The following is a 72,089-nucleotide window of genomic DNA, read 5'->3' as shown; positions in this document are numbered from 1 at the left end:
TGCCACAGTGTCTTGAATTAGAGTTGCTAAGCAATGGGTTTCTTGCTGTCCTGTATTGTGTTGCACTCCATCATAAAACATCTAAAATCTGCTAATTAGCTGCTGTTCAGGCAGAACAATTGTGGAGTTTCACAAGCCCACAGGGCTCGTATTATGAGGTACACCTGCCTGTAGGAGAAACAGATTTGAACAGCATATTGCTAAACTTTGGAACTGTATAGAGAAGATTTCACTTCATATACATTGTTGACAGTCAAAAGTTTTTACAAGTTTCAAGTTCAAATAATGATTTTGCTGTTGAGCAGAGTGGATATATCCTACTTTATATTGTATGTTCAATGGAATATTATTGCAGTATTGCATATTGTATTGCATATTATTAACCCTTAAATGCATAACTCGGGTCTTTAGTGATTAGTCATTCACTACCCTCCTCCTCGTTCATTTTTTAAAGTTAGACATCAACCTTCTTGGTATTCCTCAATCAATTCATTATAAAGAATATAACAAGAAAAAAAACATCATAAAATTATAAAAGAATGCCTATTTTTGTATTCATTTTTTGTAAAAATTGTATAGGGTCGCAAACGACCCGAGGTGTGCATGAGTGTACGTATATTTTTTCTGCAATACAATAATTGAATCTTAGATGACGGAAGTGCAATTCACCTTTATTCCACAAGGTGGCAATGTCTGATACACAATGCTGAAGTGACGACTCATTCAGACAGAAAACGAAATAATAAGAAAAACATGAAATGGCTCAGCGATTTACTGCAGAGCAAGTACTGAACGCAATCAAATATGACTGTAACTGTTACAGGATGAATCTGGTGAAGCTATTAGCGATCGAAATATTGATTTTGAAGATGTTGAAAATTATATAGTTTTGAGAATACGTTTGAGATCGCGAATGGGCTCATATTCGTGACCTCAAACATAAAACTAGCCCATTATTTGCTGAATTTACTGGCAAATGAGCTCTGACGAGGACAGTGGTGATGGCATAAAACATCTGCTCAAACTGAGCCCTTTCAAGCTCCAAAAGGTAACAAAATACGATTTATTTTATTCTTCTGTAATTGTTACTCTAATATCAGAGGAGTTTTATATTATCGCGACAGGTAGAGATCCTTCCGTTTTAGATATAGATCCGGGTAGATAAAGACCCGAATATGTAAGAATGATTGGCGAAACAGTCATGCTTTTAAGGGTTAAAGCAAAAATTACAAAATGCATACATAGTTTAAGCCATAGTTGTATAAGTCGCTTAGGGTATGTTTACACAACAACAATGTAGCCTACTAAAAACAGAAAAGTTTTTTCCATGTTTTTAGCGTACAGGTGACAACATTATCAAAATGATCCCCATTCAACCAGAACCACAAAAACAACTAAAAATGCTGTATTATGCATACTAGGCCAGTAGTTGGCGATATCACTTGGCGATAAAACTACACACCAACAAATATACATGCGCATGACATTACTGTTTTCACAAATTCGCATTTTTGTAGTTTACATGGAGATGATAACGATATTGTTTTCAAAACTTTCATTTTGAAACCCATTTTCAAAGTTTATGTTTTCAGGCCCCCAGAATGCCATTAGGGCTTTTCACACTTGAAATAGTTAACCCTGGGTCATTCTAAACCCCAGGTAAACGGAATACTGGGTTATCTTGCTTTACATTTCACACCGCTCATAATTTACCTGGGGTTAACAATTAATCCTGGGTATTCATAAACTGACGTTTCACATTGTACATTCCTAAACCCTGGGTTAACGTACTTATTTGCATATTTGAGGCGTCAGTGTCATTGATTGGATAAATTAAGCATGCAACCTGCTTACATAGCTCTAGCATTGTGCGTCCTTGTATTGCCGACTGTACTATCGAGTTTATACTGAATGGACATTTCAGACTATAAAGGTAAGAATGAAACAGTTTCTTCTTCACTCAAATTGTCATTTTTTTTTGTCAGTATTTGACATTTTTCCTCAGAAACGCTGAATTTAATGTTTATATACAATGCACAGTGTTTCCGTGACTGTCCAAAGCAGACAATTATGAGGCACGTGATTGGTTGTCTGTTGCTAAGCGTCTAACTTAACATTCTAATACCGTATCATTTCACACTGTACAAGTTTGGCACTACATGCGGGGTTAGAACAACGATAAACCGGGGTTAAGCTCAGTGTGAAAAGCCCTAATGTAAATAAACGGCCAAAATTGTATGAGTTTTATAGTAATTGCTTAGAAAAGCAGCACTAAGAATTCCAATGTACGTTGCTGCATATAGCAAATAAAATTTTATATTTTATCTAATTTATTAAATTTTGAATTCACAATATTTTTTTACTCTTATATTATTACTTTTAATTCAAATTTTAATAAATAACTAAAAAATTACTAAAAATTAAATTAATTAAATTAAATTGAAAAAAGCATTGCAACCCCTCAGTGAGCAAACAAAATGCAACTATGGCAAGGGGAAAAAATCCATATTAAAGTAGATGAGGCAGAAACCTTAGGAAGGACTAAGATAATAGCAAGTGTGTCTGCAGAGCAAGGTTGTTAACACATTAATTGTTCACAGAATCGTCAGTAGGACAAAACTGATGCTTTGACCACACACACAGCAGTGTTGTGTTGACAATGATACATGATGACCTTATAATAGTCTGTCCTTGCAGCATTTGAAAAAGGTTAGAAACTGTTTTGTCAGCAAAGAAATCCAACTTGTTTTGTCTGTGCTCAAATTAAACCACCTGCTCTGTGCTTAAAAACACAAATAAAAATCAAACATAATTACATTCACACCCATTCATCAATATCTCCATTATGAAGCTGTCAAAAAGGACAAGTGCTGAAGTTTGAATTTTTCATAAAAATCTATAGTTTTATTTTTACAGGCAAACGCTGTTCAAGAACAAGTACATACGCTAATGCCAATGCCAGTGGAAAGCACAACAATACCTCTCTGTCAGAGTGAACAACACTGTGGTAAGTGATGGCCGAACTACTTTTAAATTGCAAATGGCTCTTGCAAGTTGGACTGAGATTTATTCATTCATGACTGACATTTTAATATGTTGCACTAGGCCACGAAATAGAATTAATTTTACTCCTACTAATTTATTATACAGCAACTACTATGAGAGCACAAAGAGTGACCAAAGATAAAGAGATAGGAACTCCCATTCATTAGCACAAACACATTACTGTGCTTGTATTCAATGGCTGAGAGAAGACAGGTTCAATGACAGCTCCCATGTTCTGTGACTTCAACCAGCGAATCTGCATTATTCGGTGTTAAGAGCCTGTTGGAAATAAATAGGCCAAATTTGCAAGTGTAAGTTATTAGTTTAACGCACTGTTCCCCCCACCTAACTTATCGGCCAGACTGTGAATAACAATTTCACTAGTTCATTCCAATGATTATATAAAACTCTGTGCCTTTCTTGCAGTATTATTTGCGTAGTTAATGTTCAGTATGTTATAGAGACCACTACAGTGACACTAAACTGTCTCAGATAACATGGCTGTACAATATAGACTGTTTACTTATATTTTGTAAAGAGTGCAAATCAGCTGCTATAAAAAGCTTTACCAGACTAGTGATTCACTCGCATTCATTTACACATGAAGGGAGAGAAAAAAGATGAGCACACTTATAGGAAAAGAAGAAGAGGATTAAAAAAGAAAGAGGAAGAATCAGAGTTTGCATGTGCACAGATATGAGTACAGTATAATGCAAATGTCTTTGAGGAAAGGCGCTGTAGCTCCTTGAAGAGGGTTGTCACCGTAATGCCTTGGATGTTCCTGGAGCTCTGTGGATGATTAGTATCTTATCCTTCCCATCATCCTCCGAGAAGGACATCCCTAAAAGCTTCCATTCTTCTGGGAAGACTTACCACTGGATGTTGCGGGGAAAAAATATATATGATTCTTTGTCTGAACTTAATTCAATTGTGGTTCAATGGTAAATGTAATTTTCTTCTGACAAGAAAAGAAATAAAGACAGCATTTGTAGGTTATGGTGTTGGCAGGAAGTGCAAGGAAGACAAGACTGATTGCTGTTTTGGCAATTTATTGCTCTTTGAGTAAACCTTTCAGCCCTATAAGCACAAGATCCACAATGGTAACTCCAACATGACAGAACTAAATTTGCCCCTATTTGATTGTGAGCAAAATCATGCCGTTTTTGTGTGTACCTTTAAATGCAAATGAGCTGCTGCTTCCTGCCCACTTTCTAAAAGAGGGCGAAGCATTAAAGGTGCCCTCGAATGAAAAATTGAATTTATCTTGCCATAGTTAAATAACAAGAGTTCAGTACATGGAAATGACATACAGTGAGTCTCAAACTCCATTGTTTCCTCCTTCTTATATAAATCTCATTTGTTTAAAAGACCTCCGAAGACCAGGCGAATCTCAACATAACACCGACTGTTACGTAACAGTCAGGGTGTACACCCCCAATATTTGCATATGCCAGCCCACGGTCCCAACATTATCATTATGAAAGGCATTAGACAAGGGCAAAACGTCTGGATCAACGTCTGAATCAACAGACTAAGTAAGCAAGCAAGAACAACAGAGAAAATTGGCAGATGGAGCAATAATAACTGACATGATCCATGATATCATGATATTTTTAGTGATATTTGTAAATTGTCTTTCTAAATGTTTCGTTAGCATGTTGCTAATGTACTGTTAAATGTGGTTAAAGTTACCATCGTTTCTTACTGTATTCACGGAGACAAGAGTCGTCGCTATTTTCATTTTTAAACACTTGCAGTCTGTATAATGCATAAACACAACTTCATTCTTTATAAATCTCTCCAACAGTGTGTAATGTTTGCTTTAGCCACGCAGCACAACCTCAAATTCATTCAGAATCAATGTAAACAATATAACAGTATACAACAGTCACATAATCCGACGCATGCATGCCGCATGCATGACGAACACTTTGTAAAGATCCATTTTGAGGGTTATATTAGCTGTGTAAACTTTGTTACGGCACTGTTTAAGGCAAGCGCGAGCTCTGTGGGCGGAGAGCACGGGGTTTAAAGGGGCCACAGCATAAATCGGCGCGTTTATAATGATGCCCCAAAATAGGCAGTTAAAAAAATTAATAAAAAAAAATCTATGGGGTATTTTGAGCTGAAACTTCACAGACACATTCAGGGGACACCTTAGACTTATATTACATCTTTTAAAAACATAATCTAGGGCACCTTTAACAGCTTGTGCTTTGGTTGCTCAACAACAACAAAACTGGATAATCTCACGCAGCCAAAATGATGATTGTCAGTAATGGTGTTCAGCCTTACATTGTTCAAACCGGAGTCGGACACTGATCGAGAGACTCATGAAGTTACAACTTTTAGAATGCAACTGGATGTTTCTGAATGGTTAGTGGATACATTTATGTGGTTGCTGTGGAGTTGATTGAACTCATCGACTAGCATGTGCCTTCATGTTAATCTTTTGTGCAAAGCCCCTATGGACGCCCACTATACATAGTATACCTGTTTGCCAAACAGAGCCATATAAACCAGGCTAACGTTTATGATTGCTATCAAATGCTGTGAATGGTCTAATATTTTTTTCAAAATATCGCTCGGACAGAAAGGCTCCTTTTTTAGCAATCGAGCTTGCCAGAGTCAACTTGCAGGCTATCCAAGCTAACGAGACTCTAATTGCTGCTCTGTGCTCGTCTGTGCAGCCAACGACAGAACAGTTAGCATGCTTTGCTCGAACTTTTGCCATGCATGGCCTTAGAACTGGTACACCGTTTTTGCTTGCAAAACAAAATGACGGGATGGAAACGTGCAGATTAAGGGGCGGTAATATTATAATAAGATCCCCTTCCTACATCACAAGGGAAGCGAAATCTAAGCGGCTTGTTTTTTCATATGCTTGCAGAGAAAGGTTTGCCAAAACAAAGTTACTGGGTTGTCCTTTTTCAAATTTTCTGGGATGGTAGATGCACCGGGCACCCGATTATAACACTTAAACATGGAAAAAGTCAGATTTTCATGATATGTCCCCTTTAAGAAAAGCAGAGTGTGAAGAAAAATACATTCCTAAAGGCAGGAAAAAAGTGCCTGCGAATTTAATTGAGAGAGTTTTGATACCAAGCGTGGAGATATTTCTTTAACTCCCTCGCATTTTTGCAATTTATAGTATTATATAGATATAACAAGGGCATGTCGGCGCACTAACACTACAGTATGTATACTCCACTGAAAATTACAAACTACTTTCCACTGTTGCTCACAGAGTTTTTGTTTTGTGTGATTTTTTTTTTTTTTTTTTTCTCACTTAACCAGCAAGCTGTGTCTCAGGGGATGTTAGACTGTCTTTGCAAAAGATTTAAGAAATAGACCCATTTGTAAAGGGGGTTGGTGAGCAAAACGGGTACATGAGTGTTTGGTGGCTAAATGAAGGGAACGCTTTCAAAATGTAGCTGGATATGGAAAGTGAGACTTTACTGGCAGAGAGGAGAATGCAAAAGAAAGCAGAGAAGAAAGATAAGTGATAATGACCTGTGTTAATGTGTAGATGCAGGTGTGAAGAGGAGTGTGAGAAAGAGAGCTTTTTTTAGACTTTCTGTAAATATGCAGTGGAGACAGCAGAACATTATGCAATAGACCAGATTTTGCAAAGGCTTTTGCATATATTACTGCTTTATGCTCTTGAAATTTCAGAAAGCAAAGAATCCTGTATGTCAACCAGCATTCAGTCACAAGCACTTTGGCTGTTTTTTTTATCAAAACAAAGACTATATTGATGCATTAAATTTTGTGCTAAACTGCAACCAGTATTGCAAATTATCTCTAAATTCTGTTGATCTGCCTGGAGGAAATAAAGCAAGTATGACAGAGAGGAATGTGGAGTGAAAAGAAAAGGTAAGAAAGAAATAAATGGGTAAAATCATAGGCAGAGAGAGAGAGAGAGAGAGAGAAAATGAAGGAAGGCAGTATGTGAGTGAAAAACTGAAAAGGGATCAAGGCCTTGAGAAAAGATGAGAGAGAATGAGCTTTGATTTTACGCTCGCATGCATGTGCTGTCTTTGGAGATAGAGACAAGCAGAGTACAGTGCCAGGAGAGATAGGTGACTTTCTCTGAATACTACCTCCCTACTTCTCTATCTGAATTGCTTTTTTTTTTTCTTTTTTTTTTTTTTTCTTTTTTTTGCTGCATTAAAAGATGTGAAATTTCTTTGATTAAAGTTGAAGATAGAATGTTTGGTGTTTATAAGCTAATTGAGGACTTGACTGGGTTAAGCTCAGGGAGGTCTACAACACCTGAAGAGATGTACCCATTTGCATTGCCTTCATCTCAATGGCAGTTGCTCCACTGTTTCATGACCGCCTAAAGAAAAAACAACTGTAAATGATACATGGCAAATGTGAATGTCCGTCAATGGAGAAAAAATCTTAGGCATCTACTATCAGGGTCTAACTGGACTATGATAAACTCCCTTGTTCACTCATGAAACAGATGTAGACTTAGAAAGTTTCTCACACAAAGTATCACAAAAACAAGATGAGGAAGATGAGGAAGTCATAAAAACACTGAGAAACTCTCCTTTAAGATAACCAAAAACCAAAGAACCACCATTTAAGAAAGCCTTTTTCCACCACAGAATATAAAAGGGACATGGTGGGATAAAGTTTAAGATAAAAATAAAGTCACATTGATATAAAGCCAAAATTATGAGAAATAAAGTGACAGTTGGGAGATATAATAAAGTCACAAAACAAGAAACAGTCGCAGTTGTGATACAATTACGAGAAATATAGTTGTATTTTTTGAGCAATACTCACATTGCGATATATGAAGTCATGTTGTGAGGTATATGTAGTCACAAAATGAGAAACAAGACCAGAAATAAACTCACAATTGGGAGATATAAAGTCAAAAAACAAGAATAAGTTGCAATTATGATGCATAAATCGCAATTACGAGAAATAAATTTGTATTTGTGAGCAATACTCATATTGCGAAGTCACATTGTGAGGTTTACAGTTGCAAAATATAGTCAAATTGCAAAATATAACGTTTCAATTATGCAGTGGGTACGGAAAGTATTCAGACCCCCTTAAATTTTCACTCTTTGTTATATTGCAGCCATTTGCTAAAATCATTTAAGTTCATTTTTTTCCTCATTAATGTACACACAGCACCCCATATTGACAGAAAAACACAGAATTGTTGACATTTTTGCAGATTTATTAAAAAAGAGAAACTGAAATATCACATGGTCCTAAGTATTCAGACCCTTTGCTCAGTATTTAGTAGAAGTTTTTCACACCTGGATTTGGGGATCCTCTGCCATTCCTCCTTGCAGGTCCTCTCCAGTTCTGTCAGGTTGGATGATAAACGTTGGTGGACAGCCATTTTTAGGTCTCTCCAGAGGTGCTCAATTGGGTTTAAGTCAGGGCTCTGGCTGGGCCATTCAAGAACAGTCACGGAGTTGTTGTGAAGCCACTCCTTCGTTATTTTAGCTGTGTGCTAAGGGTCATTGTCTTGTTGGAAGGTAAACCTTCGGCCCAGTCTGAGGTCCTGAGCACTCTGGAGAAGGTTTTCGTCCAGGATATCCCTGTACTTGGCCGCATTCATCTTTCCCTCGATTGCAACCAGTCGTCCTGTCCCTGCAGCTGAAAAACACCCCCACAGCATGATGCTGCCACCACCATGCTTCACTGTTGGGACTGTATTGGACAGGTGATGAGCAGTGCCTGGTTTTCTCCACATATAACGCTTAGAATTAAGGCCAAAAAGTTCGATCTTGGTCTCATCAGACCAGAGAATCTTATTTCTCACCATCTTGGAGTCCTTCAGGTGTTTTTTAGCAAACTCCATGCGGGCTTTCATGTGTCTTGCACTGAGGAGAGGCTTCCGTCGGGCCACTCTGCCATAAAGCCCCGACTAGTGGAGGGCTGCAGTGATGGTTGACTTTCTACAACTTTTTCCCATCTCCCGACTGCATCTCTGGAGCTCAGCCACAGTGATCTTTGGGTTCTTCTTTACCTCTCTCACCAAGGCTCTTCTCCCCCGATAGCTCAGTTTGGCCAGATGGCCAGCTCTAGGAAGGGTTGTGGTCATCCCAAACGTCTTCCATTTAAGGATTATGGAGGCCACTGTGCTCTTAGGAACCTTAAGTGCAGCAGAAATTTTTTTTGTAACCTTGGCCAGATCTGTGCCTTGCCACAGTTCTGTCTCTGAGCTCTTCAGGCAGTTCCTTTGACCTCATGATTCTCATTTGCTCTGACATGCACTGTGAGCTGCAAGGTCTTATATAGACAGGTGTGTGGCTTTCCTAATCAAGTCCAATCATATAATCAAACACAGCTGGACTCAAATGAAGGTGTAGAACCATCTCAAGGATGATCAGAAGAAATGGACAGCACCTGAGTTAAATATATGAGTGTCACAGCAAAGGGTCTGAATACTTAGGACCATGTGATATTTCAGTTTTTCTTTTTTAATAAATCTGCAAAAATGTCAACAATTCTGTGTTTTTCTGTCAATATGGGTGCATGCTGCATGTACATTAATGAGGAAAAAAATGAACTTAAATGATTTTAGCAAATGGCTGCAATATAACAAAGAGTGAAAAATTTAAGGGGGTCTGAATACTTTCCGTACCCACTATATATATATATATATATATATATATATATATTATATATTTTATTTTTTTTATTTATTTTTTTTATTTATTTTTTTTTTACTCTTGAGTCTTCTATAAACATTCAACTGGTTTATGTAAACACGCCCAATCAAACTACAGTGAAGCAGAAGTTCCAGTGAAAAATCACACCCAGACCTCAGTTGAGAAGGAAACACAAAATCAAGGTCTGGGTCTAACGGCCATCATAGCACTTTGTCAAGAAAGGCAAACACTCTAATCTGCTCATAAGCTCATAATATATGGTGAAGTGGAGGCATCATGTTCCCCACAAGAAAAGCAAGAAGACAGCCCCAGAGGACAGTGTGACTGATTTGTGACTAAGGCTCTGTTGCAGTGTGAGTAAAGGATGAGAAATCCTGCTATGATGGGCACTGGTTTGGGTGGTTTCCGGAGAGGGTTTTTTTTTTTTTTTTGGGTGTTTTTTCTAACTCAGCCCATGAAAACGGATGGAGTGAGAGGAAGTCTGAAAGAGAAAAAATATTTTGCATTCATGGACTGGTTAAAAAATAGAAAAACATTCAAATGGATGGTTGAAGTTTACTTACATTTCCATTCACAACAATTACCAAACCAAGCCATTGTTAGTCTGTTTCCCATTATTGATGAAAATCAGGGACACAGATAAATTCTCTAAAGATTCTCTAAATTGCTAGCTCCATGGGAGGCAAAGCTCTTACACTGAAGGATTAATCTCTGCTCTTTCCAGAAATGCACTTATGTATTCTAAGTGGAGAAGGTGGAATCTATCCACATCCTGAAATTGACACACACCTCCTCTTGCTTCAAGGCAACATGTTTTTGCTGTCATAAAGCTTTATTCAAGCTTATAACCCTATGGTGAGATGATTTCAGCCCTGTTCACAAGGTTCCATTAGCTCAATACAGCTCATTACACTTTCTGGTGGTTTAAAAGACCGCATACTGGAGATGATATTAGAATGATAAATCCTAATTGGAAATAAGATGGGTTGACAGTGGCAGCTCATCAGGGGAGGCAAGTGAGGCACAGCCTACCCAGAATGTTGAGGTGAAAATAAGAGAAGGTAGATTTAATGTTAATAAAATTCCCATTAATTAATTTCATTTCACGTCTCAGAATGTGTATTTCTTGATTGTGATTGAGATACCGTTTCTCTGTGTCATTATCGTTATAGCTGTGGTGTGAACGGGTCTTTATAATATGACAAGGAAAATAATATTTCACTCTAACAAGTTGTTGGTGGGTTTTGAGCTTGATTATACTCTAGCATAAAAAACTTTGGGAAGCTACGCCCTGTCTGCTACCCATCATGGACCACATCCCTACCTCCAGTGTAACGACATGCCCTAAAGTAACGGCTCCCATGAACTGGCCTTATACAATATGGTCTAATGCACAGAAGCCCTAACCTAATGCTCTTTATAATAGCACAGAGTCCTTCCTCTTGAATCTTATGGCTCTGTTTTCCCCTCCGATCTCCACAGGCAATCTCTACAGCCTTTAACCTCACAAATTATTCACAAGCATGCACTCTTCCATTCAAAGGCCTTAAAAAGACAGACATAGAGTTTACATTAGTCCACCACTTAGAGACTCTGTGAAGAAGCTATTATTAATTCCAGAGTGCTGACCCCTTGAAAATGACAGTAGAGAACAAAAATAGTCATTATTCCTCATAATGGATCTTGCAACCTCAACATGACATTGCCATATTTTACAATTCAAGTATTTTCAGAAGCAACAGTATGCCATTGTGTGACGCACTGAATGACGTATCATGAAATCAGAGACACTTCCCTTGACAAAATCTGATTGTCACAGAAGACCACTCAAAACAGAATGAAAAAGAAAAAATGTGACACCGTTTAATTGCTGCAGACATTTAGGATCAAACAAGAAGTCAAAACTTCTGTGAAAAACTTGTGTTATTAATCCATAGCTTATTTTCAGGGAGAGGATGTGAGCATTTAACCAGAGATGTCTTTGATATGGTGTGGTTAAGGTACATCTGACAGTTAGAACTAACTGCAACTATGAAAGACAAGCAAACTAACACTGACAGGCAATCCCACATGCCATAAAGTTATAATACTTTCTTTATCGAAACAATACTTTTTTAAAGCAAGTGCTTTTTAAATCATATTTTTTTTAGGTTATTCATCATGACAAAACACAGGGCCCAGTTATTGAGGTTCACCCCTTAGAACATTCTCATTCAGTCTCACTGCTTTATTTGTTGGTAGTTGTGCCTCGTCCTCACCTTCTCTGGCCTTTAATATCTCTGGCCATAATAGTGTGTGACTGGAAGGTTAGGGAGTCTGAAGTTAATTCTGGATTCTCTTTGATGATGAAGTGGTGATTCTTTGTTCTCTCAGAGCATAGTGAATATCTGATGCAAAATCTGGGGTAAAATGAATAGCCGCTTTAATACAGCAGTAAATAACCGTAAAATGACTAGAATGACTTTTCCGGTAAAACAAACAAACAAACAAACAAACAAAAAACGTTCACACAAGCAGAGACTTTTTTTTTTTTTTTTTTTTGACAAACGGTATCAAAAGGTCAGATGATCGTCTAGCGCATTTACATAGAAAAAAAAAAAAGTTCCGTGCGCGGAACTTACCATAAACAGCTCCTCCAAAAGTGCTTTTTTATGATTGGCCCAAAACAAATGTCTTATGTCAGCGCTTTCAGATTTCATACAGCCTTATACCAGTAGCCTAAGGCTGCGTTCCCCTCCAAATTTTTATGCCCTTCACTTGCTAACTTTACTCCGTCTCGTGGACTCGGATGAGCGTCAATGTGTGTGTGTGTGTGTGTGTGTGTGTGTGTGTAAGAGAGAGAGAGAGTCTGGTGGTCACTCATCCAATACTACAATGAAATATATAATTTAATGAATAATGCCTATTTTACTACTCTTAAACCAATAAAAATGTTTAAGGTACAGTAGGCCCAAATTTAGGTAGAATCAGTCCCCTTAAACTACTTTAATACTTTTATATAAATAATATATATAAATAATATAGTATAAATAATATATATTCCATTTACCAAACAAATACCTTTATCTTTTTCTCTCTTTTTTTCTTTTCTTTTCTTTTTTTTTTTTTTTACTTTAATGCTTTTTTCCTCTCTGCCATTGGTCAAACAGACAGGGACTTCCACCTTGCCTCAATCTAACACCATGTAATCAGTGTTGTTGTGCTGAGGTGGTCTCAGAATGCTCAAACTAACAAAACTATGTTTTGGCAGTGGCACAGAAGGGAATCAAACTGAATTACTTGAACTTGTCTCTGAATTAATTAAGTTTAGATAGGAAAAGTATTTAAAGGTGCCCAAGAATGCTTTTTCACAAGATGTAATATAAGTCTAAGGTGTCTCCTGAATGTGTCTGTGAAGTTTCAGCTCAAAATACCCCATAGATTTTTAATAAATTTTTTTAACTGCCTATTTTGGGGCATCATTAACTATACACTAATTTTGGCAGCGCGCCGCCCCTTTAATTCGCCTGCTCCCTGCCACACGAGCTATCGACTATATTACAGTGCATTTACAAAGTTCACACAGCTAATATAACCCTCAAATGGATCTTTACAAGATGTTCGTCATGCATGCTGTATGCATGCTTCGAATTATGTGAGTAAAGTATTTATTATGATGTTTACGTTTGATTCTGTATGAGTTTGTGGCTGTGCTCCGTGGCTAACGGCTAATGCTACACTGTTGGAGAGATTTATAAAGAATGAAGTTGTGTTTATGAATTATACAGACTGCACATGTTTAAAAATGAAAATAACAACGGCTCTTGTCTCCGTGAATACAGTAAGAAACGATGGTAACTTTAACCACATTTAACAGTACATTAGCAACATGCTAATGAAACATTTAGAAAGACAATTTACAAATATCACTAAAAATATCATGCTATCATGGATCATGTCAGTTATTATTGCTCCATCTGCCATTTTTCGCTGTTGTTCTTGCTGGCTTACCTTGTCTGTGCACAGATCCAGACGTTAATACTGCCTTTCCTTGTCTAATGCCTTGAACATGGGCTGGCATATATGCAAATATTGGGGTCATACATATTAATGATCCCGACTGTTACGTAACAGTCGGTGTTATGTTGAGATCCGCGTGTTTTCCGGAACAAATGAGATTTACATAAGAAGGAGGAAGCAATGGGGTTTGAAACTCAATGTATGTCTTTTCCATGTACTGAACTCTTGTTATTTAACTATGCCGAGGTAAATTCAAATTTTGATTCTAGGGCACCTTTAAACATCAACAAAATTACACACTTGCCCTTTAAATTTTTAAATAAACATAATTCAGTTTTCAAAGGTCCTGCATTGCGAATTCAAATAATATCTAGGTCTGTTTGATGATATGCATTTGTTAATATGATCTCAATGTTCATAGCCTCCACTGACAGACAGGCTGATTATTATGATCGTAGGAACAGCAAACAGAATCAGGTCTTTTTCCTCTCAGCCTGTGTTGAACCCAGACCCAGATGAGCTTTCATTTATTTATGCCAGAGTCAGTTTCAATTTTATTCATCTCAATCCCCTCTGTCTTCAACAAAGGTGGATTAAAAGAGAAGTGGTTCCCTATGGTAAATGACAGACACAAAAGAAAAACAACATTTCCCTGGGCATACACATTTAATTCCCTCTTAAACTTGCCAAGAAAATAATGGATATTTCACAAGAACAAAGAAAATCATTAAACCAAGCATCTCACTTAAATGGCACACAAAGGCAGTGTTTTCATTCATTGTACAAACACAAACATTGTGATATTTTTACTCGCACACTAGCTAATTTGCTTGCGCTACATGTACAGTGATGTGTGTAAACAGCTGTGCAGGCCATTAGGCCATCCTCTTAGTAAAGGTGATGCTAATGAGGCTCACAGAGAGGATGCATTTAACGTGAGGTGCTGAGGGGTCACCTGGCACTTCACCAGCACTACATCAAGATCTTCAATAATCAAACACACAGAATAACATGTTCCTAAACTTTGCACTGCTCACCCACATGAAACTGTGTGGAATCCTGTATAGTGAAAAAACCTTGAAGGTTAGAGGTTGGTTCAACACAGACAACACAGCTTTTGAACCACATGTTGTGTATTGATCTGTGTTCTACTGAATTCACACTTCACATATGTATGAATTGTTCTTTCTACAGCACACTGAAGGCATTTGAGGAGCATCATAGCTTGCTTTGGACTTCATTGTGCATTTTTTATATACTTGCAATAAAATCATCTTGTTTTTTTTTTATGCACCTGTTTTTGTTGCCCCATTGAATCTGCAAGTTGCTTTGATAAGAGCTTTTTTGCAATATACATTTAAAGAGGACCTATATGCTTTTTTTACATGTTCAGTCTTATATAGTGTGTAATGTTGTTGTTTGAGCATAAAAAGGTCTGCAAATATGCAAAGCACAGATTCCACTCCAAAGGGAGTGATTCTCTATATCAATAAGCACTGTTTCTGAACTCTCTGAAACGCCTCAATAATAGTCTTAAGTTGTCACAATAGTCCTTATTTAAATAATTCCTGCTCATGGCATACGCAAAAAAGGGGCAAGACCTGGTTGAGTTGCAATAGTAGAGTGTTGAAACTCACGGTTATGGTAAGGGCCGTGAAATTTCCGAAACACGATGGAAGCGGTTGACCAATCACAACACACTGGTCCACCAGACCAATCAGAGAACATTACGCTTTTCAGAAGGAGGGGCTTTATAGAGACAGAAACTAAACAGAGCGTTACTGACAGACTGGGAAAAAGGTGCTGCAATAATGTAAAATATGTGAAAAATATTTCCAAGCATGAACACCTAATTTAGTAGACCCTAAAAAAATCAATACTTTGTATGAGTGATGAGTGTGAAACACTGCTTCATGAAGCTTTGAAACCTTTTCGAATATATTGTTTTGAATTTGTGGTCCGAAGCGTATATCAATCTTGCTACTTTACGTGATTTTGGCAAACAAGTCTTTGTTATGTCATTGTTTATCTTTGTTTCTAAAGTTTTATAAAAAAAAAAAACGTATGAGTACAGTCTTCATCTCAAGTGAGTGTACACCATTCAGATGACAAAACATAATTTATGTCTTATTGTGTGAAATGTTTTAAATTAGCACTAAATTATTGAATGCACCTTTAAAGAATGCACCTTTAAAAATACGGGAAATAAGGAAAAATTGTCCACTCCTCATCGTTTGTGTCAGGGTTCTGTCACTTCGGTCTAGTTAATTTCTTGGTTTTGTGACAGAGCTCTGACACTCCCGTTCTTGTCGTGTTTTTGTGTGAGCGTACGGTCTCGAGTGTTCTCGGGGCCGTGCGCTCTCTTGTCTGCGTGCCTTGTTTCATGTTGGGAGCGTGGCGTTCGGATCCCGGCACTCGTGTCTAGTTTGGTTTCGGTTTCGTGTCGGGATTCGGACACTCGCGCTCCCAGTCCTGTCTTTATTGTGAGCGCACGGGTTGTGTGTACTTTCACTTGCCGTGCGCTCTTGTCTCATGTTTTGTGTAGCATGCGGTTATTCCACCTGCCGCGTGCTTTCATGTTGTGTTTTTGTCTTGTTTTGTGTGAACACGTGGCTTATGAGTTTTCATAGTCACGTGTTCATGTCTCGTCTTGTGTAAGCACATGGCTTGTGATTTGTCTTCATTGGCCATGTGCTTGTGTCTTTGTTTTGTTTGATGTGAGCACATGGCTTGTCATGTGTTTCTTTGTGCCATGTGCTCTCATGTCTATTGTCTTGACCCCGCCCACCTTGTTACCTCATTATTGGTTGATTTGCCCCACCTGTCCTCCCTCGTTACCTGCTTTGTTTGCTCTCCTATTTATTCTCCTTGTGTTTGCAGTCCTGTGCTGGTTCGTTGTCATATTTTCCCTGGTGTTTTCGTCAAGTCAAGCCGAGTCAAGTCATGTCTTGTTTTTTGTTAAGTCTGTTTTCCCCCACGGGGTAGTTTTTGTTGTGTTTTTGTTTTATTTTTTATTATTAATAAAAGCCCTCTTCCTTGCATTTGAGTCCTCGCTCCTTCCCTTCCATCCAACCTGACAGTTTGCCTCTATGTCTCTCCCTGTATCTCATTTTCTCTCCATAAATATAAAACACATGGCTCTTAAATCAGATCCAAGCCATCAGAAAGGCCATTAGGAGGATATGGACATTAGCCATGTGAAAATGCATCTAGGGCTTTCTCACAACACAAATACATACAGTTTATGGATGACTGAATGTCCATTTTCAACATATGAAAGCGCAATTTCAGCTGAGAGAGAAGAAGAACTTATCAAAATGTCAGTGGAGATGTATTTAGAGTTGTGGGAGGTGATAAAGAAAATTCGGGAAAGAGCTCTAAGGGAATAGGCCTAAACAAAGAGGAGGCAGATGATTGAGGAAAACTAATGATCATTTACTGGTTGTGAAGATGGGCAAATTTTTTTTCTTGTATTTGTTTTCTGTCAAGTCACAAACTGAGGAAAATTGCTGGGTTTCTGGATGCAAAGACCACCAGTAGTCAACACTTGTTTACTACTTGTAAAGCCATAATGTGTTTTAATCTTTTTTAATTTTCTGAAAAGCCAAAAACACAGAACTTGGATGTTCTTTATGTATGTGGGTGGTCGTGTTAATGCTGTGGGTTCAGTACTGCTGAAAGTGTCAGAGAACCTCTAGTTGAGGCTGTTTTTGCGAAGAGCCAAGGCAGTAGTAATGGGTTGATCATTTTGAATGAAAATTTTACGCTGGAACAACGAGTTGTCTTAGAGAGTGATTCGCTCATTTTGTGTTGACTGCGCATCCTATAGTTTCTGTACAGGTAACAGAAATGATTAGTTCACCTAACCAGTCATCGGGTCCGAGGCGTTCATCATGTGATAGCCTCATTGGCTAAGGCTGCCTCGAAATTGCATACTCTCTTGAGTAGGTAATTATTTTGAATAAGTAATTAATTCATGACCGCTAAAAAAGTATGTTCTATGTAGTATGAGTGTGTGTAGATGTGTAGAATGCATGTAATCCGGATGTACTACATTTGTCATGTTGTCATTATTATGTGACTATAGCATCAGTTAGGTTGCATCATAAATCCTCTCTTGTGGATAGTAAAGTGCCCATCGTATGCACACTTCAGAATGTCGCCGGAAGAAGTTGTAAGTACTTTTTGTCTACTCTTTTATGAGTACTGTGAATTCGGACATAATTCTTTTGTCAGATCATTTTTTTCGGCTGCTATATAGTAGGGAAGTATGCAATTTTGAATGCAGACTAAAGCTATGTAGTATCAGTAAAATGATCCATACCTCCCATGGCTACAATGCAGGGCATTGGTATTACTTGCCTTTCTTTGTTTGTTCCAGACAGACTGTCAGTCTGTTAATTAGTTGGGGAGATTTTTCAGTGGCGACAAGTCACTGTTTTTATGAGTGAGTCATTTGAGTCATTCATTCACCTGATGCATTCTAAACACTGATTCATTCAGGAAGGCAATGCTGTTTTTACAAGTGAGTCATTGAATTAGTCACTTAATAGAGTTGTTCAAAAACTTCAATCAGAAACAAAATCAGTGAAACAAAATCAGTTAATCAATTCATTAATTCATACATTTATTTGACCAAAATTAACATTTGGTCATCATTTTGAAGTTGTTTTATGATTTAAAACCTAACTTTTGTGAAATATTTTGCTTGGAGAGTGAGTTTGTGCTACATTTCTTTAAGAATAGAATGGTCAATCTATCATAATTCAGTGACATACATTTTATAGTATCCCTTAAGGGCTCAACAAAATACATGTTCAAGAACAAAAAGTTTAACAAAATGCTTCAGGATGGTAAATTACTGGAAGTTGGAAAGGGAATAAAGAAGGTTTGTTGGGTTACAAAGGGATGCTGAGGGAATTGTCCATGTTGGCAGGAGCTCTGGCCTGGGGAAAGAAGCTGTGCAGGTGTCGATTTGTCCTAGTTTTCAGGGCATAACTGTTCTCTGTTGTGAGGGGAGACAGTGAAAAAATGGCTATGGTAGGATTGGTTGACTATGATTTCCCCCACCTTCATTTCCGTCCTACTGTAGATGCTTATGTCTGTGAGTGAGGAGAGCTGGCAACCAATTATTTCCTCTTAGAGTGCGATGGTGCAGAGCCAAACCAGACGGACGTAGAGGTTGAGAGGACAGATTCAATCACAGCTGTGTAGAACTGGACCAGAAGCCCACATTTCCTATGCTGTCTCAGAAAATCACACATTTCTGATGTGTGCCTTTTAAAAAGAAGCCTTTTAAGACAACTTCAGTATTTTCAGAGGTTCAAGATGGCCTTGAAAATGTAATTGAAGGAAAAACAGCAAACGACATACTTTCACACAAGTGCATGATATTAATTACATATTATCGTAGAAATTCAAGATGAAGTACATGAAACTACACTATCATAAATAAATTACCTTTAGGCGTATAACAGTTTGTCACTGATAGTACCCTCAAAGGGACATTCAATTACCCCTAAAAGATACTGTAAAGGGTACATATTATTATTATTATTATGCTAATCTAGATAAAAACTTAAAAGGCAATATATATTCAAAATCTAGGGCAAAAAGTGAAGTGTGTGTGTGTGTGTGTGTGTGTGTGTGTGTGTGTGTGTGTGTGTGTGTGTGTGTGTGTGTGTGTGTGTGTGTGTGTGTGTTCTTGTATACATGGATTATGAGGACACAAATCTGTATAATGACATGGGTATTACAACGTAAACATGGTTTATGGGGACACTTCCTGTGTCCTCGTAAACCAAATGGCTTAAAAAACATGCTAAACTTAACTCAAAAAAAAAAACTTAAATTCAAAAGCCGGAAGTTAATAAACTTAATTCAAAAAATGCAGACAGTTTTCTCTGATGGGTAGGTTTAGGGGTAGGGGTAGTGTACTGGGATAGAATATACACTTTGTACAGTATAAAAACCATTTGGTCTATGGAGAGTCCCGTAAAACCATTTATACAAGTATGTGTGTGTGTGTGTGTGTGTGTGTGTGTGTGTGTGTGTGTGTGTGTGTGTGTGTGTGTGTGTGTGTGTGTGTGTGTTTGATTTTAAACATACAATATTTCTCAAACTTCCTTCATATCCTTTAAGGGTAATACTTTTTACAATATAGAAAGAGACTGAAAAAGACAGAATGCATCTTTAAATACAGGAACTTACAAGTCACCAGCAAAAACATTTCTTATGAGGGCAAATGCCTCCCTCTAGTGTTCAAGAAGGGAGGTTCAGGAGAATATTGTTAATCATTACATCATTTTCTGATCAGTTTTCTGCTTTACATCATAAAATTCCAGATCATGTGGAGACACTTAGAGATTTGACATTGACTCTTTGCCATTAATGTCAAGAGGCACCAAAGTAATTGATGACACATTTCTCAGAAAAAGAACACCATCTGCAATGAAACATTAAGAGCAGCATGATGTACTCTGAGTCATATTATTATCTGAGATCACAGAATCTTAATGCAGAACAGAAGAGTGTTTCTTTGAAGTACTGCTCCTCACTGACCTTCTCCCAGGCACAATTGATGATCTGATTTACAGTATTTTTGAAAAGGCTGAAAATGTCAATTTTAACAAGTAAATAATGCCATATCACATGTTTAGCATCTTGTGCTGAGAATTTATTAATGTTAGATTATGCAAATTCAAACCAATATTCATGTCAACAGACAAATAAAACCACAGAGCAAATCGACTAATCACTTCCTTTGGAGCAAGCTGGATTTCAAAAATACTGCAACTGAACAGCTGTGGCTTATCAAGACTATGTGTCAAATACACATTCTTTCAAATTTCCTACATGTTTCGGAGAGGTTATTTTTTTGAGTATGGCCCTGTCTTAGGTAATAAAGGGTGGAATTCCTTTGTACGGGCGCTTCTCCAGGAAGAGCACAAACATCACCCAGAGCGAGAGAGCAAGAGCACGCCCATCACAGTGGTAAAAGATCCCGGTCATGATTCGGAACCGCAGTTGGTTAATAAAACTGCATCAAATGTCTGTTTTGGTGGGAGTCGGCGCGTAAGTGCATATAATGTAAACAACACAAACATATAATGAATTAAATGTTATCCAGAGATAATACGATGGTGTATTGTGTGTGTTTAAATCCATTTGTTTAGCTGACCACTGATAGCTTTGCTATGCAAAAGCTGCGCATGCTTGTGACTCTAGCTCCGCTCAGATGGCATGCCTCCAGGAGCTCGGCTGTTTTCGGAAAGACTCAGTATAGCATATCTTTCTTTTATAAATCTGATAAAACTAAAGACTTTTTGGAGATATGAAGGATGCAATATTACTCTATAGGTACTCAAGATTAACATGAGATTGGCTGAAACTGTGTGTGTTATGTACCATTTAAACATAATTCATCTTTTGTGGGAAAAACATAAATCTTTGTACATATGACAATACTAAAACATGGGCTGGGATAACAAATATTCAAAAAATGTATTCAAATATAACGCATGTAACTGTGGTTCATAAATGCTATAAACACATGCCATAAAATGGTTCTAGTTGTCTGTTGATAATACCACAGCAACAATAAAGTGTAACTTTTGGCCCTCTAGCTGTATGCATTTTGCAGGAGAACATAGTTTTGGTTGTGCATCTGCTCTGCGACTGTGCGGATGAAAATGTTTATCCTACTGCTCATAAAACATTCACTACTAGACTTAACAGATATAACTAGTTTAGATGGAAAGGATCTCAAGCTGACAAGCTAAAGACATTACTGTACCTATACCCATTAATAGACACAGTACTTCCTTGGAAAAAAATTCCAGCACAGTGCTAAAACCAGTGTTGGGGAAAGTTACTTTTACAATATTACTTTACTTCCTAAAAAGTAACTGATGCAATAAGTGTGTTACATTATTTTTAAATGGGAGATTCTCTGGCGGTTCAAGATTTAGTGAGCTCCATGTCAACTTTTCTTGCTTGTTGTGAAAACTAACCTGTCACCATATATGTGTCAAAGTAGGCCTAAGCTGGAGCAACTTTTCTCCATTTACGGATATAACAAGACATGCAGGGGTGAGTGTCATATTTATACAATTTCCTATGAAAACACAAAAACACATTTTGGAAGAATTGATGACGCATTGACTAAATTATATTTTGAACAAATAAAAGTTAAATAGTATACCTTTAACAAACTTACCTTCACCTACAATGCTCAGCGTAAAGGAGTGCACCCTCTTTGAAAAGTTACATTTTAAACAGTATTTCACTGTTAAACAAAGTTTCACTGTAGGCACCATGCATTTTTCTTTGTATTCCTCTCCTTTGCGACACCATAAGCCATCCGTTTCAAAAACATTTATCTTGGTCTCATCACTCCAGAGTATAGAGTCCCAGTAGTCTTCATCTTTGTCAGCAGTTAACCTCCATGGACGACATGGACGTCTCTGTGAGATGGTTGCAGTTCCATCTTTTTTAAATTTTTGTACCACTTTTGCCACAGTATTCTGACTGATAAGTAAAGCTTTGTTGATCTTCTTGTAGCCTTCGCCTTTCTCAGGTCTTGTGACATTTCTCTTCCATGTGGTGCCATTGCTGACAGCATGAAATGGGAAGGGGTTTTAACACCCTTTTATAGTCAACTGTCTGCTGGACACCTGTGTAATGAATAATTAGACTCACCTGTGGTTGAATTCTTGTTAAATTAGACATTTGTAGTCTAAAATTTAGCTTTGCTCCAGAGACTTCCAGTGGGGTGTTCTTATTTTTGCATCACCCTAATTTGAGTAAAACTGAAAATGTTGTTCTCTAAGTTATATTACTAACCTTACTTTCATGTTATAAGTTATACAGATGTTATATAAAACTTAGTCTTGTCAACATTTTGGAAATTGTTGTTCATTGAGATGTTGTTTAAAATGTTACTTTTCAAAGGGGGTGTACTCATTTACGCTGAGCACTGTACAGTATATAAAAAGAGTATGGACACAAGTTGTTGTGTTTCAGCATTTAAAAGTCAAATTAAGTGAAGTTCCTAAACGTAATTTAGGGAGGAGTGAGCCCATCTAATCTTCCAAATTAGCTAACCTAATACCCTAAAGATTATATGGGCAAACAAACTAATATTAATAATATTATTGTGAAGAGACAAGTGAATCTTAGTTCTTGAAAAAAATAACATCCACATTTATAGCTGTATATTCTAAGGTTTTTTTTTATTTATTTTTTTTATGATCATTTTATTAACAAAATCAAAGAAAACACTTGCCTCAATGAATACCATTATATCTAAAAACATTTCTTCAAGTTGCTGCCCCCACACAAAACTTTAGTAGAAATAACATTAACAAACAAACAAACAAACAAACAAACAAACAGAGAAATAAGTACTGGAGTCCAAGCAATAGAGTAAAAAGTTTTTTTTTTTTTTAATGGTAAAAAGTTTTTTTTTAGTCTTAAGAGAGTTTATCAAACTTTATTAAAAAAAAAAAAAAAAAAAAAAAGTACATAGTCATGACTCATGAGTTACTTTTTGGGTAGAAATATTTTTTGTTCTTGTGCATTGGATCTGTACTTATATATATTAAATATTAAATATTAAATACTTATTGTAACAATAACTGCATAGCAAATGCATTTTCATTCACCCTATAAAAACTCAAAACATTCTCAGTCTAACAGCAAAATTTGGGGTCGGTAAGATTTTTTTTTTTAAAGAAGTCTCTTATGCTCATGAACACTCTTATTTGATCAAAAATACAGTAACCATAATATTTTTTCTATTTTATGTAATTTTCAGCATCATTACAGTCTTCAGTCTCACATGATCCTTCAGAAATAATTGTAATATGCTGATTTGCTGCTCAAGAAACAATTTTTTTGCTGTTAAAAAACTCTTATCAGCAATGTTGAAAACAGCTGTGCTGCTTAACATTTATTGTGTAAACTGTGATACATTATTTTCTGGATTCTTTGATGAATAGAAAATTCAAAAGAACATCTTTTTTTTTTTTTTTTAAATAGTAATCTTTTGTAACATTATGTCTTTATAGGTTTTACACATCAATATCAATTTAATGCATCCATGCTTAATAAAATTATAATTCCTTTCAACAGAAAATCTTACAAACCCCAAATTACCTCAAACAATAACCTCCTCAGCACCTCAGTATTTTATATATAGTTTCATAAAACCTCTAAATATTTCTATAGCACTTTTTTGCAATATAGAATACAGTATTGTATAAGTTTGCTTGTGTCTCAGTATGAAACAGAAAGAAAAAAAAACACCACAATAAATATTTGTTATTATAATATGCAAATAAATGTGTACAGTGATGCACCATTACTTTGGCAAGATGCAGATAGTAGGCACAAAATTGACATTGCCTATGGCAACTCTGTTAAATGTAGGGCTGGGTCTGATATTTGATGCCACACGTCTTTTTCATTGTTCCCTAACTGTTGATACTGAACATGACAAGCATCATCCTGAGTGGTGTTCATGTGTGGATTTTGAATGTTTCTCAGTGAAATCTCACTGACATGCTTGGCTCTGTCCACTGCTTTTTCATGCAGTCTCTCCTCCAGAATGGCTGATGTCTCCCGCTCCAGATAAACTTCATAGAGTGATTTATAATACGGCTTCCATCGGGTCATGAGAGATGAGCTTATCGTCAACAAAAATGAAAGGCCAAGAATAAGAATTAGGCCAATTACCTAGAAGAAAAAACAAATTAAATTGAAAAAAATGCCATAGGTTAAGATCACAATCTATTTAACAGGCCTCGCCACTATTTAGTAGAACATATTTTGTGTAAAATAAGCATTTTAAAAAAAAAAAAAAAATCTTTTAAATCAAATTTACAATTTTCACAAGCATCATTTCAGGATGTAAGCAGCAGTGAAATCCTTTGTAATGTGTGATCATTTCCATTAATTTTACAAAGAATTTGAGAAGAATTTATTTTTATATAATATAGCTTCAGAGGGTACAGTGAACAGATCAAATCAACTTTATATATTAAAGAAAATTTGGAAAACATGCTCAACCAATTGGTAGAAATGTCTAATAATGGTAAAAGTAAAAATGCTTTCAATTCTGCATCTGCATCAGGTTCAATACAGTGTTGTTATTGTTATCTATAACTGTATAAAAAATATTTTTTGATAACTGAAATGAATCTGAAATAAATTATAATATGAATATTAGATGAAAACCTTAAACTTAAAAGCTTAACATTTGGTTAACATAAGAACATGTTGCCTTGGCAACTAACTGAAATAAGTTAAAGTTGAAGTACTAAAATTACTAAGATTGAAATAAAAATAAATTAAAGGTAAAAATTGAAATATATAAAAAGCAATAATAAAAATGACAAATGCACATTAGAAAAATTAATGAAACTTATCAAACTAAAATTAAAATGAAATGTGAAAATATAAAAATAAAAGCTAATTCAAAATATTATTAATTACTATAATACTAAAATAACACTGTGCCAATCTTGAATTTTTAACAAGCACTAGTGTCTATGGTAAGTCTGGTTGTGATCATAGTTACCATGGTAAATGGTAAAGTAATTTACCATGGTATATAGTTACCATGGTAAAGGGTAAAATGGTTTGCACCCTGTATATATAAAATACCCCCCTGTCTGAGTGCCCCAAAATATAATTAAAAACCACTCTAAGTATTGTAAATAAATTATATACTTAAAATAATTGTGTAAGTAGTAAGGCAATACAAACGCAAGCAAGCGTTTTAAAGGGCACCTATTATGCAAAATTCACTTTTACATGGTGTTTGACCATAAATGTGTGTTGGCAGTGTGTGAGCAAAACCACCCTAGAATGAGAAAAATCCACCCAGTGGTTTTTTTACAATCTCAATAATTCATAAGCACTGTCTCAGAACGCCCTGTTCTAAGATTGCTCTCACTGTGACGTAGAATTGCGCTAAGCCCCACCCACGTGGTTTGATTGACAATCTGGTTTTGGCATAGACCCCGCCCTCGGTGATCTGCATGTCAACCATCCTCCATTGTTTCAACGACAGCCGGTAATGTCTCCTAAGAAACATTAGTGTTCTGTTGTGGGATGTAATAATGAACATAGTAGTTTTCACTTACTTCCGACATCAGAGCCACTGAAAACGCAGTGGATGGATTTTATTTACGAAGGAAAGGCGCCACTCAAAATTCCAAAATACGTTTATGTTTGCGCGAATCATTTTTTGACTGACTGTTTTGAGAACGAGGGTCAATTCAAAGCAGGTCTTGCTTCAAAGTTAATCCTCAAGTGTGGATCGTTGCCTACTGTTCGCGATCCAACGTCACCTCCAGAAGAAGTAAGTGTATTTAATGTTTTTTGAGCAAATAGTCATTTCAGTCGATGTCAGCCAATTCAATAACAAATGCGTCTAAAGTTGTTGTTGTCGTCGTAGAATGTCTGTGTATATAATTTAAACCTTGTTTGTATAGTGTGTATCCACACGTATATATATATTTTTTTAAAGATATTGTATTAAAAACTGTGTATGTTTTCCGAGATGGTCTACCATACATGATGGAGTGACTTGAAGTTGTTTCATCCGTCTTGATACAACAAATAGCGTCAGACAGTTTTATGTCACGTATTATTTTTTGCAACAATTACAAATGTAAATAAATTAATACCTGTTCTATCTCCCTGCAGCATATATTTTCTGGTTCTGTAGCCATCTTCTCACATTTGCCACATAAGCACCTGTACGACAAGTAATGTCAACATGACGCAACCGTTCCCTCGCATAAATATAATTTAGTTTGTACTTAGCAAACGTTATCACAGTATTTGTGTTTGTAGTTTCAAAAAATTGTGCGAAATAATTGCAAAGGGGACGCCGGAGTCTCTTCATCATCTGGGTCTGATTCCGGTTCAAACATGTACGGCTGAATGCCATACAAAACAGCGGGTCTCTCACTCTCAGCCATTCTGCTTCTACCGACTGTTTATTGCCATAGGTATGCAAGTTACGCCCTCATCCAAAGGCAGGGCGGGGATATGCAGCTCATTTATATTTAAGGTGGTATACACCAAAACAGCTCTTTTTAAAACAGGCCCCAAAAATGACATTTTCAAATGGTTATAATAAATTAACTGTGGGGTATTTTGTGCTGAATCTTCACAAATACATTCTGGGGACACCTAAGACCAATATTACATCTTGTAAAAAGGGGCATAATAGGTGCCCTTTAAGTTTAGAAACATTTTGAGTCACCCCTCCCTTGCCTCACAGTGGTTTGGTCCACCGCGCACGTCACACTCGTGTGTGTACAAGTCCGGCGGCGCCGGCGGGAGAGAGAGCAGTTCTACAGACAGTTGAGAGGAGCTCCAGTAAATATAGGCTGTCAAGGCTATTTTATTCAAAAACATCGGATGAAGTGGTTATTTTTGCTTTAATGCTGGCAACGCTGAGTAATTAGTCATAACAAACAAAAACAAAAAAGAAAGAAAAAAAAGATAACATGATTTTTTTCCCCGTGAGTCTGCTGTTTTAGGGATTATAATGTTACCTAGCTTGTTTACAATAGGTTGTTGGATACTTAGTCACCCCCAAGAACAACAACTAACACTGTGATAATCATATGTGAACTGTAATAAGGCTAATTGATTTACTGTTGTGTGTTTGGTTTTGCTCAATGTGTATTCAACATATTTTGGTGACTTGGTTGGAAACAACTTCAAAAATATTCCAATAAATAAATTTGTATTATTTTGGTCAATTTAGTCAGTTTTTTTATTGAACCAAAGAGAAACACTGAGCATAATGGCACAGTCTCCGTGCTACAATAATAATAGTAGTAGTAAGGTTTTCTTCTGTGTAACATTACATATATCCTTTTTATAAGTAAAATTTTGGCTGTATTATTTGTGTCCCCTTCAAAAATAGCTCTTGAGAAATTTTATGTTTATTGTTATGGGTTTTTTTTTTTTAAGTTATTTGCTTTAACTGTTACATGCTTATTTGTAGTTATTGTTTATTACCCTATATGTCCAAAGCTGTAATTTTTCATGAAAAAAATAACATATTGTTGCAAGGGTACTTACAAGGGTACTTGTGAATTTACAAGGGTAAATAAAGAACTGGTTGTTTCGGTAAGTACTGTAAAGTGTTTCCTTTACTCTTTACTGTAAAATTACTATGTCTAAAATGGGTAATATTTTATGTATTTGAGGTCTGAGATGTGGCAAATATCCTTAAATATCCACTTCGCACTTCGTCCACATAGCACTTCGTCTTTTATAACATGAGATTTTAACCAAATGTTGATTTTGGTAAAATGTTGCAACAATATCTTATTTTTTTCATGAAAAATTACAGTTTTAGATATATATAGGGTAATAAACAATAACTACAAAGAGAGAGAGAGGAAAATTTTGGAGAAAAAACATTTTCTATGTAAATGACAGAAACAACGCAGAAAATAGAGCGAAAAATCTACGAATTATTATTGTCCCTAAGAACTACAAAATGCAAAGAAGTCATTTTTGATTTCGCCTGACATATGTAACCAGCACCCTGATGTAAGCGTTAGGAACGTTCTGGGCTGGGAACCAAAATTGATGATCAAATATGATGGATAGCAATAGAATAAATAACACAGATTTATATAAACTTTACCCGTGATTCACTGTCAAATTTTCTCAGAGTCTCTGCTTCTCCTGGAGTTGGTAGATCCTTGCACGCAATTTGCTCCCCGGTACCGTTCACGTTAACGGTCCGCATGCAAACGTACCAATCCCCATCAATAAATGCAACGACTATCCACAGCGATCCCGCATAAAAGACATTATATAGGTGCTTCCATATAATGCCACAGTAATACCATCCTTCCTGTCCACAGCGTTCTGGGTGATAACAGTAACCAGCAGCACAACAGCAGCATTCAAAAGTATCGCAGCACTCGCTCTCACAGCATCTGCTCTGGCCGCTGACGCAACATCTGCAAACATAACATCTGCAGATCTTCAGGAGCTGAGCGTCGACGAGGATCAATATGAAGAACAGTATGCCTATCGGCAGGCATAGGTAGAGCCAGCAGTGCAGGAGAGTTATCTCGCGAGTTGTGCAAGGGCACGTGAACACATATTTGAAAAAGATAAGCATGGCTATAACTATGAGAGCTGTCCTCATGGGCACATTTCTGAGTACATAATGTGAAAAGAACGTGTGCCGAGCCATATCTGCATATATGCTTAACGGAACACATACAGAAGAAGCGATGCTGCTATAAAGACTGATGCAAATCTCACCGGTTCAACAAACATAACACGGTCTTCCTGATACTCGCTGGTTCGTCTTCTCAGTGGATGTGGCAGAGGAAAGGGAGGGACCATTAGGATTATCCCACAACAGAAGCCTCATACTCTTTGGTTGGAGAGATGCAGCGCCCCTCTATGTTTTTAGGGGTAATTGTACTAGTAATTTCTGTTAGGACCGATTCAACCACTGGATGGAGCCCGTCTAATGTTTTTATCACAGTAAGGTGCGTCTTTACCGTATGTAGCTTTACATGGGAAGTTAAGGTATTTTCTTAAAATACAAACTTGTCACTTCACTTCGACTTTGTCCACGGTAAGATACTCTTCCGTCTGCTAATGATATGACTAATCATATGACATATGACACAACACTATCAAGAAGAGGCACTGCAGCAGGATTTGGATTATATCCGACTGTTTAATATATAGTAAGCAATATGATATCAATGAGGAAAAAATTCTTTGTGTTGTTTTTCCTGCTTGAAATTGGAAACTTTAACAAAATCAATAAACATTTTCATAAATTTTTAATTAATTAATTTTTTATAAGTTTGTTGCCTCGAGGCAACATTGTAGGCTACCACAATTGACAAATTGAAACATTTGGCATTTTTATGTAGAAAAAAGAAATATATTTATTGAAAACATCAATTTATTTACCTAGACATTTGAACAAACAAATTTATCCAGTTTTTAATGTATTAAAAGTTTAATTTTTAATAAAAAGTAACATTTTATATTCAGCTGTTGCCCTCAGGCAACATTGTACCATAGTGCAGTGGTTCTCAACTCCAGTCCTCGGGACCCACTGCTCTGCACATTTTGTATGTCTCTCTTATATGACACACTCAATTCAGTTCATGCAGACTCTCCTAATGAGCTGATGATCTAAATCAGGTGTGTTAAATAAGGGATACATACAAAATGTGCAGAGCAGTGGGTCCCGAGGACTGGAGTTGAGAAACACTGCCATAGTGGAACACAAGTATTACCAAACCATCATATTATTATGTTATATCAAGTTATCATATCAATCTTCATCTTCTCTCTCACCCTCACTCTCTCGCTGATGGATTGTCACTATGATTTCATCTTCCTCATCACAGTATGACCCCTCATCCTCACCCTCATCAACAGGCAGTGCTATCTGTGTTTTATACTTTTTTGAAGTGCTATAGAAAATGTGCAGATCATAATATATGCAGATATACTATATATGTATATATATATATATATATATATATATATATATATATATATATATATATATATATATATATATATATATTCACATATATGTGAATTACTATTCTTATAAGTGCGTTACAAAATCGTGTGAAAATGCAAATATATTTAGATAATTCTAACTCTTTTCCTTACAAATATAATACATTTGTATTCAAACCTACTATGCCTGTATGGCCTTATGCGATTCCATTATGGTACAGTGTTGCCTTGAGGCAATACAGTTTTTTGTTATTTTCTCTAAAACATTTGATGATATATAATGTAATGTTCTTGAAAATACTTCTTTACTTGCCAGTGAAGGTGACCGTCCGTTGAGGTGGAGACCACATGTCCCAAGATTCCGCTCTAAAACTTGCCGTCATCAAGCTACGCCTTTGTTTTGAATAGGCTTCTAGCAACCTCTAGCAGACAAAATTATTACATATTGTACCTTTAATTAACCATATTTGTGATTACACTTTAATATTAAAGGTCCCGTTTTTCGTGGTTTTTTGAAGCTTTGATTGTTTATAGTGTACAATATAACGTGTTCATGTTTCGCGTGTAAAAAAACCCAGTATTTTTCACATAATTTACTTATCTGTATACCGCTGTTTCCACTGTCATAAAAACGGGCTGATGACTTCCTTGTTCTATGAAGTCCCTCCTTCAGAAATACGTAACGAGTTCTGATTGTGCCAGCGGTTCCTGTGTTGTGATTCGACAGCTCTGAGCGCACCTTGCCCGGAAAGGTCACGCCTCTTACCATAACGTGGAAATGCACGCGCTCAGTGTTATTGTAAACATGTCTTTAATTTTACCCTATCAATCTGAGCCGGAATCAGACCCGGTGATTGGACTGCGGGATGAAAATAACAGCGTTTCGACGACATGGCGACAAACACACTCTACAAACGCAACTCTTGTGTATTCCTGTGGGCGGAGGTTAGTCAAAAAACTGTTTTAGTGACGTCATTAAAGAAGGAAGTAGAGGGATGTAGTCCAAACTGGCCGTTCGATGTAGGCGACTTCTGTTAAATAAAATATCTCGCTTGGCATTGAACTTTGAGCTTTAAAATTTTACAGATTTTATTTATACTCTAACAACAACATTACACACTAACTAAAGTTTGAAACATGGGATCACGAAGAACGGGACCTTTAATGCGTCAAAATTTGACAGTCACAGCACTGTCATTTTTCACACTGTAGATGTTGTGGAAATTGTATTTTTTCATATGATTTTTACCTATATTCTTGTGAAATATGATGCTTATGGAACATAGTATGATGTTGGCTTAAGTGGTAATGTTTAACATAGTGTTAACATAGATGTTAGAAATAGAAAGAGCAAGATATGGTATGAGGACATGCAAGATGTATGTTAAAAACATGTCTGTGCTAACAACGTGTGGAAAGTTACAGCCACTAAGAGATGTTCCTAATATGGTAAAAGGACAGAGGCTTCGGCCTTGGAGGTTAGAGATATAAAAGTGAGGGGAAGCTTTCATTCTTTGTCTTACACTCTGCAGCTACTTGTGTTTCTGTATGACCTGTCTGACCTTTCTTGCAAGAAATAAAACCTTTAAAGACAATTGGACGTGTTTGTCTCTTATGCAGTAGAGTCGGGTTGATTTTTTGCCACAACTAGACCAGTAGCAGCTCCTGGTCGTAATATTTAGGGCAGATTCTGGGTCTTAGCGGTAGTTTATGATAAACATTTTGTAAGCTTTATATCCTAATCGCTGAACACATCAGACACTTTTGGTAGAATTATAATTTCCTTGCGTTATTCAGCCTGAGGGTGGCGCTCTACTGATGATTGATAGACTTTAGTACACACAACAAACGCATAGAATTCCATCATAGAATTGCCTTAATGTAGGATTTATTGCGTCCGAATGTTGTTTTAGAATGTTACAAGTTATGTAGGAGAAAACTGTCATTCAGTCTATTTTCAGAAAAACATAAGACAAACACAACTTTACGCTCAAATCTCATGTCAGGTCTCAGCTCTTGTATGCACGTTTTTGAGTCAGCGGGAACTTGCGTGCAGCATAGTAAATCTGATGGAGAACTGTTATGAGAACATTTAGATTATTTTTCTGACCGACAATCACATTAACCAATCATTAACCATTAGCATATAGGACACCATTAAAATATCAAATTAAAATTAAATTAAAATAGATGCGTGTCTTAAAATACCACAAATGTTTTTTTTTCGCTTTGTGCATACAAATATTATATATTATATTAAAATATAAATGGCAACATCAAAAGAACATTATTCACACATCATGCACCTGCAACGCAGAGAAAAACAGAATATATAGCCTACAAGGAAAATTATTTGTTTTATTAAATCCAATTGATCGCTCGGGCGCCTCACTCACACACGCAGACTCTACATATCAGTTCTAGCATTGCTAACTTTACATTTCAGCCATTTATCAGCAAACTAAATGCAGAGAAAGTTAACTGCTGTTTGTACCAGTTGGCGCACACAACGCCCATCCAAAATTTATATTTGAATGCAGTTATCACATTTACCTAATTTGCCAATAAATCAGTTTTATTGATTGCAATAAACACAAAGCTATTCGGACCGCACACGCATTTTTTCCCCCAGCACTTCAAATGTTATTTTTAATGTGATGACCACAAACATTATTTGTTCATCCTTCTGAGATTGTCCCCCAGCATTGTAAAACGTTTTAAAAATGTAGGAAATTCAACATTTGATAGAAAACACTTATTTAAAAATAAAAAAGACAATAATTACCGCTTTAACCAGCAGGTGGCGACAAAGTAACATTTGTTTGCGCATATATCAGCCATTTCCTCTAATCGTTTTTCACTTCGTTTTTGACTAAATATTAAACATTATAAAATAACTAGGTTTCAAAATACATTTTGTCAGTGTTAAGTATGAAATACTCAAAAATCTTTTTTTCACAGAAAAGTGAAAACTGATGGGCGAACTGAATTTAGCCAAGGAGGAACAATGAGGTATATCTTTATTGATTTATTTTTTATGCTGTCTTAGGTTTGAATAACTAAATTAATGCTATGCCTGACAATTTAAGTGTTTATATTCTCATTACAAACTAAATTTTACACTACTGATGATGCTCAACACACCAGCAAATGACATCTCACCAGAAGTTTTCGAGCTGGCTTAAATTATTGCGGAAGTTCTAAAGAACGCTCCGTGCATATAGTCCATTCAGTTTTGCTTTAAATAATTGTAACACCGGCCCACATCTGCCCCCTGTGGTATGAAGATTTGGGCCTCATGTGGTGTGGAATGACGGCACTTTGGCGACCACTCCTGTTTGCCTGTGTGTGTGCACGTATGGAGAGACAGAAATGTTAACAATCACCAGTCAGCGACCGCTCCGAACAACCAATATTTACTTAATTCATATCATATATCCCCTAAACTCTGACTGTTTCCAGGCCAAAAACATTTGGGGCACGACCATCTCTCCAACCAAAGAATATGAGGTCTCTGCGGAACAAAAGTGGGCGTTTCTGAATTTGTGGGTGTTTTCAAACTGGTGTTTATAAATCATGTAATGAAAACGATCCCCTTCACCCGACACCACCCCTAAACCCTACCCACAGTCTGACATCTGCAAATCAGGCAGAGACCAGAGGCTTCTGTTGTGGAATAATCCTAATGGTTCCTCCCTTTCCTCTGCCACATCCACTGAGAAGACGAACCAGCGAATATCAGGAAGACCGTGTTATTATAGCGAAGAGATATTTAAAGCTGTTATGGCTAGCTTGGATTGCAGTGAACTAGGTGTGTCAGACAGAACACCACAGAGTGAAGTATCAATTTGAAATGGTTTATTATCACTGGTATGCAGATATCACCATCAGAAGGGGGAGACAGCCTTTACATGCACATTAACTAGTAGATGTTTAAAGGTGCCCTAGAATCAAAAATTGAATTTACCTTGGCATAGTTGAATAACAAGAGTTCAGTACATGGAAAAGACATACATTGAGTTTCAAACTCCATTGCTTCCTCCTTCTTATGTAATTCTAATTTGTTTAAAAGACCTCCGAAAAACAGGCGAATCTCAACGTAACACCAACTGTTACGTAACAGTCGGGATCATTAATATGTACGCCCCCAATATTTGCATATGCCAACCCATGATCAAGGCATTAGACAAGGGCAGGCAGTATTAACGTCTGGATCTGTGCACAGCTGAATCGTCAGACTAGGTAAGCAAGAACAATAGCGAAAAATGGCAGATGGAGCGATAATAACTGACATGATCCACGATTACATGATATTTTTAGTTATATTTGTGAATTGTCTTTCTAAATGTTTCGTTAGCATGTTGCTAATGTACTGTTAAATGTGGTTAAAGTTACCATCGTTTCTCACTGTATTCATGGAGACGAGCCGTCGCTATTTTCATTTTTAAACACTTGCAGTCTGTATAATGCACAAACACAACTTCATTCTTTATAAATCTCTCCAACAGTGTGTAATGTTAGCCCGATAGCCACGGAGCACTATCAAACGCATTCAGAATCAAATGTAAACATCCAAATAAATACTATACTCACATGATCCGACGCATGCAGAATGCATGATGAACATCTTGTAAAGATCCATTTGAGGGTTATATTAGCTGTGTGAACTTTGTAAATGCACTGTATTATAGTCGAGAGCGAGGGGGGCAGGGAGCACGCGATTTAAAGGGGCCGTGCGCTAAATCGGTGCATAGTTAATAATGCCCCAAAATAGGCAGATTAAAAAAATTTATTTAAAAAAATCTATGGGGTATATTGAGCTGAAACTTCACAGACACATTCAGGGGACATCTTAGACTTATATTACATCTTGTAAAAACTGGTTCTAGGGCACCTTTAAGTCGAAGGGCTGTGGTGGACTTCGGAGGGCTTAGCAATGAGGCTTCCTTTGCGGTTTCCAGATATAAACGATACAGTGTGTGAGCAGGTTGAGCACATTCAGTGGAGGAGAACCTGAGGTACAGTCAGTAAGAGTCCTGTGTTATCCTGCATGGGTTTGCTCATAAATGGGTTGGATACATATCAGCTGATGTAGACTTGGATGAAATGGTAAGGATGTGTGTGTGTGTGGTTTATCTGCAAAACACACAGCAGTACTCAACTGTCAGCAACATCATTACATTGTCATCATTCACATACAACTACAGGCTGCTCCCCTCATACAATAATGTAATAACGCATAAACGTGATATAACAGCGTAGTAACTTGCATTGTCACCTTTATATAATTCAAATAACACCTTCTATCATGTTTACTATCATCATTCATCTACATGCCTTACTGCAACATTATAAACATTATAATTGTGAGCATTGTGGACCAAGTTAAGTGATTTAGAACTAGCACTGATAAGTTAAAGGGTTAGTTCACCCAAAAATGAAAATTCGGTCATTTATTACTTACCCTCATGCTGTTCCATACCCGTAAGACCTTCGTTAGACCTTTGTGAGAGAGGTAGTGTCATTGCTCCCTATGTACGCCTCACAGAGCCATCGGATTTCAACTAAAATATCTTAATTTGTGTTCCGAAGATTAACAAAGGTTTTACGGGTGTGGAACGGCATGAGGGTAACCTCTGAGAGCCTGGTTAGCGCTCCCCAGCCCGTCTCGCTGGCTCATTCGGACTATCAGGCTCGGCTATGCGATTCAGTTCGCCCAGCATCCCCCCAAGTTCAGGGGCGTCCACTTCACTGTAGTGAAAGATGTCGATGCCCCTATCTTACATGCGGAGATTGTGGTCCTACTGGCGAAGGACGCGATAGAGCAGGTCCCTCCAGCCGATATGAGGTCAGGGTTCTACAGTCCCTACATTGTACCCAAGAAGAGTGGTGGGTTACGACCTATCCTGGATCTGCAAGTTTTGAATCGGAGCCTTCACAAGCTACCGTTCAAGATGTTCACGCAGAAACGCATTTTCGAGTGCATCCGTCCCCAGGATTGGTTTGCAGCGATCGACATGAAGGATGCGTACTTTCATGTCTCGATTCTTCCACGACACAGGCCATTCCTGCGTTTTGCGTTCGAGGGACGAGCATATAAGTACAGAGTCCTACCCTTCGGGGTGGCCCTGTCTCCCCGCGTCTTCACGAAAGTCGTGGAGGGAGCCCTTGTTCCCATGAGAGAACAGGGTGTTCGCATTATCAACTATCTCGACGACTGGCTCATTCTAGCACAGTCTCGGGAGCAGTTGTGCGAACACAGGGATTTGGTGCTCAGACACCTCAGCCATTTGGGTCTTCAGGTCAACTGGGAAAAGAGCAAACTCTCCCCTGTACAGAGGATCTCTTCTCTCTGTATGGAGTCGGATTCGGTCGAACAGATAGCACGCCTCCCGTCGCATGTCGCTACTCGCCCGCCATCTCCTCCTCTGGAATCAGAAGCATTTGAGGTCGCTTCGTGCCATTCATGTCCTCAGTGTGCTCAACCGTGTGGCTGACGTGCTATCATGAGCTGCGCTGCCAGGAGAGTGGTGACTCCACCCCCAGGTGGTCCAGCTGATCTGGAGAGAGTTCGGAGAGGCTCAGGTAGACCTGTATGCCTCACCTGAAACCTCCCACTGCCAGTTGTTTTACTCCCTGTCCGAGGGAACACTCGGGACAGATGCACTGGCACACAGCTGGCCCCGGGGCCTTCGCAAATATGCATTTCCCCCAGTGAGCCTACTTGCACACACCCTGTGCAGAGTCAGGGAGGACGAGGAGCAGGTCCTCTTAGTTGCGCCCTATTGGCCCAACCGGACCTGGTTCCCAGAACTCTCACTCCTCGCGACAGCCCCTCCCTGGCCCATTCCTCTCAGGAAGGACCTTCTTTCTCAGAGACGGGGCACTCTTTGGCACCAGCATCCAGACCTCTGGAAACTCCATGTCTGGTCCCTGGATGGGACACGGAGGTTCTAGGTGACTTACCCCCTGAGGTACTTAACACCATCACTTCGGCACGTGCACCGTCTACGAGACGTGCTTACGCCTCGAAGTGGAACCTGTTCATCGAGTGGTGCTCTTCTCGCCAAGAAGACCCCCGAAGATGCTCGATCGGAGTCATGCCTTCCTTCTTGCAGCAAGGGTTAGAGCGTAGGCTGTCCCCCTCCACTCTCAAAGTCCACACTGCTGCTATCTCTGCATACCACGACCACATAGATGGCAAGTCTGTTGGTCAGCACGACCTGGTTGTCAGGTTCCTTGGGGGGCGAGACGGTTAAATCCTCCTCGGCCTCCTTCCATACCCTCTTGGGACCTTGCTCTGGTGTTAAGAGCACTCCAGATTGCTCCCTTTGAGCCCTTGCAATCAGCAGACTTAAAGATTCTGTCTATGAAGACTTTTCTGCTGATTGCATTGGCCTCCATCAAGAGGGTAGAGGACCTGCAGTCATTTTCGGTCGACGAATCGTGCCTGGAGTTCGGGCTGGGTGACAGCCATGTGGTACTGAGAACCCGTCCTAGCTATGTGCCCAAGGTTCCTACCACTCCCTTCAGGGACCAGGTAGTGAGCCTGCAGGCGCTGCCCTCGGAGGAGGCAGACCCAGCCCTGGCTTTGCTCTGTCCAGTTCGCGCTTTGCAACTGTACATAGACAGAACTCAAAGCTTCAGGACCTCAGACCAGCTCTTTGTCTGTTACGGAGGCCAGCAGAAGAAAAAGGCTGTCTCCAAGCAGAGGATGGCCCACTGGATAGTGAAAGCCATCGCCCTGGCTTACTAAGCTCAGGGCGTGCCCTGCCCGCTCAGGTTGCATGCGCACTCTACGAGAGGTGTCGCATCCTCCTGGGCGCTGGCTCGTGGCGCCTCGCTGACAGACATTTGTAGAGCTGCGGGCTGGGCGACACCTTACACGTTCACTAGATACTATAGCCTTCGTGTCAAGCTGGTCTCCTCCCTTGTTCTCGCCTCAGGTCAGAGGCACGGAGAGGCCCCGGCTTAGTGTCAGCTTGCTGCGTTACATGCGCTTCTTTTCTCCAGAGAGTCCCTACAAGGCAGACCCTGTCAAGTCCTCCGATCTCCCTTCGGCAGCCGACGTGGTGGAGCATCTGGCGCCAGGCCTATACTCCGTTGTATCCTTGAGAACCGGGTTTAGGCTGGGTTCCATATGTGTGACCTTACGGGGATCCCATATGGCTGGTTCCACGGTTGCTCCTAATGAAGCCTGTGTCTTTCCCTCTGGGAGAACCCACCCCTCGTCGAGTTGGAGTCACCCTAGTTCTTCCATATGTAGCACAACCTACAAGGTTAGTCCATATGTATTCCTCCACATAACTCCTTCGGGGAAGGATGTGGCTTCCGCAGCGTTCCTTTCCTAACAGAAGGGTACGCTTTCCCAGCGTTATCCAATAGTCTCACTAAATGGGTTTTGGGGAACAGCAGTGATCGACACTCTCTGTGTTAGCCCTGTCCCACCGTCCTCAGGCAAGGGGGTTCAGGTGGCTTACAACAGAGCGCTGGAAGGGGGCAGCTCCTGTGGCGCTTTTGTAGGGATTCCTATTCGTCGGTCTGTCCGACGTATGTCGAACGTGACCGACTGAATGGGAACGTCTCGGTTACAAAGGTAACCCTCGTTCCCTGAAGGAGGGAACACAGACGTACGTCCTGTCGCCACAGTCGCTGTACCCCGCTGTTGCTGACGCCTATTCTGTTCGGTTCCTCAGCGAAAAGCTGAAGATGCAACGCACCTGCTGCTCATTATATACCCGCGATGCGAGGTGAGCAGCTGGGGTCTCATTTATAAAACTGTGCGTAGGATCCCTACTAAAATTGTACGTACGCGCAAAAGCTAGATTCTGCGTATGCACAAAAAAAATCTGATTTATAAAACCATGCGTACGCCAGAACCTGCGCACAAATCCCTTTATAAATCCCAGTCAGCGGAAGATTGTGCGTACGTGCATCTCCACCCTGTCTCCTCCCCGAAATCACCATATATGGAGCTTACGACGCCTAGTTTTACTATGCATAACCTCATCTGCATATCATTTCCATACATATTCCCATCCACGTGACACCACGGTTAACACCGTCAAAGGTACAAGACATTGGAAAATATTAGATATGGACTATAAATGCAATTTGTGCCACACATTATATTGATAAAGATCATCCAATATTCTCTTTATGTTTTAGAATAAATATATCAAAACATCCATAAAAACAAAATTGTATAAAATACTTCAGATAAAGGTTTTAGAATAGAGTTGATTCATTCATTTCCACTGGCCAGATAGTATTTTAATAGTTTTAAACAATTCAAATCAAATTTATGCAGTTTTGCTGATAAGGTGAACATATCTTTTAGGAAGTTTATAGGCTATTTTTAGTGGAAACAGATCGGCCTACTTATTTATTGCAGTGTAAATACAATTGTCTGACTCGGTGCGTCACTGACAAAGTATTTTAAAAAGAAAACATGCAAATCTTACCGTTTTCCTCAAATTATATCCTTCAAATGGTAATTGTTTGAAGATCCTTCACACGACATCAACACCTCCTGCAGCTGTGGTTGTACAGTAAGATATTATTGGACCTATTCAAACTGGACAACGGACCGTTCGACCACCGAATCCAGCAGTGTCTTCCATAATATCGAAGTTAAGTGTGCATCACTGATCGTCATTCTCGAAAAAATATTTTGTCATAACATCTGCAGTGTAGTTTAAAGAGGAATTATTGTGCTCCCAGCACTCCTCGCTTTCATTAAAGCAGCGTGTCACTGGAAAAGTGATCGAAAGTAGCACATCTACTATCTCAATTCATATCACTTTTGTCTCCAGAATGTGCGTACGCACGGCTCAAAGTTTGCTTAAAGGTGCGCACATTCTCCCGTCAAGTTTGTTTTTATAGATCACAACCTTTGCGTGGGAACTGCCGTACGCACGTTTCCAGCCCCGTTTTATGCGTACGCACGCTTTATAAATGACCCTGATGCGTATGATTGCATGCCAATGTGCATTGGCTCGTTTAGTTACACTCTAAGTGGATTGGCCTCTCTAGCGAGATTCCTAATCGTCGGTCTGTCCGACGTACGTCTCCGTTCCCTCCTTCAGGGATCGAGCGTTACCTTTGTGTAGTGATTTTCACTTTGTTCATCCAAGGACGCAAAGCAAAATAGGGATTGGTACTCAATAAACGAAAGATTATTTGTTATTAACTAACATCAGCTATATTACATCTAATGAGAATTAGGAAATTATATACTGATAACATACAACAATGCCAAGGTCTCTGGAAAGAGGTTTGGTTAAGTGATATTTACGTTCCACTTGGTTGAGTCCGATGACGGTGATGTCTTCCACTGGTTGTGCTGGGTGACAATGCAGTGGGGAGAGGAGCCAGAATCTGTTTCAACAGTCTTGAACACGAAGCTCTGTGGGATGCTGATCTCCTGGAGCACCAAAAGGTCCTAAAATCTGGAACACGCAGATGAGGCCCTGGTGTAGGTGCAGAAGGTCCTTAACAATCTGGAACACGCAGACGAAGGTACCTTGAAGTGAAGGTTTGCTCTCTTGAGCTTAACCTTGTTGCAGATGTCGTTACTGTCTCGCTGGACGGAAACTCTGAACGTAGTGTTTGTTGATGTCTCTTTCCTCACAAGCTAGAGGCTCAGAACGTGGTCGACTCTGTTGCTGCCTCACAAGCTGTAGGCTCAGATCACGGGATCTGTTGTTGTCTCTTCTGGATGGACCAGAGGCTCAGAACGGTATATCTGTTATGTCTTCTCCCTTCGCAGGGCAGACTCAGAACGATGTATCTGTTGTGTCTCAGCTTCGCAAGCCGGGACTCAGAACGGTATATCTGTTATGTCTCCTCCGATGGGAGACTCAGAACAATATCTGTTAATGTCTCACTCCTTACAGAGTTGGGACCCAGAACAATATCTGTTAATGTCTATCCCCTTTGATGGACAGACTCAGAACAAGGAGTGTTTGTTGAAAGGGTACCTTTATCCCTTTCCGATGAGGAGGAGATTGCAATTTGGCACTTCTCCATTCGAGTGTTGTGATTGGCTGCTGGCATCAGAGGGGACACACAAAGTGTGGTCCACCCTTCTCTCCCCTGTGGAACTCATTTGCATAAAGCACAAAGTTGGAAGTCTTTTACAGTGTCTTTAAAATTTACCAATGCATTTCTCACTTTCCAAACCACCACCAGAATACCTTTGGCAATATTCTAAACGAATAGAGACTAAACATGATGGAAAAAGATTGAACTGTCATTCAATTGTACATTAACAGCTGAATTTGTATCAGATGTTGCACTACAAATAGCTGTCACTGAGAATACTTATTTCTGTGAATAAGTATGAAATGGATGTGTAGTTTGCATCAGCTCTAAGGTTTTCAAACATAGTTTTGAATGGATTTGGATGGATCTTTGTGATCTCTCTTTGTTTCACCCATTGCTGCTAAGGTCCCGAGGAATTTTTATGGCAGTCTCTGGCCAACCTTAGAAAAGTAGTCTCTAGATGGGTGAAGGGCAGTAACTGCCTGTGGACCAATGAGAAGTCCTGTCCTTTCCCAGCTTGGTACAAGAGGTCTTCTTCTTGCCCTCTAAGAGGTGTCTGGATGTTGTCCTTACATCTTTATCTGATGGCGTTGGACAGTTTGTTTGTGTTAGTACACCAAGATCCAAGCTGTTATGGACAGAGAGGGGCCCGGCCATAAACTGGGCCCTAGAATGTGCTGTTCACTACATTTGTAACCGAGATGTTCTCTTCCGTCTTATCGCACTACATATTTTCATAATAAGAGTCCCCACTAGGGCAGCACAACCATGCTCTGACATCGTTACTCTTTATGAAGTAGTCTTTTGCACAGTTATGTTTGTTGAACCTCTGAGATTTGTATCAGTCCGCGGTGCTTTATAGCAGCATCGCTTCTTCTGTATGTGTTCTGTTAAGCATATATGCAGATATGGCTCGGCACACGTAAAAATGTAATAAGTAATTCACGTGCACAAAATAAAATTAGATATTCATAAAATATATTAAAATCTAGCATGTATTTCTAACTGCCAAAATGCCGTAAATCCAGTCCATTTAATCAAATTACCTCATCATTTGCAGTCAAAAATGACTGTATCCACACAAGCAGCATTCATATGATAGATTGCATGCAGAATCTGCTGCCTTAAATCGCGCTAAATTACTGTCATTCTTGACAATACACCTTTGTAAAAGTGGGGATTTTAGCACTTACTCGCATGAAGAACAAATATAGACACAGATAGTGGATTAATTTCGATTTAAGACTCAAACTTTCTCCGATACAAAAACATACCTTGTGTGAGTTCTTGTATTTAATGATGATAATGAGCAAGGATGCAATTGTATGGGGGTAAATTGATGCCAAAACCATTGAAAATGGACAGACTAAAAGTCACAAATAGATATTAGAACTTGTAAACACAAAACACAATCTACAAATAGATAAAAAATCCGCAAACAAAGTCCTCATGATCCACAAATGTAAAACAAGATCTACAAAAAGATACAAAGTCCTCAAACAAACTCTTTGTGATCCACAAATATAAAGCATGATCTACAAAAAGATTAAAAATCCACAAATAAACACATCCTGATTCACAAATAGAAATCAGTGACTTGAAAACCAGAATTTGAATGAATGTAAAGTGACTTGTTTGCAGGTGAAGATCATGTTCTGTTTGTAGATTGTGTCACATTTGTTTTCATAATTCTGACACTATTGTTTCGCTGTTGTGACAAAATAATGCCATAATCATTGAAAATGAAGAGACTATGAGTCAAAAAATCTGCAAATGTAAAACACAATCTGTAAATAGATTCCAAATCTGCAAACAAACTCCTCATGATCCGCAAATGTAAAACAAAATCTACAAATAGATAAAAAATCCACAAACAGACTCTTCATGATTCACAAATAGAAATCAGTGACTTGTACTTGACAACCAGAATTTGAATGAATGCAAAGTGATTTGTCTGCGCATGAGGGTCATTTTTTATTTGTAGATTGTGTTGCATTTGTTTTCAGAATTTTGGCACAGCTGTTTCGCTGTTTTTTCCATTAAAAAAATCTACAAATGCCCTCCTCACAATTTGCAAACAAACACGGTCTAACTTGTATTTTCAAACCACTGTAAAAAGACATTCGTACACATTCTGTGCAAAGCTGAGCATGCAAGTGTTGAATCTGTGTTTTCAGATCACTGGGCATTCACAGATCCCTCTGCACACGTCTACAGATCTTTTTGGCACTATCTTTCCACAGAGTGTGTGACTACGATCCACACGTGTAGTCAGCCAATCAGGGATATTGCTTCAATGTGATGTCCCTTTTCAAAATAAGAGCTGACACTTCTCTGATGTGTGGGCTGGGCTCACTGCCATTTACCGTTGCCGGTGTCACAGCGTTGACAGGCGGACAGAGCCTGGGCAGCGCTGCAGTAGGAGTAAAATCTTTAATACTTGGAAGGGGGAGCTGCCACGGGACCTGCCACCGTTATATGCGCCTGCCTCGGGACCTGCCACGGTTATGCGCGCCTGCCTCGGGACCTGCCACGGTTATACGCGCCTGCCTCGGGACCTGCCACGGTTAAATGATGATGCATATATGATATATGCCGATTGATGAATGCGTGCAAACAGTGCAATCCTGCTCTTATGCACCTATTTATCATCTTAACTTAATATTTTATTCGCTCTTATTGCCCATAATGGAGCGCGTCTCTTAGCTCCTACTAGCGTCGCGCCTGCCTCAAGATCTCTCACTGTTTACAGGTACCAGACACTCTGATTGACACATGAGAGCAAACGGATACATAAATAAGAGCAGGATTGCACAATTTGTCATCTTATATTTTATTCGCTCTTATTGCCCATAATGGAGCGCGTCTCTTAGCTCCTACTAGCCTCGCGTCTGCCTCAAGATCTCTCACTGTTTACAGCTACCAGACACCCAGGACTGATGCAGGAGAGCACAGAACAAAACATGTCACAGCCAAGGTGAGTAAATTGAACAGGTAAAATCACATTGTGGTCTGTGAAATATTGTTGAAGGATCTTTTTAAGTAGCTACTAGTTTAGTAAGTTAATAAGATTTGTACAGTCTTTATAAAACATTTCTTTAAATGTTTGTGTCATTCAACAACACTGAAACAGCATTAGTTTTTATTTATTTATTGTAATATGGGCTCAGACACCTTAAGCAGAGAAAAAAATTTAAAAAAGATTGTAAGAAATGGGCTACACATTGTGGCATTAAGGCAAACTCAAAAGGTTATGCTGTACAAAATAAGTAACTATGTTAGTTCTGCAAAGTGACTTTTTAGACTGTATTATTCAACAAATTTGATAAAGATCACAGGGAAGGGGGCACAGAGAAAAGTCCAGACAGTAGCACAATGTGTGGTACAGTAACAGGAGGAATTCCTTTGTCATCAAAACCATTCAGGATCAGAATCTGTGGATGCTCTGTAAAATTGAGTAGAATTATTTAAGGGTTTAAGGCTAGACTGAATATTAAAATCAGGAAAAGGGAATTTAAAAATGCCATTTTAACACACTTACCCCAAATGTCCCTTTGTTTGCAAAGCCGTTTCTGCCTGGAACCTGTGGAAGCCCTCTGTCTTTTTTAGGATTAATAGGGTTACCTTTGAAAGACCAAGAGAGGACAACCATTTAATTTAATTTGATTGTGCTATATGCATCACCCATGCATTTTTAAGCAAACAAAATTATCCAAAAATTTACCTCAGGAGTAAGTACTTCCAAAATGTAGGATGTATTACTTAATTCTGTCATGTCAATCTGTGTGACTCTTTAAATTCTATCAATGATCCCCTCTGTCTGTTGGCAATAGGCATTGCATTCAACATTGTTACAGTATATTGGTTATATATTAAGTGTAGCTCAAAATGCTAGGAAATAATTGTTTATATTTGTTGTTTTTCTACAAAAGTTACATGTTTGTTTATTACAAACTCGGTTTACCTGTTGTTCATCAAAAAAAGAAATCCTTCCATTAAGTTTCATCTTCAGCTTTGGGGAAAATTTTGGATTTTTATGCAAAAACATCCTGTTTGATCTAATTGTGCCATTTGTGCCAGACACGTGAACAATAGAACACAGCAGAGATTCTTCCAACCCAACAATGGAAGGATATATGCACCAACAGGTGCAAACATAACACTTGCAGCTGAAGGAAAACTAACAGTCAACCTTGAGTGGATGAAAAACTTCAGAAGTAATCCAAGACTTGCAGCAAAACCCATAGAAATGGACGACTTCTCATGTCCACACCCTGAGACCAGCACATCAGACCAGTATTCGTTATATGATAGATTTCATCAAAAAAAAACAGAAGCACCCTGAAGTATTATGTATTAAAATATTCCATGACTTGGGTACAGTCTGCTTTACATCCATTTTTTTTTTCAGAGATGCATTTAGACATCTAGACTCCCTGGAAGGGTGGACTGAGGGAAAACCACAGCAATGGCACAAAAATGATGGAAGAAACTGTGGTGTTTTTGTACAACAATACAGTCTAAAAAGTCACTTTGCAGAACTAATATAGTTACTTATTTTGTACAGCATAACCTTTTGAGTTTGCCTTAATGCCACAATGTGTAGCCCATTTCTTACAATCTTTTTTAAAATTTTTTCTCTGCTTAAGGTGTGTGACACAAACATTTAAAGAAATGTTTTATAAAGACTGTACAAATCTTATTAACTTACTAAACTAGTAGCTACTTAAAAAGATCCTTAAACAATATTTCACAGACCACAATGTGATTTTACCTGTTCAATTTACTCACCTTGGCTGTGACATGTTTTGTTCTGTGCTCTCCTGCATCAGTCCTGGGTGTCTGGTAGCTGTAAACAGTGAGAGATCTTGAGGCAGACGCGACGCTAAGCTGTGGCAGGCGCGACGCTAGTAGGAGCTAAGAGACGCGCTCCATTATGGGCAATAAGAGCGAATAAAATATAAGATGACAAATTGTGCAATCCTGCTCTTATTTATGTATCCGTTTGCTCTCATGTGTCAATCAGAGTGTCTGGTACCTGTAAACAGTGAGAGATCTTGAGGCAGGCGCGACGCTAGTAGGAGCTAAGAGACGCGCTCCATTATGGGCAATAAGAGCGAATAAAATATAAGATGACAAATTGTGCAATCCTGCTCTTATTTATGTATCCGTTTGCTCTCATGTGTCAATCAGAGTGTCTGGTACCTGTAAACAGTGAGAGATCTTGAGGCAGGCGCGACGCTAGTAGGAGCTAAGAGACGCGCTCCATTATGGGCAATAAGAGCGAATAAAATATTAAGTTAAGATGATAAATAGGTGCATAAGAGCAGGATTGCACTGTTTGCACGCATTCATCAATCGGCATATATCATATATGCATCATATATCCGTGGCAGTTCCCGAGGCAGGCGCATTTAACCGTGGCAGGTCCCGAGGCAGGCGCGTATAACCGTGGCAGGTCCCGAGGCAGGCGCGCATAACCGTGGCAGGTCCCGAGGCAGGCGTATATAACGGTGGCAGGTCCCGTGGCAGCTCCCCCTTCCACGTATTAAAGATTTTACTCCTACTGCAGCGCTGACAGGCGGACAGAGCCTGGGCAACGGTAAATGGCAGTGAGCCCAGCCCACACATCAGAGAAGTGTCAGCTCTTATTTTGAAAAGGGCTTATTGAGGGGGCGTGACATCTCATTGAAGCAATACCCCTGATTGGCTGACTACACGTGTGGATCGTAGTCACACACTCTGTGGAAAGATAGTGCCAAAAAGATCTGTAGACGTGTGCAGAGGGATCTGTGAATGCCCAGTGATCTGAAAACACAGATTCAACACTTGAATGACCCTCATGCGCAGACAAATCACTTTGCATTCATTCAAATTCTGGTTGTCAAGTACAAGTCACTGATTTCTATTTGTGAATCATGAAGAGTCTGTTTGTGGATTTTTTTATCTATTTGTAGATTTTGTTTTACATTTGCGGATTTTACATTTATTTGTAGATCTTGTTTTGTGTTTACAAATTGTAATATGCATTTTTGACTCATAGTCTCTTCATTTTCAATGATTATGGCATTATTTTGTCACAACAGCGAAACAATAGTGTCAGAATTATGAAAACAAATGTGACAATCTACAAACAGAACATGATCTTCACCTGCAAACAAGTCACTTTACATTCATTCAAATTCTGGTTTTCAAGTACAAGTCACTGATTTCTATTTGTGAATCAGGATGTGTTTATTTGTGGATTTTTAATCTTTTTGTAGATCATGCTTTATATTTGTGGATCACAAAGATTTTGTTTGAGGACTTTGTATCTATTTGTAGACCTTGTTTTACATTTGCGGATCATGAGGACTTTGTTTGCAGATTTTTAATCTATTTGTAGATTGTGTTTTGTGTTTACAAGTTCTAATATCTATTTGTGACTTTTAGTCTGTCCATTTTCAATGGTTTTGGCATCAATTTACCCCCATACAATTGTTCCCAAATATCCGCATGACTGCAAACGTGACATTATTATACAACAGGTCAAAAAATAATACATACACTTTAAACACAGTACTGTCAGTATTTACTCTATTTTGCAATGAAATAATAGTTGTAACAAAAACCACAGCAGAACTACAACACACGTCTGTTTCGCAAACAATTCTGCGGCTGTGACCGAATTGTGAGAGTCAATCATTCAATGATTCATTCACAGCCACTTGCTTCGTTACTAAATGAATGACTCGATGACTCACTCATAAAAACAGTGACTTACTGACACCTGCTGGCGGTTTTAGTTTAATATTTAAAAGTTTTACTAGTTTTACCATCATTGTATATTTAACTTTTTTTTTTATTTAAAACATTATTTATTTTATAAAGTTCAGGTCTCCATGACACAACTTTTCTCCTGATGTCACTATACGACCAGCAAACTTGTACCGTATAGCTCTGGAAATTCCAACACAGACAATAACTGTTTATTCATTTTGCTTTCTGATTGTTTGGATGCCCCGTTGCTATTGGTCGCGCGGGTAATTGTCACAGAGCGCAGCGGCAAAAGTTGAACTATTTTGAACTTTGGTCGCGGCGCTTTGGTCGACGCAGCAACAAACCGAAATTAGAGTGAAACAAACAAAAAAAATTAGACTTGCGCTCTTTTTAATGTCATAATTTGTAATATTTGTGTTGTTTTATATGTAATAGGGATTATTTTCTCATCCTATTTTTTTGAGGAGGCACTGCCTCCCTTGCCTCCATGGAGGAAACGCCCCTGGTTGTATAAGAAAAGAGACATTCAGCTATAATGAATTTAGAAAAAACTTTCACAAGCAATTGTAAAAGTTTGATGTTGATTGTAAATTATGTTTTTTTACTAGTCCACCAGATTTAGTCATCAGGTTTAGATGACACATTTTACATTTTGTCTACAGATTTTAGATGAAGACTACTCTTTGAGCATGGTCAAACATGCATAGGAATTAATGAACAAAATACAGCATACGAAAATTAAATGACAGTCCTTCTACATTATGGTATTTAAACTGTGATTTCACAAACTGAAATTCAAACTGTGAATGCCATCTTTCTGGGCTGGATTGTGGTTAATATGCGTAGGCTACTCACAATGGTGTGACAATGACAGGACTGTTAATAACAAACTATAATGTGGCTGTGACATTCTGTAGATTATCTCTTCACTAGAATTTGGTAACGATTAAAATGCGAGCTGATGCTAAACAAATACTTACAATTGTATATATATATATATATATATATATATATATATATATATATATATATATATATATATATATATATATATATATATATTTATTTTTATTTATTTATTTTTTTAAAAAGGTATTTGGCTGATGAGGGACAAAAAAAAAGATTTTCTTAAAGAACAACAAATTAAGACAAACATGAAATAATATGTTCGTGACTGCACGAACAGACACACTTCCCTTGCAAAGCAAAAGCTTCATTCAAAACTATTTACACTCTTCTAAAAATGGATTTTTGTATAGTAACTACACACACAAACCTCAAATGATTAGTCATGTAAACGTTAAACTACACACGGATGTGAAAAATGTAAAACATTACTTTATTGTGTCTTTTTTAATGTTCAGCGTGCAGTGGAGTGTACATGTATGTGCACAAATGCACTGTATAGTATTCATGCACAATTGATGTACTTTACAGTTATTGGGGTGAATAATGTCAGAGCTGCTTTACAGCAGAATTTGAATTTGTTAAACAATTTGTATTGTCTAAAGCGCTATAGAAATTAAGTGATGACATGTATATTCAGTATATTTTTACAAAAATAAACAGAAACGCATGGGTGAAATTTTATGTTTCTTAAAACATTAAAACAGTTTTGATTTCTAAGTGATTAATTAGGTATATATATATATACTATAAACAGAAATGAAAGAGGATAAAAATAATTTCTTTCTTTCTTTTTTGATATGTACAGGTATAATGTAGAAAAGTGTGTTGGCTGTGGCTGAATGTTGCACGGTTGAAGAAGTTCCTGGAGTGGCTGTAGATGGCTGTTGGGTAGTTGCAGAAGTTCCTGAAGTGGCTGAAGGTTATTGTTGGGTGGTTGCAGAGGTTCCTGGGATGGCTGTGGGTGAATGTTGCATGGTTGCAGAAGTTTCTGAAGTGGCTGAGGATGATTGCTGGGCGGTTGCAGAGGTTCCTGGGATGTCTGTGAATGAATGTTGGGTGGTTGCAGAAGGTCCTGGAGTGGCTGTGGATGACTGTTTGGTGGTTGCAGAGGTTCCTGGAGTTGATGTGGGTGAATGTTGGGTGGTTGCAGAAGGTCCTGGAGTGGCTAAGGATGATTGTTGGGTGGTTGCAGAGCAGGGATGGACTGGGACCAAAAATCAGCCCTGGCATTTTGGCCCAGACCGGCCCACCACCACATAAGATCACAAATACCACCCGTCCTTCCGCTTATATATATATATATATATATATATATATATATAATTTCATGACTATATAGTTACATATTACTAATTATATAATTTCATTATATATACAGTATATATATATTTATTTTATTTATTTATTTATTTTTAAGTTGTTTACAACCAAGTCACCAAAATACGATGAATACACACTGAGCATAACCCAACACACAACAGTAAATCTATTAGCCTTATTACAGTTTACATATTCTTATCACAATGTTAATTGTTGTTGGTGTGGGTGACTTATATCCAACAAGCTATGGTAAACAAGCTAGGTAACATTATAATCGCTAAAATAGCGGACTCACTGGAAAAAATCATCAGTTATCATCTTTTTTTGTTGTTGTTATGACTAATTAAAGAGAAAATAATCACTTCATCCGATGTTTTTGAATAAAATAGCCTTGACAGCCGACTTACTGGAACTCATCTGTCTGTAGAACTGATCTCTCCCGCCGGCGCCGCCGGACTTCTACAGAATCTACACACAAGCGACTGTGACGTGCGCGGTGGACCAAACCACTGTGAGGCAAGGGAGGAGTGACTCAAAATGTTTCTAAACTTAAACGCCCGTTTGCGTTTGTATTGCTTTACTACTTACATAATTATTTTAAGTTTATATAATTTATACACAATACTTAGCGTGGTTATTAATTATATTTTTTTGGGGGACAGCACTCAGATAGGGGGGGTCCTGACCCCCCTGTCCCCCCCGCTATTTACGCCCCTGCTGCTACTGCCGAAAACATGTGTGTCAATTTGACACATTTGGCAGCGTTTTTTTCTCTCACGCAGCTTCTCTGCACCTCCTTTGCGTTTCTTCTCCATGATTACCATCACACTGAAACTGCGTGCAGGCAGAAATCCTATACATGGGTTTCAAAGACGTCACTTCCGCTATGCCCGCCGCCATATTTGGGACCGGTCACAGCTGCGCGCCCTGTTAAAGTCTATGGTGACAGCAGCTACAACTACCAGAGGAAGGCCAACAAAATGCTCTCAGAAAGTTCACAACAAGTTTACAATATATCTGGGATATGTGGTGCTGTTAGCCGTTTCAACAGTCGTCAGAACTACAAATTTATTTGATTTATTTGAAAATATTGTGAATTCTAGTTGCTGTGTTTCGGCGTGTTGTTACAGGATGAACAAATTCACGACACCAGCTGACTACATTACTTAGTTCAAGTACATGCGTGCATGATTTTGTGCAAATATAAGTTGTAATTTTACGTCTATCTTGTATAAATATATATGAATTACCCTATATAGGATGTGTCCCGTTGAGTAAATTAACCTTAGCAAAGCGCTTCAGTTTACCGGTGTTCATTCAGCGCGTGTAGCTCAAATAATAATACTGTTATCAAAATGAGATGATTTGAGAAAAAAAATCATGATCCTTATTATTAATCAAACTATGTGTTGATGAAAATAATACTAGAACAATATAAGAGCTAGGTATTAAAAATAATGCATTAATTTTCTAAAAGAAATATTAAAGTTTTAATATTACTGTGTAACGTAAAACATTTTAATGACTTAATCATTGCTGTTTGAGCTGCGCACGCTGAAGCTGAAGAGAATAAAAAAAAAACCATAAACTGAAAGTTAATTAACTCAACGGAACACATCCTATATAAAATAATCCAGATATTAATACAAAATAAAAATAATATTACAACTATTTGCACAAAATCACGTACAGATGAACTTGAAGTAACGTCATTGAAACACCGAAACACAGCAAATAAGCCCAAATAATTCACAACGTTATTTTACAAGTAGCCTATATACGATTATAATATCATGTATAAGAAGAAGACAGTCCCAATCATATTAATGTTGTCTTACTTTTTGAGTGCTCGCGCTGAAGCTATAGATGATCATCAGCTCTGTGGGTTATTTACCTCAACGAAACACATCCTTTATGAGAATAATCAGATATAGCTACTTAATAAAATTATTACAAGTTTTACCTGCACAAAATGACGCGAATGCACAAGTGAAGTTTGAACAAGTTATGTAATCAATGTTTAACTCAGTCGACGCGCTCTTACCACAACAACACGCTGAAACAACAACACAGAGAATTCACAACATTTTATTACAGTCGTGTTTTCGTTATAATGTTATGTAAATTACAGTCCCAGCACAGCAGTTATTAATGTTGTGCATTGCTGTTTGGCTGCCAGTGGTGTGGTCCCTTCTGAATGAAGCCAATAATTCTGCCGATCTAACTCCTTTGGGATCAAATAAATTTGTAGTTCTGACGTCTGTTGAAACGGCTAACAGCACCAGATATCCCAGATATATTGTAAACTTGTTGTGAACCTTCTGAGAGCGTTTCTTTGGCCTTCCTCTGGTAGTTGTAGCTGCTGTCACCATAGACTTTAACAGGGCGCGCAGCTGTGACCGGTCCCAAATATGGCGGCGATAGAATACAGTGACGTCACATGAAACCCATCTATAGATGGTACTGTTCAAAGATATGATTGGGCCAGTCCAGTGTCAATCAAGAAAACAACCAATGGGCCGCTGAGCTACATGTTTCATGAGCCGCGTCAGTCAGAAGGAAAAAAAAAAAACTAGCCTATGTATGTGATATTTTTGGCTAAAGTGTTTTGGTCCAGCAGCCCAGTGTCAATTGAAAAAGTATTGGGCCGCCGATCTAGGCCTACCACTTTCACTTTCCTTTTTTTTTTTTTTTTTGCGGTCGGCAACCATCGGCCCCAAAAAGCACGTCGGCCCACCGGGAAAGTGCCCGGTATGCCAGATGGACAGTCCGCCCGTGTTGCAGAGGTTCCTTGTACGGTGGCCCAGTAGTGCACAACACAACGAAATTAAAAAAGCAAACATAAGTTCACAACACAACGGAAACAAGCCACAACACAACGGAATTAAACCACAACACAACGGAATCAAGCCACAACACAACGGAATAAAGCCACAACACAACGGAATAAAGCCACAACACAACGGAATAAAGCCACAACACAACGGAATTAAACCACAACACAACGGAATCAAGCCACAACACAACGGAAATGCTCCCGACCACTTGGGGGCTCTCAGAGCTAGGTAATATTACTATTCCTTGCCACTGTTCTATAAAGTCGACAGTTTTACAAAGATATCAATACCATGATTAGTTTTAAGTATGTAAGCATTGTATATCGACATGGTATATTAATTAAAAATCAACTACGTTCACAATAGCTTCATATTTATACTTGTGAATGATTTGACGCGATACCACGGCGCATGATAAAGGGAACATCCACCAATTCCACCAAGTGGTTAAAACGTATAATTTGTATTCATTAAAATTACTTTTAACATTTAAAAACAGACATGTTCAAATTCCAAAGGTTGTTAGTTCCTGTTGGTAAGACTGACAAGCTTTGGAATTTGAATATGTCTGTTTTTAAATGTTAAAAGTAATTTTAATGAATACAAATTATACGTTTTAACCACTTAGTGGGATTGGCAGACGTTCCCTTCATCATGCGCCGTGGTAGCGCGTCAAATCATTCACAAGTATAGGCCTAAATATGAAGCTATTTTGCACGTAGGTGATATTGAATTAATATTTCATGTCGATATGCAGTGGTTACATACTGTTTAAACTAATCGTGGTATTGATATTACTGCCGACTCTATCCACAAGTTTCCTACGCCCCATGAGGCCTTGCGTCAAACGTGGGAGCGTCTTCCGGTTCGAAGTAAACAAGCTGGACGTGACACTCATTCATTCAACATTTGACAGTCATTCAAGATTTAACGATCCAAACTTGCCAACGTTTGTTTTTTACTTAAAGGTTTAAGATTCCAGCATAAATATTTGAACAATGTTTTACAATAAAAAATGTTACATTAAGAGTAATGTATTAATTTATGTCAGGAGTGCAGATCAATCATGCTAAATCTAACAGACCTATTCAGTTGCGCCTGCTTCCATTTATTTACGATCACGAGAATGCACAAAACAACTCCACTAAGGCTTTTAAATCCAAAGGCTTACACATTTAGAAATATATTGATAACATACCCTATGTTTACGTCACTTTTCTGAGCATTTCTATGTATTTTCCTCTAAATTATGCGATGATTGCAATCCGAGGATGTTTGCGCGATCTCTTGTCTATCTATCCTGATCCTTTCAGCCAGAGCAACAGAGGGAGCTCATGAGAAGGCAACAGGAGTTATGAGTTATACGAGTTAACCGGAGTGTGTGAATCTGTGAAAGATATGCATTTGTCAGGAATCAACAGGCACAGGGAAGAGACAGATAAAACATTAAACTAAATAAATACACGATTATAATCATATAAGAATTGTCTTCGTCCCTCAAGCAGTCTCTGATATTTTCCATAAACGTGTGTATTTATCGCAATGGTTAACATCAGTAGCCTTTAGCATCGCATACAGTGGAAACGCGACTGGCTCTGGCACGCACGATACGTTAGGAGTAAAATATCACATCATATGGCTTTGGTGCATCAGTGACAGGTGAAGTACAGACAGCGGGTTGTTCATGTATTGCAGGGTCAGGATGCTCTAGTCATGCAGTAGCACTGTTGTGGAAGGTCAGTAAAGTAAAGGGCAATTAAGGGCACGAAAACTGTTTATTGTATTGTGATATTATTAACTAATAAATGTACTAAACTGAAATGTTGTCCCTGAGCGCCGTAACGACATCTCTCATAAAGATTTGCAACTTTGCAAAGTAAACAATGATCCAAAAAACACTTAGCCTCTTTGCTAATTAGCACACTAAATACCATTGGTATGCTACTTCCGCCGCCTCACCGGAAGTTGTACCCACGTTCTCTTTTACAGTAGCGGCCCGCGGAAACAGGTGGATAGAACAGTGGCAAGGAAAACTAACTTTACCGAGCTCTGAGAGCCCCCTAGTGGTCGGGAGCATTTCCGTTGTGTTGTGGCTTGATTCCGTTGTGTTGTGGCTTTATTCCGTTGTGTTGTGGCTCGATTTCGTTGTGTTGTGGCTTTATTCCGTTGTGTTGTGGCTCGATTCTGTTGTGTTGTGTCTCGATTTCGTTGTGTTGTGAACTTATGTTTGCTTTTTTAATTTCGTTGTGTTGTGCACTACTGGGCCACCGTATCCTTGGGTGGCTGTGGATGACTGTTGGGTGATTGCAGAGGTTCCTGGAGTGGATGTGGGTGAATGTTGGGTGGTTGCAGAGGTTCCTGAAGTGGCTGATGATGATTGTTGGGTGGTTGCAGAGGTTCCTGGGGTTGATGTGGGTGAATGTTGGATGGTTGCAGAGGTTCCTGGGGTGGATGTGGGTGAATGTTGGGTGGTTGCAGAGGTTCCTGGATGGAGGTGTATGAATGTTGGGTGGTTGCAGAGGTTTCCTGAAGTGGCTGATGATGATTGTTGGGTGGTTGCAGAGGTTCCTGGGGTTGATGTGGGTGAATGTTGGATGGTTGCAGAGGTTCCTGGGGTGGATGTGGGTGAATGTTGGGTGGTTGCAGAGGTTCCTGAAGTGGCTGATGATGATTGTTGGGTGATTGCAGAGGTTCCTGAAGTGGCTGATGATGATTGTTGGGTGGTTGCAGAGGTTCCTGGGGTTGATGTGGGTGAATGTTGGGTGGTTGCAGAGGTTCCTGGGGTGGATGTGGGTGAATGTTGGATGGTTGCAGAGGTTCCTGGGGTGGATGTGGGTGAATGTTGGGTGGTTGCAGAGGTTCCTGAAGTGGCTGATGATGATTGTTGGGTGGTTGCAGAGGTTCCTGGGGTTGATGTGGGTGAATGTTGGATGGTTGCAGAGGTTCCTGGGGTGGATGTGGGTGAATGTTGGGTGGCTGCAGAGGTTCCTGAAGTGGCTGATGATGATTGTTGGGTGATTGCAGAGGTTCCTGGAGTTGATGTGGGTGAATGTTGGGTGGTTGCAGAGGTTCCTGGGTTGATGTGGGTGAATGTTGGGTGGTTGCAGAGGTTCCTGAAGTGGCTGATGATGATTGTTGGGTGATTGCAGAGGTTCCTGGAGTTGATGTGGGTGAATGTTGGGTGGTTGCAGAGGTTCCTGAAGTGGCTGATGATGATTGTTGGGTGGTTGCAGAGGTTCCTGAAGTGGCTGATGATGATTGTTGGGTGATTGCAGAGGTTCCTGGAGTTGATGTGGGTGAATGTTGGGTGGTTGCAGAGGTTCCTGGGGTTGATGTGGGTGAATGTTGGGTGGTTGCAGAGGTTCCTGAAGTGGCTGATGATGATTGTTGGGTGATTGCAGAGGTTCCTGGAGTTGATGTGGGTGAATGTTGGGTGGTTGCAGAGGTTCCTGAAGTGGCTGATGATGATTGTTGGGTGGTTGCAGAGGTTCCTGGGGTTGATGTGGGTGAATGTTGGATGGTTGCAGAGGTTCCTGGGGTGGATGTGGGTGAATGTTGGGTGGTTGCAGAGGTTCCTGAAGTGGCTGATGATGATTGTTGGGTGGTTGCAGAGGTTCCTGGGGTGGATGTGGGTGAATGTTGGATGGTTGCAGAGGTTCCTGGGGTGGATGTGGGTGAATGTTGGGTGGTTGCAGAGGTTCCTGAAGTGGCTGATGATGATTGTTGGGTGGTTGCAGAGGTTCCTGGGGTTGATGTGGGTGAATGTTGGATGGTTGCAGAGGTTCCTGGGGTGGATGTGGGTGAATGTTGGGTGGTTGCAGAGGTTCCTGAAGTGGCTGATGATGATTGTTGGGTGGTTGCAGAGGTTCCTGGGGTTGATGTGGGTGAATGTTGGATGGTTGCAGAGGTTCCTGGGTGGATGTGGGTGAATGTTGGGTGGTTGCAGAGGTTCCTGAAGTGGCTGATGATGATTGTTGGGTGATTGCAGAGGTTCCTGGAGTTGATGTGGGTGAATGTTGGGTGGTTGCAGAAGTTCCTTGAGTGGCTGAAGATGGTTGTTGGGTGGTTGCAGAGTTTTCTGGAGTTGCTGTGGATGACTTTTGGGTGGTTGCAGAAGTTCCTGGAGTGTCTAAGGATGATAGGGTGGTTGAAGTGGTTCCTGAGGTAGCTGAGGACCTCAAGTTGTTGGATGATTCAACGTGTAGGGTGTCTGTGGATATTAGGTTTGTCAGTTCTTTAGACAAGTTATTCAAGTCCAAATTAGAGCTGACAATACCCTCCATTTTTTCTTTAGCCTTTTTTTTTGCCAACAGTTGCAATCTCATGTCTGCAGATGTTATTTTCTCCTCTTCATACAAAACTTTAAATAGACACTTGTAGTATCTTTGATTATATAAGTGACAAACCTGATACAACAATACAAAACATCCTGGTACGGCAAAGAGGAGTACTAAGCCAATTACCTATGGACAAAAAAAACAAACAAAACAAAACAAAAACTTTTATAAATATACTCAGAAGTAGATTTAATTATAAAGTTTTTAAATTATCAGTTCATTGCTAATGATTGGAATTAGAGATGCACTGATGTATCGGCCAACAAAAGCTATTATTATCACCATCAGCCAATTGTTTAAAACTGCTGATGATCAGGGCCAATTATAAATGTGTTCAGACTGCAACTCATACATACGGTGTGTGAAGAACCGCATTTAACAGTTTAAAAATAGTGATGTTAAAGCAGGCTCTTTTTGACCCTGAATCACCCGTAGTTCAAGCCAGGGTTGCCAGATCTGCGTTTTGTTTTGTTTTTTTGTTACATCAAATATTATTTGTAGTGCCTCCCATCCAATAATCGCAAAAAGCTTTGTGCTTTTTATTAAAGTTTCAGTTTTCAAATTCTGTTCATTTTATCATAAATTTCAATCAATAAATGGCGTTTTGATGCTCTTAAATGTGACATGTAAGATCATTGTAATGCCTCTGTTCAGGCGGCAGCCGCGGAGTGCGAGTCTTTTCTTCTACAAGTACAAGTTATATCTCGAAAAACATGCATGAACATCTTATGTTGTAAGGTATGTTGAAAGATACAGCACAGCTTACTGGAATGTATCATGTCTCATGTAATCACTTTATTTGTGTTTCAACTGTGGAAAGACGTCAATAAAACAGCTTGTGAACAAAATGTCACATCATGTCACATTTACCTCAGGAATGTAACTAAGTTCTTACTATACACTTTGAAAAAAAAAAATGTAAATGTTTTTAACATTGCATTATATGTATTTTACTGAAAAATCTGTTAAATTTGATTTGCTGCACTATAGTAAAAACCATAAAATTACCATATAATTCAGGGGTGCCCAATCCTGTTCCTAAAGATCTACCAGTTACACTTTATTTTAAGATGATGTGGTTATTGTACTTAAATAAGTACTGAGTTATATTAATTAACTACATGTACTTAGTATAGAGTTATGTTTAGGGTTAGGGTTTGGTTCGGGGTTAGTTATTTGTATTATACATAATTTACTGTTGTCACTGGAGTAAGTATGTAGTAGCTTGTAACTACACCACGTTCCAAATTGTTATGCAAGTGACATTTCAGTTAGATTTCAGTAGAATAAACATTCAGATTTTAGTTTTTCTAAGAAAATGTATGTTTGTTTATTTATCCATGTCTTTTTAGATAACTGGTATCAATCTCAGACAAAATAATTTGCCAGGTCTATGAAAACCCTACTTAGAGGTTGTTCCGCATTATTAAGCAAGTCACAGTTCTCATGCAATATAGGGAGGAAGAAAGATCTTTCTGAAGATGAAAAGCATCCAATGTTGTGCAAAAGGCATGAAAACAACTAATATTGTGTGAAAATAAATGGAGATTATTGAACTATCATAAGATTTGTGAGCGATTAGAGCACAGCAGAACTCGCTCAGATAAAGGCTTATTAATGAAAGTTCCTGTCAAAAAAATTATTGTATTAAAAGGGCAGCTATACAAAAAAAGCCAGTGTTGAGCAGCAAACAGGTATTTGAAGCTGCTGGTGTCTCTGGAGTCAAGAATCTCTCCATGCAGGCTGGCAGTTGTGCCTAAAGATGCAGTTCAGCCACTCTAAACCAAACCTCACAAAGAGAAACATTTACAGTGGGTTTAGAAATACATGAAGACTCATTTTTTTAATAGTTTTATTCACTGACTAATGCCGTATGACAATGGATGGATGGATTTCTGGATGGTTAGTGAATGGCCACCACGTTCCAACAAAACTGCGACGTCAGCAAGGAGCTGCCGGGTGATGATTTAGGCTGGAATATTGGGAAGTGAGATGGAAGATCCCTTTAGGGTCTCTGAAGGTATTAAAATTACTTTTGCAAGATATGTGGAGTTCATAACTGGCCATTTTCAGCTATGGTATAAAAAGGAGGATAGCGCCTTCTGAAATACAATGCACTATCCCATGCTGCAAAAAAACACCACAGCAATAAAACTGTTTGAAAATGTATTTCTACACCCACTGTAAATGTTTCTCTTTGTGAGGTTTGGTTAGTGGTGTCTAAAATGCATCTTTACACACAACTGTCAGCCTGCATGGAGAGCTTCTTGAGACTCCAGAGACAGCTTCAAATACCTGTTTTCTGCTCAACACTGGCTTTTTTATAGCTGCCCTTTTAATACAATAATTTTTTTGACAGGAACTTTCATTAATAAGCCTTTATCTGAGCGAGTTCTGCTGTGCTCTAATCACTCACAAATCTTATGATAACTGAATGGAGATTATCGAATTTTCACACAATAGTTGTTTTCATGCCTTTTGCACAACATTGGGCCATTTCATGCTTTTCATCTTCAGAAAGATATTTCTTCCTCCCCATATTGCATGAGATAATGTGGAACAACCTCCTAGTAGGGTTTTCATAGACCTGGCAAATTATTTTGTCTGAGACTGATACCAGTTATCTAAAAAGACATGGATAAATAAACAAACAGTTGTAGTGTATGTCACCTTAAAATAAAGCGTTACCAATCAAGTTCAGCTCCAGTTCGGCAGCATAACTTTATCTTGTCAAAAATATTTTTAATATTTGATATTGATGAAGATAATTTCAGTTGTTATTGCATGTTGATATTGTGACCTAAAAGAAGGTGTTTTAGGGGCGACCCGAAAGCAGTTTGGCAAACGCTTTCTAGGCGAGAGCCCAAAATTAGTTAACACCCAAATAAAAGAAGGTGGTTTCGAGGCGATCAGGACGAAAGTCTTCTGTGAGCCTAAAATAGGACCAAACCACCCACTGGTCGCAATACGATGTACAGCAATTGAGGTTGGGCGATTGAGTACAGAAAAAATTTGCGCACACATTTACTAACACATTGAAGTAGAAGATGGGGGTTCGGTCTCAAGACCACTACCAGGGGAATCACCAGTTGATTTCATGTTCAGAAATAATCAGGGATTTTATACTGAGCCTATACGTCAGTAATATGGTGGGATGGTTAGAGCAAATGAGACCACAAATTGAAATACCGTATCCACGGGAGGGTTCATTTACAGAGGAAGATATGCAATTGGCTAAACGTCTAGTCAAGCAAGGATGGGGAGATCCAATGTGGCAGTATGATTATATGACAAAAAGGATCCTAATGCTGGGATTATGGTTATTTATTTTCAACAATGTGAATGTCTCAGTTAAGCTTTATTTATTTGTTATTGCGATTTCACTAGCGCATTTCGGTGCAGGCTTTTCAAACAGACTTTCACGATATGGACTCGACAGTAATGCAACAACAAACAACATATAAGTAACTGTGTTAATTATAATGCCTGATCTGATATGTAATGATTCATGTACAGTCTGATGTTCTTTGTCTATGTGTCAGAGTAAATCAAACCAGTGACTAAACAAGCAACTTCACATTGTTTCTTGGTAGGATAAAAATAATGTTATTTAACCCTTTAAAGGGGACACATCGGATGCCAATTTTCCTCAAATTATTATGATTCTTTAGGGTCTTCATGAAAAGTCTATAACATATTTTGCGTTCACGCCACCACGTATTTACCGGAATCTTGAAATGACAACACGTGATGTTGTATTCGGAGCTGTTCACGTCCTTTTGGTCCTTGGACTAGGAATTATGCATTTCTATGGCACCACTATCAACACCTGAATGAATTCTACAGCGGTCAGGTGGTACAGCGGCCACGTGGTACATGTGGGAGCTTTCAGAAAACTCCCAGCTTACAAGCTGTAATTACGAGCTCTACGAGGACGTGAACGCTTTTTACAAGCTAGAATCTCATAATTACAGGAATTATGAGGCCGCGTGAACGCACCTTTACTTTCATTAAAATTTCTTAATGGTTGTGTAAAAAAACGCCCTTTTTACCATGCACAAAAATACGGAAGCCCTAAACGGCCATGGATTATTATTTTTTTTATCTCGACTTATTTTCTTGTGATCTCGAGATTTTTCTCTTGATCACGACTTATTTTTCTTGTGATCTCGAGATAACAAAAGTTGTTTTCTCGTGATCACGACTTAATTTTCTTGTGATCTCGAGATAACAAAAGTTGTTTTCTTGTGATCTCAAGATAACAAAAGTTGTTTTCTTGTGATCTCGAGATAACAAAATTTGTTTTGTCATGATTGCGATATAAAAGTTCTTTTTACAATGATTGATTCTGAAACACACTGTACCCGGATTCTAGTGTTGCTATAGTAACGAACACAACTTTGACGTGCATCTGATTGACGGATAAATCATGCGCTCTTATAGGCTATCTTGTGGATATTTCAGCTAAATGTTTACTTCACTGAATAATAAAGTTTACAATAAATAAATACATATAGGCTAATCAATCACTGTTCAATAAATGTACGCTTAATATATTGTTTGTGTAGCATCTCAAGCGCAGGCAGAGTTCCTTCAGAAAGATGCCAGATTATTCTATAATTCTAAAACCTTTTAGATTAAACCAACTTTATTTTCCATACTCATTATATATATATATATATATATATATATATATAATGAGTATATATCTTCCATTAAAAAGAGGTGCAATACTCCAGATTTCAAAAAAAAAAAAAAAAAAAAAAAAAAAAAAAAAAACTTAATCCAGTTGATATAGGCTAGGCTAAACCAGTGGTTCCCAACCACATTCCTGGAGGCCCACCAACAATGCACATTTTGCATGTCTCAAACACACCTGATTAAGGTTATCAGCTCATCAAAGATCTAAAATGGGTGTGTCAGACAAAGGAGACATGCAAAATGTGTAGTGTTGGTGGGCCTCCAGGAATGTCATTGGGAACCACTGGGCTAAACAATCTTGGGATGCTGTTTGAGAAGCGTGTTTATGTGTATGTGTTTTCTACAAAGAAATGTAGAAAATACAATAGGTTACACACTATCACTGAATTAAATGACATCTATCACATTTTTTATCAATATACATTAAGTGACATATTTAGGTAAACGAACACTGAAACTGCGATGATTAAAACAGTGTCTTAAAGATACAAGGTTCAACAGAATACTATACGGTGACATCAAAATTAGTTTTAAGTTTTAAGCAATAAGTTTAGTATCACATCGAACTATTGCGGTCGTGAAACTGTGGTGAGCAATGCAACTAGTCAGAACGATAACAGATACACTTTCAAGCAAAATAATTATAATCAATCATTTAACAGTTAAGTTAATCGCTTAAGGCACACAATACTGCACAAAATAAAGCGATCACGAAAACTCTCTCTGTCCGAAACTCATACAATCTGAGCCAATATGAACTAATACAGTAAAGTGGATATTTACAGCGCATCACCAGTTATATTTGGTAATATACTGCCACCTGTTGGCACATTTGTGTAATTTAGAGCAGAGATTAAGTCGTGATCACAACTTTTGTTATCTCGAGATCACGAGAAAATTAAGTCGTGATCACGAGAAAACAACTTTTGTTATCTCGAGATCACGAGAAAATAAGTCGTGATCACAAGAAAACAAGATAAAAAAAATAATAATCCATGGCCGTTTAGGGCTTCTGTACAAAAACAGCTCTGTTCATAGCGAGCCGTTTCTGTGCATGTCTAGGGAGTGAATTTTGTGCCATAATTAAACAAACAAATCCAGCATTTTGCAAACAAACTCAATCTGCTTTGCAAAGGGAAAACTCGAGTCACAAACAAACAGAAAGCAATGTGCAAATACAAAGGCCTGTTTGAGCAAGAATGCAGAGGAGTAACGAATGTATTGTGTTTTAAAAATATAAATAAATAATATCACAAATACATACAAACCATCCTACAAATTGCATATAACCTGTGAACAAATACCAAACCTAAAATGTAATTAGTTGAGTTTACTTGGAAAGCTTAATTAAACTGTTGGGTTTGCATAAAAAACTTAAGGAAACTGATTGCCTTCAATTTAGCAAGTACGTTAACTCATAATTTTGAATTGATAAAACTAGCTACCACATAGTAAAGAGTACTTAGAAATCTTGAGGATTGGTAATTCAGTTTTACTAATTAAGTACTTAGGCTAGTTAAGTCAACTTAAAGATTTAAGTACACTGAACTTAGTTAAAATAGGTCTCTTAAAAATCTTGTTCACATTATGTAGAAACTGCCTTAAATTTAGCAAGCATTTTTTACTCAAAGTTGCAACAATGGACCATACATTTATTTGTATTTATTATGGAGTTGAAAGTAATAAAGTTTGATGTCACCATCATGGTGGAAAGTGTTTGCTTTAGTTGGGCTCTTGACCTTGACTTTTAACATCAGTGTTTCTCTGGCTGCCGTAACGTGTTTATAAAACACAACTGTTATGACTCATTTTTCAATTTCATAAAACACTTTTTGCAAAACACAATTCTCTATGTAACACACAAAAATCTAAAAGGAAGTATCTTGATTTCCTTTTTCAAACACAACCAATCAAAATGCCACACTAATTCATCAGTGCCTCACACTAACTCCTCACATGCGCAAACACTTATTGCTTTACTTAACACCAACCAATCATGGCTTTAGAATAGGCCTATAAATAGGCCAAAGGTCAAGTTATAGGTTTTGAACAACTTTTCTGTTGTCAACTTGCTTCCATAATCATCATTTCTAAACCCTATTGAAGATTATTTTTTTCTCCACATGGTGCTGGAAAGTGCATGTGGAGGCATGTGGAAACACTGACGCTGCTTCCATCCAAGGTTGGATACGCAAGAGAGAATAGTATGTGACGTGGATGAAGTATTGTGGCTGGACCCAGCCAGGCGGAGAGATGGAGCCTAGATACACCCAACCATCTCGCCCACCAACAAACACACACACAACAAACACATGTTGGGTTTCCATATGGGACATTCCCTAGGCATAATGGTTTTTATACTGTACAAACTGTATATTCTATCTACCTACACTAACCTTACCACTAGACATGCCATTATCCATGACAGAAAACATTCTGCTATTTTAGATGTTCAGAAAACATCATTCTGTATGATTTATGTATAAGCTTGTTTCTTCACTTTAAAAATGTCCCCACAAAGTCAAAATGCACTGGTATTACTTTACCTGTGGGGACATTTGTGCTAGTTTTTTTGGTTGCTATTTTTTTTTTTTTTTTTTTTGTCCAACTACACATGGTTGATGTATTTATTTTCATATTTATTTAAATACATCAATACTGTATTCAAAACCACAAATGCTTGCAATAAAATTTTTTTAAAAAAAGTTGCAATCTTGCTTTCATACTTAACATGAATTTTTCAACATCTCTCTGCCAATTACTTTCAGTCTTGTACATGAAGAAATATAGTTTGGGTGTATTTTATTATTTTTATTTGGATTCTAATTTTTCTAAATTGGATTTTATTGGATTTATTTTGATGTTCTGTGTGTTTTTCAAAGTAAATGAATTGAATTCATTTTGATTCTGCATTCATCATTCACAGCTGTTGGAATAGCCTTTAAATTTGGGCAAATGAGGACATAAATTAGGTTAAACTACTGCGTGTCCGCCCATAGAAAAATAAATAAATATAAAAATTACCAACTGATTACCAACACACAACTATTGATACACAACATTGCCACAACGTCGCAGTTACTAAATGGCAACGTCACAAAGTTACGTTGTGGCAACATATCCGGGAATTTCACTTTTCCGGTTGCCACAACGTAACTAGTTACATTGCCACGACAAAAGTTTGGTCACCAAATTACGTTACGTAACAGTCATGTATTTTGGTTAGCTGGGTGCAGGGGCATTAATTTCATCGGACAGTGGAGGGGAGGGGGGACGATAAACAAAATTTCTCAAGAGCAATTTTTGAAGGGGACACAAATAATACAGCCAAAATTTTACTTATAAAAGGATATATGTAATGTTACACAGAAGAAAACCTTACTACTATTATTATTGTAGCACGGAGACTGTGCCATTATGCTCAATGTTTCTCTTTGGTTCAATAAAAAAACTGACTAAATTGACCAAAATAATAAAAATAATTTATTTATTGGAATATTTTTGAAGTTGTTTCCAACCAAGTCACCAAAATATGATGAATACACATTGAGCAAAACCAAACACACAACAGTAAATCAATTACACTTATTACAGTTCACATACGCTTATCACAGTGTTAATTGTTGTTGTTGGGGGTGACTTAGTATCCAACAAGCTATTGTAAACAAGCTAGCAAACAAGCTAAGTAACATTATAATCCACTGTGAGGCAAGGGAGGGGTGACTCAAAATGTTTCTAAACTTAAAACACCTGTTTGCCTTTGTATTGCCTTACTACTTACACAATTATTTTAAGTATATAATTTATTTACAATACTTAGAGTGGTTTTTAATTATATTTTTGGGGGGACAGCACTCAGACAGGGGGGTCTTGACCCCCCCCCCCCCCCCCCTTTCTGTTATTGCTTTCTGTTTGTTTGTGAGTCGAGTTTTCTCTTTGCAAAGCAGATTGAGTTTGTTTGCAAAATTCTGGATTTGTTTGTTTAATTATGGCACAAAATTCACACGATGATTATTGACTGTTTTTCTTCTATTTCAACAGCAAAATATATATTATAGTTCCAAACAAAGATCACATCACAACCATATGTCTCACAGCAATTAACATTCAGTAGTGTTACATGCATTACTGAAAAATTCAGGATTTTGAAAAAATCGGATGAGTCATCACATTTTCTTGTCATCAACAGCATCTAAAGGCTAAGACAACGGCAGCGTAAACAAAATGGAAGGACAATATTTTTATGTTAAGCGTTTATAACGGTTTTCTATAACGCTAAAAGTTGAAAGCGCGTTACCTTCATATTCGGCCTGACCTGCTTGTCTGCATATCTGTATTGGTCATTTAATATCAGTGTCTTAATGCATAGCGTTTTCTTCAAACTGTTTTATTTTCAATGAAAAAGCTTAACGTGTTAATTGTGTTCATAGTGGGCTGCTTATAAGTAGAATTTGCTCCTCCAATATCACTATCGCTGGACGAAGCGTGACATACTGGTTTGCCGCCAGTAGCCTATATAGCATTCTCTTGGACATGCGGCAGTATCGGATCCCCTCGTGAGTGAGAATGGGGTGGAAATCAAGTCAAGTATCATGTTTCAGAGACTCGAAAGTGTGGGAGAAACAACAATTTTACAAAAGAAAACTTGTAAATTGACATTTCTTCAACTTTAATATGTCCTTTTTTAATTTTGGTTTATAAAGAAACAAAAATCTGAAAAGAAGTCAATATTTATTTTGTGCACATGAAATTTGTGTATATGGTATTCACCATAGCATTTAAAAATGCAACAAACGTTCATTTTTTGTTTTTCTTGACGTGGTTAAAAAACGAAAAATGAATGGCCTACATGGACCATTAAAAAACAAGTTGTATCATTTATATTATTTTTAACAAAATAATAATCTTGCATGAAAAAAATAGCTTGTATCTGCTAATTCTATTCATCAGTGTTAAAATAAAAAACTAAGAAACCGCATTTTCCATAGTTTAAAAAAAGGAAAAACGAGTGGACGCAAAAGTACACGGACCCCGTTTAAAACCATGTTTTTTGTTGTTGTTGTTGTTGTTGTTGTTGTTTTGTTTTTTGCAAAAAAAAATCTGTAATCATATTTTTCTTTGTTGTATGGAACAAATTAATAATTTAATTACCACAAGTTAATTTAGCATTAGTATTCATATTATTGGATGGTAAAAAAACTTACCTGTGATTCAGCCAGATAATGTTTTTTCTTCTCAAATTCCTCAGCAGTAAGTTTATCATCTTTTTTACAAGGAATTTGATCATATGAGTGTGTGATGTTTTTTTCTGTTAGCATAAAGCAAACATAAGCGTTACCATCAATAAGAACTGTTACAATCCATAATACAGAAAAAAATAGGTTTCTAAAAAAATGTTTAGAAGCAATCTGCCAGCATACTCCGGAGCAGAGACGGCAACAACACCGTTTTACCATGACTGTACATGCTGTAGTAGTAAAGGTCAGTATTGAAAAAAGACCGACAGATGGAAGAAACAAATACAATCCACAGAACACTTGGTTGTTATATGCATTACATGCACTCTTAGCCCGGATTTTATATTTACTTAAACTATATAATTACAATATACTTAAAATATTTAAGTTTGATTGCATTACTTATAAAATATAAGTATATTCTACTAAATTGTGGATGTAATTTGAATGTGTTAATAAATTTAAGTTAAATGCACTTAAATTATTAAGTTTTTCTCCTGACCACGCCTCTTACACATTGGTTTACGGCAGGTAATGACGCCATTTTGTCGTGGTGTGTGTGAATTCAAGGAGCTGTTGATGAGAAGTTGGAACATTTGTTTTCGCAAGTTCTACAGACATTTTTTTCCAAACATTTGCCTTTTTATCGTTTCCCCCCCTGAGAGACTGTTTGTGAGCAGTGAAAATCGTTTGTTAAAGTTTAAACGACGGAACTGTTTTCTCCGGTTAGCTAGTGTTCTCTCTCGCGTGCGGTGGATCGCCGTGCATGAACCCCTGATCGGCGAGTTCGACGCGCGTTATTTCGTCGTTTGTTTCTTTTTCACACGAGGAGCTGTTGTTGGGCGTGTAAACTTAGTTTGAACCTCTGGCTGTCGGCGAACACCGCGGCCGCGCCCGCGCCCGCACCCGCGCTCCCAGCAGAGGAGGGAGGATGAAGCGTGAAAATGGTGAGTGCAATAATTTAACGACCGTGTTTTATTTCGACACGGCTATTGATTGAAATATTAAGTTAAAGTTAATTAACGAGTTGAAAACAAAAACAGATGGATATACTGTTTTATCTAGGTTCATAGCTTTCTTAACAACAGACTATCTTGTTTTGTGTTGCAGGTCAAGAAGAGATGCTTTGGATTAGAAGTGTAAGTAGGCTATTGCCCTTATAACTGTGAAAAAGCTCAGCTATTTAAACATTATAGGCTCAAACAATGAAGTTATACAAGAACAGAACAATTTCCTTGTTTACATCTGGAACATATACATGTACATTTATATCACACGTTATGCACAATATGTACACTTATACAGCCTTCACCAAAAACTCCATATCAGCTGTGTGTCATGTGGGTTTACTGAGACCTGTTCTTTGGCTGATTATTTTTTTAATCTGCATACTGCACAGTGCACAATTACATGTAAACCATAAAATCAGGTGCCATAATCAAGACTTTAACTTTAATGTTTGCTCCTCACAGAAAAGTTGTCAACGACGAGCCTGACATCAGCCTGATGGTACTTCAATGGCCAGCTCTTTCTACAGTAAACCAGGTATGTATTGATGCATGGAGTATTTGACAATACCATTATCTGATGCATTATTATATGATAATGTCTTTGTCGATCTTTGTCTTCCTCTACTAGGTTGCAGCTGACAAGGACTCATACAGGCAAACTCCAGTGAGAATCCTCTGTGTTGATCTATAAAGTGCTCAGCTAAACCCATCATGAGTGAAGATCGTCTTGGAAGGATGTTTGGTGATGGATGAACCGACCAACCTCAGGACTTCTGTGTCCTTTTTTCTGACTGATTTATGCCCTGCAACTGGACTACCCTAACTGTATGAAAAATACTTTATATTTTATTCAGCAGGTAATGCTCAACTTAGGAAAATGTGAGCTGGCACCTAAAATGGAATACTGCCACTATTGTGAACTCAGGAGTGTGAACAAACCATATAGTTTTGATGCAGTTTGTTGTGATTCTGAGATAGACTATTTATGTGCTTAACAATAAGCTGATTTGTTAAAACTATTTTTTTCATGTTTTATAAGGAAATGTTTTCAGGACATAAAATGTTGTTGTATTTTGGAATTGAATTAAAATAAAACATAAAATTGAATTAATGTACCTTTTATTTGCTTTTTTTCTTAATTTTGTAGTAAAATAGAAGTTGCTATAAATTAACTTGCTTAGTACATTGAACTTAACTATACTATGTGTAATAACTACAAAGTAATTAATATTACAAAACATTTTAAGTTAAATGAACTTGAATTTTAAGTTCACATTACTTAATCATTACTTAATTTTTTTAGGGCAACCAGTTTCCTCAAATTTTTTAAGTAAATTCAACTTATCCGGGCTAACAGTGTGGGCATTCAAAGTCCAGTTTGAAAGTGTACTGAAAAACAAGAAATATAAAAACAATTGCAGATGCACTGCTAGGGCCGATAAGATCCTTCAGAAAAGAGGATTCAACAGATATATGTTCTGAATGTTGCATGTTTACAGATCCTTCCTGCTCAGAAATGTTTGAAGTACTGAAACACGCTTTATGCCCAGACACGTTTTAGTACCACCAGGTAGGCCTACTTACAAAACAGCTACTCAGTTCTCTCCTCCCCTTAATGTCATAATCATAACAGCAGATACGTTTAAACAAACTTTTTGATCATTTTAGCATTTGTAAAAATATTTTAAATTGAGCCAGAGTACAAAAATCTGTATTTAAAATTCTGGCAGTTTCAAGGTTTCTCTCTTTCATTTCTTTTTACAGGACCTTTATTGTGGCTTATTTTACTGTCAAGAGTACAGATAACATAAATCAATTATAATAAATAAAACAATTTAATTAAAGTATAATCAAATGAAAATTTAAAAAAAAAAAAAACAATTGGCAAGTTTAAATTTAAAACATGTATGAAAACTTGTGGCATTCCTTTAAAATAATGTTTTAATTAATTTATTATCACTTTAAGAAATACATTTTACCATAATTTCTTTAAGTTCGACCAAACTTTTATTTCGGCGGGTTGTAATGAAGACCCGTGTAGTAATAATAATACAGTAATTTTATTGTTATGTAATGAGACACAAAGGTTGATGATCCAAACAGTATTTATTGGAAGGGTAATCCACAATAAAAATGCAAAAACGGGCAAAGGTCAAAACATAGGCAAAGAATCCAAAGACCAGGGCAGAAACACAGGCAGACAGGGTAAATCCAGGCAACAGAGTCAAAACCAGGGAAACAGATGGAGCTCTCAGAAATGCAGTATAGACATGTACGTGCACGTCCTGTGCTCCGAGGTAAACACTATAGGAGCCATAGAAGTGGTTCCCCCGGCATTGAGCGTGTCAGGCCGATACTTCCTCGTTCCCAAAAAGGATGGTGGTCTCAGACCCATCTTCAACCTCAGATGCTTGAATTGGGCCCTAATAAAAAGTACTTATTCAAAATGATCACTGGTTCTTTTCCCTGGATCTGAAAGATGCTTACTTTCACATCCAGATAGCGCCCATCACAGATGATTCTTGAGATTCGCCTTCGAAGGGGTGGCATATCAATACACAGTCCTTCCGTTTGGGCTATCTCTGGCTCTCCGCACTTTTATGAAGTGCGTGAATGCGGCTCTCTCCCCTCTGAGACAGATGGGTGTACGCATACTCAACACCTCGACAACTGGCTCATTCTGGCCCAGTCGGAGGCGGAGCTGCTGTCACACAGGTCCCCCTTCCTCAGCCACTTAAAGTGTTTGGGGCTCAGCACAGGGTCAATTTTCCCAAGATCTCATTATCTCTCAGCCAACGTATCTCGTTCTCGGGATAAATCTCAACTCGACCTGCATCAGGGCCGTAGTCTCACCAGAGTGATCCCTGGCCATTCAGCGAGATAGGACTAACTGCAGAACCACAGAACCTATAGGCCTACCTCGTGACAGTCTGAGGACGACAGCGTCAGACTAACAGCCTGAGGGCGGAGCAAATTTATCTTCGTAGGCATTGCTCCATTTGGAGCTTTTTAAAGTTTAAAACCATGTTAATGTCAAATATTTTATTAAAACGATCTAACTGATAGATAGATAGATAGATAGATAGATAGATAGATAGATAGATAGATAGATAGATACTCGTGTTAATAGCTCAATCATATACACAAACATAAGTTACGATATATATGTGTATATATATATAGATATATATATATATATATATATATATATATATCGTAACTTTTATGTTATATATATATATATATATATATATATATATATATATAGCCTGTGTGTGTATTAAACCCCCCTTGTAACCTTTTAAATATTTTAAGTTCTTCAACTTGTTTTATGTCCTAAATGATTAACTGAAAGCTTAAACACTAAAAATGATAAACATTTATTAATTTGTCATAAAATGTATATTTTACTCAAGCATTTCAGAATTAATCATTGTTTTTCATAATATATAATACCCATTACACGATTGTACACTAGATTGCATGAATTAAGCAAATTCAGATCCATCAAACCCAAAAACAAAACACAAAAGTTATTTATTTAATTTTAATAAAATGTACTTTTCCCCCTAAGTAGCAAAAGCATCATACACTAGCTGTGCTTTGCTCTAAAAAATTACAAAATCAAAGCAAAGAGTGTACATTGAACAGCAGGTACATGATGACAAATTAAATCTTAAAAAATCTT

General features: G+C 38.0%; 1 protein-coding gene and 3 long non-coding RNA genes across 6 annotated transcripts; 2 read left to right on the top strand and 2 right to left on the bottom strand.

The window, feature by feature from the left end:
* Positions 1–23,639: 23,639 nt before the first annotated feature.
* Positions 23,640–29,144, bottom strand: LOC125270025. Of its 2 annotated transcripts, none has more exons than XM_048193201.1 (2): positions 29,010–29,144; positions 23,640–24,431 (listed from the first exon to the last, which is right to left on the bottom strand). In XM_048193201.1, exons 1-2 carry the CDS (start codon positions 29,091–29,093, stop codon positions 24,102–24,104), a joined length of 414 nt encoding a protein of 137 aa, XP_048049158.1. In that variant the 5' UTR covers positions 29,094–29,144; the 3' UTR covers positions 23,640–24,101. The 2 variants fall into 2 exon arrangements, with proteins under 2 accessions (XP_048049158.1, XP_048049157.1); XM_048193200.1 differs by having other exon boundaries at positions 28,378–29,101.
* A 14,750-nt stretch (positions 29,145–43,894) lies between these two features.
* Positions 43,895–45,787, top strand: LOC125269517. The gene is made up of 3 exons (XR_007185136.1): positions 43,895–44,285; positions 45,372–45,587; positions 45,703–45,787. It is a non-coding gene; the product is annotated as an uncharacterized LOC125269517 (long non-coding RNA).
* Positions 44,634–45,373, bottom strand: LOC125269518. The gene is made up of 4 exons (XR_007185137.1): positions 45,256–45,373; positions 45,016–45,111; positions 44,833–44,915; positions 44,634–44,736 (listed from the first exon to the last, which is right to left on the bottom strand). It is a non-coding gene; the product is annotated as an uncharacterized LOC125269518 (long non-coding RNA).
* A 21,958-nt stretch (positions 45,788–67,745) lies between the features above and the next one.
* LOC125269516 lies at positions 67,746–69,467 on the top strand. 2 transcript variants are annotated; one of them, XR_007185135.1, is made up of 4 exons: positions 67,746–68,338; positions 68,502–68,530; positions 68,864–68,936; positions 69,030–69,467. It is a non-coding gene; the product is annotated as an uncharacterized LOC125269516 (long non-coding RNA). The 2 variants fall into 2 exon arrangements; XR_007185134.1 differs by lacking the exon at positions 67,746–68,338 and having other exon boundaries at positions 68,345–68,530.
* Positions 69,468–72,089: the final 2,622 nt, after the last annotated feature.

The sequence above is a fragment of the Megalobrama amblycephala genome, linkage group LG6 (assembly GCF_018812025.1).
Source record: "Megalobrama amblycephala isolate DHTTF-2021 linkage group LG6, ASM1881202v1, whole genome shotgun sequence".
Classification (NCBI taxonomy): domain Eukaryota; kingdom Metazoa; phylum Chordata; class Actinopteri; order Cypriniformes; family Xenocyprididae; genus Megalobrama; species Megalobrama amblycephala.
This window is presented reverse-complemented; position numbering and strand designations above follow the sequence as displayed.

Bases quoted from the DNA above. Each gene is read 5' to 3' on its own strand.
- LOC125270025 (XM_048193200.1), bottom strand. From the start codon at position 28,938: ATGGCTCGGCACACGTTCTTTTCACATTATGTACTCAGAAATGTGCCC. The intron at 24,432-28,377 runs GTAAAGTTTATA...TTTTTCTTCTAG, and splicing joins AATTTGACAGTGAATCACGG to GTAATTGGCCTAATTCTTAT.